This window comes from the organism of the source record quoted next, unplaced genomic scaffold (assembly GCF_019419815.1).
Source record: "Pyrus x bretschneideri cultivar Hongxiangsu unplaced genomic scaffold, Pyrus_bretschneideri_v1 Contig7, whole genome shotgun sequence".
NCBI lineage: Eukaryota > Viridiplantae > Streptophyta > Magnoliopsida > Rosales > Rosaceae > Pyrus > Pyrus x bretschneideri.
In genome coordinates, this window is record NW_025999809.1 from 5982021 (window position 1) to 6043213 (window position 61193).

A 61193-nucleotide genomic window follows, 5' to 3' on the forward strand; every position below is an offset into this window, starting at 1 on the left:
ATTATAAAAAGGGTATCACAAAAAAAAAATTTTAAAAACTGGGGAAAATTAAAAAATAATAAATCTGAAGAAAAAGTAAATGACGGAGTGAGGAAGCTGCATCTAAAGGTTGTACCTTTCCCTTGTAACGAAGCAAATTCGACTGCAGGAGGAGAAGGAAGGATTCGTCTGTACAGCCCCGCCAAAGCCATTTTTCTCTTCTTTTTTTTTCTAAAAATGAAACAAATAAAACCCTAGAAAATAATTGAGGAAGAAAATCTGATCTGGGTAGGACTGAGAAAATTGAAGTGTCCAAGTGAAAGGGTTTCGGGTTTATGGTTCGGGTCGGCGTCGTTTCGGTGGGACAATTCTCTGTTGCGTTTGATTAGGAAAGGGAACCCGCGTAATTAACTATTTCAAACGCCAGGGCTTTTAAGTCTCCCAATCAACAATCCAAACGGCAGGGATAAGATTGTCGTTTCGTTGGAAAGGGGATGCTATTGCAAACTTGATTAACCCTACTACGCAGTGAAGAATACGTAATGTGATTTTATTTGACTTCCAAAAAAATTAAACATTGATTAAAATTATTATGTTCATTAAGTCAAAGGAATTACGTGCGTCTAATACGTTTTGAGATCTTCGGTTGATGTAATCTCTCTACGTATACAAATGAATGATTTAATTTTTTTTAGTGGAACCAGAAATGGAAAATAGCAAAAAGTTTATGTTGAAAAAAAATCATGGATTTTTCTATTAGCACTCTACATATACAAATATAAACATTAATGTGTCTTAATCAATATTCTAAAAGGCGTTACTCGAACTGCCGACAGGGGCCTAGTGCTTATATGCCTACTTATACTTAAAAAAAATTGCAAAATAGAATAACATATAGATTATAAAGTATTTTTAAAACTTGGAGAACAATGAGTCTTCATCCAAGCATTCAACAAGTCTCTTACAATTTTTTTTAAAAATAAAATGCAAAATGAAAGTTATCTATTTTTTATCTAAGTTAATCGAGGCAATGACCAACCGCTTAGCACCTAAGCAGGGTTAGGCATGGATTATTAGAACAGTAGTTTTAACACACAAACACTAGCTTATACTTGCACTGAGGTTATTAATGAAAGGCCATTATAATAATGAACCCAAACCCTAATGTATTTTAACACAAAAACCCTAATTTGTTTTAAAACAAACAACCTACTAATTAACCCGATTTCTTTTGAAACAAGCTATATTCTTGTGGAGGAAGAAATTGAACAAAAAACCTCCGTGCAATGCTAAACTCTTAACCATAACGAGAGCTACATGATATGTCGAAGCATGCATAATGCAAATGACAATCACGAAAACATGATTTATGCAAGAAATAGGAATTAATTAAGGCACATTGACCTTGCCTTCAGAAGAGTAAAACTCAATGGCGGGAGGAGAAGGAAGAGGTCGTTTGTAAACCCCATTAGCAATGGAAATTTGTTGGCTTTTCTTGTCGTTGAATCCCACCATTCTGTTTATTCTGTGAAGAATATTGCCACGGTTTGCTGTGACAAAATCATTAGAAATAGGGAGGAAGAAAAAGTGCTTTTTGTGATCACTTGGTTGTGGAATTTGTTGAGAGTTAGGCACGAAGCAATATATGGACTTTTCCCATCACTGATAGTTAAACTGCACCATGTTTTAAACATTGTTGGTGTGGTTGTAGTAAATGAGGTTAACAAAATTAATGGCAAGTGACTTGTAGCTCAGTAGGTTAAGTTCAGTGTTCGAATTTCCATCCTGATAGTTTAATGTAGGTATCCTCTTATTTGTAAAACGAGGTAAACAATATAAATGTAAGTTGTATGCAAATCTCTATTTTATTAGAGGATGGGACATAAATAGGAAAATTAAAAAGATGTACATTTTTGTTTTTTTATAAAAAAAAAAAAAATGAAGCATATGGTGCTTTCGCACAGCAACTTTTTTTTTTTTTTTTTTTTTTTCGGAGCGGGGGGGTGGAAAAGATCGGAAAAACTCATAGAGGTATTTTAGCTTTCCTAAACACCAGTGTATGATACACTAGCGCCATAAATCAAATACATTACATTGCAGTGTGAAACATTAAAGATTGATTGTGGTCAACGAATACAATATAGGGAAAGAATGTGGAAAGAATTGTTTAGTCCTAATTTTCTTCCTCGCACACTTACCTGAGCTTCTGTTCTTACCCGTTTGATAAAGATCCCATGGTCATAATTTAATATTTAAAGTTAAAATTGATATATAATTTTTTTTCTTTTACATGTAAGTTTCCTATATGTTTCCCTTCTCCTCTTTTCTTTACGTTTCAATATTCTCCAGCAATTATTCAGCAGCCATGGATGAGAGGGAGAGATGGAGATCGAGACGGGCGATATTTAAGGGTGAGAATAAACTCAAGATGTTGAATACTTAACTAAATAAGCTACAAGGCCATCGTTGGTTGAATTGAATACTTGAATTTAGGCGAATCTTTACGTCTTCGGGCCATTGGGGCCAAGTTCGTTTAAGCTTAATTGTATTTCAACCGGCTGGTTGATCCGTTATTGTCATCAAGTTTCTTGTTGGAACCCCAGTGTCCCACATTGGCTAGGAGGGAAGAAAGAAAGCACTTTAAATAGAAATATCTCACTCTAACTAACACCGAGACTTTTTGTGATAAAACCCCATACCTGAGGATTGTGCAGATGGTTAAGTGGGGACAATATCGGTGTTGTTGGGGTGGGCCATCGGTCCATCAACCTGAAAAATTCCACATGGTATCCAAGCCAAAGGACGGGTCCATACTGCCACGTGATTGGGTGGGTCCCCATTGGCCCCGCATGATTGGTGAGTCTCGTAGGCCAAAGACGCCTGGCTCCACGTAGGCCAAAGATGCTACGTGATTGGGGGTGGGTCCCCATTGGCCCCATGCGATTGGGTGAGTCCCGACATGGCTCCACATGGTTGTCGATGTGTGGAATTTCACGTGAAACCCCATTTTGTGGAATTTCACATGTGACCCATAAAATGGGATCTCACGTGCAGGGGAGTGTTTGAACCCCAGTGTCCCACATCTGGGGTCTCACGTGCGAATGAGTGTTTGAACCCCAGTGTCCCACATCGGCTAGGAGGGAAGAAAAGAAAGCACTTTAAATAGAAATACCCCACTCTAACTAACACCTAGGCCTTTTGTGATAAAACCCAAGTGGTTAAGTGGGGACAGTATTGGTGTTGTTGTAGTGGACCCTCAGCCCGTCAACCTAAAAATTCCACGTTTCTCGTTCCCCAGATCAAAACATATGATTCTTGTTCTTGAGGCCGGATATTTCTGGTACTAGGGTTCGACAAGGTTGCCTTGGACTCGTACTCTTTGAAACATACCAAGCCATTGCAAGAGCCGACAATGTCGATGCACATATGTTTGCACCAACTTGGTAAATCATAACTACGTATAGGCTGCTCTCTGCCGCTTCCGGTTTGTCTACTACAACCCATAACAAGCACTTCTGGTTTTGAAGTTCAACAATGCTGCCAACTGCATGGATTGGAAATGTTTGGTTGAGAAAATGCGTTTTTTTCTCTTTAATTTCTCTGAATGCGTCCTCGAAGCAGCGGTTCAACTTCGACTGGTTGTCCGCCATGTTAAGTCGCTGAGTACGCTACCAAAATCAAATTGTTAATGTAAAGAAACTGAAAACCGCAGAAAAAATTATAACTGAAAAATCTAATTAAATTGTTGATAATAAATAAATAAAATATGATAATTGAAACCCTAATCAGATGGCAGCTTGGATGACCAAGATATGGAACAAAAATAAAAACGACTGTTACCTGTGTTTCATTTCGGGTTCTATCTCTTTGTTTCTTACAATTTTATTGCAGAAAAAGATAAACAAGTTGAGAACTTGTTGCTTATAGATAAGTAATTGTAAAAGTCTTGTTTGTTAATTAGCATATATGCTCCATGCATTCTTCGAACAATATGACTATATCCCAAATTAATTCAACACTTAATAGGTTCAGTAAAAGCATATAATAATGTTGATTAGATTGAAATACCATTAACGTCATTATGATAAACAAGTTATTATTCAATGTCTAGCCATTTTTTTTTTAAGAAAACTAATGAAAATGATTTGCAAACTTTGAGTTTTATTCAAAATGACAAAAATGTGTTGTAAGTGAATAATATCAAAAGTGACTTTTTAGAGTAAAAATGTCTTTTGCGTTAAAAATGAACAGTACTATAAGTGTTTCGTTAAAACTCTTTTTTTTAACATATAAAAAACGTCATATCATCATTCCATCACTTGACTTTGGGATGTGGTATTGATGGCTAAACCATTTAGAGCCTATAAAAACTTGTTTGGTAAACCTGTTTTGCAAAACTTAAATTAAAAAATAATTAAAAAAACTAGCCTAAATTTGAGAACAACAAGAGTCTGTTTTGACCCCTTTTTTTCTTTCTTCGCGACGTCTGCAAGACCTTAGCATCGAGACCAGTGATACCAATCATCAACTGAGAGTCACCGACGGTGATGAGAGATGTTTCCGGGTGACTGAGAGAGGCTCTGGTGACCGTCATGGATTTTCTGGTGACCGAGATATTTTCATCCCACCATGCTCGACCTACCATCCTCTCACTCTAATCACCCCACAAGCCCCAACCTCACCTTTCCGCCAATACCAAAGCTTTACTTCAAGCTCAGTTTGCTCAATTTCAATGGCAACATTTGAAATTAGCAACCTGCCACCATATATGTGAACAAAACCCACCTGAACACAACATGATTTCATTTTATGAAATGGGAAATTGGGAATTCCAAATCAAGTCGTCAAGATATTGGGCCTTGGTGAGTATTGTCTAGGTCGTTTCTCGGATCCCGACCCGACCTCGATATCATCCCTCAGCCAACGCCACCTAATGATTTCCAGATTAGGATTCTCTCCCCTCCTCTTTCCATCCTTTCCATCATTTCCTCTTACATTATCTATTTTGTCTTTCTCTTTCTATAAAAAAAATTAATAGAATATATTGACGTGGCTTAACTGTGACAGTTCAAATAGAAGGGAATGGAAAGGGAGGGAAAAAAAGTGGGAAGAGAATCCTACTGCTTCAACAAACAAGATTTTGGGTTATATAGCTTAAATCCTTCAAGATTGAAATAGTTTCCAAGTTAAATACCAAATAAGTTTTCGGGTTGTTGAAAAAAGTATTCTTAAGAGAAGTTCGTCTAAGTTGATTTTAAGAATTATAAATTTTGTTGAGTAGGATACCCCTTATATTCTACTCAATTTCATCAGACCTAGACCAAAATGAAAAAGCATCCATCCAAAGCTTAATCCGGGTATGCAAACAAAGCTCAGCTTTTACTTTGAATCCGACTGACACCACTTTTGTCTCTCCACCTTTCCTTGTTATATTGTGCAATCCAACATTCAAAAGTTGCATGAAATAAGGACAAACATAATTTTCATAGAACGGATTTTTCGTTATGTTGGCATTCCAAACCTCTGACTAAGAGTATTTGAAATATATATATATATATATAATTTTGAATTGAAAATTGTTATTGGCATTCCAAAAATCTCATTTTACACTTCAAATTTTTTATAATTAGAAAGAAAAATACACTTGTAAGAAATGTAGAATAAAATTTTTAAAATACTAATAACAGTTTCCTTTTGAATTAATAGCTCAGAACATTCATTATTCTGGTAACGTGTTTCGTGTAAATTATTGAAGAGGACCGCGCTCTCTCTCGCCCTATTGGGATTGCTTATTAATTGGTACCTCCTCAATTATTGAAGTGAAAAAAATGCGTTTTTGCTGTTTGTTCCGCCTCCGTTTCCTTCCCATCCACTCCAAAACCCGGCAAAAGGTCAAAAAGCAAAACAAACAGCAAAAACGCATTTTTCGTGCTCCAGGTTTGTCTGACTTGGCGGGTCCCGCTTTCCCGCTCTTTTTAACTCCCATCTGCCACCAAACGACACCACATTCGCATGCTCTCACGTTTCCGGAAACGGATCATCCGTACAACTCCACGTGTCGTGCCCTTGCTCGCCCCGTTTCGAGAGGGTTAGCCGTCGCTTTCATTGTGCAGCTGACAACACGAGACAGCAAGTCGGCGGGTGCGGCGCGTCTCTGTCGCCTCGCGGCTGCTACAGTCCGCAGGTTCCTGTCGGCTCCTCCGCCCGCTCACAACCTTTATTTTTTCCAGAACTTTTCCGGTCGCTTTTGTTTGTGCCGGTTAAAGTTCGAGCGGGTTTAGATCGTGGTCGTTGAAGAAGCGGAGCGGTGAGGTTGATGTGTTCGAGGTTTATTCGGGTCAAGGTTTTCAGTGGGTATCTCTCTGCCGTGCTGGGTCTGCGCTGCCGTGCTTGGTGTGCAGTGCTGGGTGTACTGAGGGGGATAAGTGCTGGGTCTGCGTTGCCGACACACCATGACAATATTTCAGTAATTTTCTGGGTCACCAAAATTATTGTATATATCTAATTTTAAATTGAGTTGGTCATCGCTTGGTCTTCCACACCAGTCCAAAAACAAGGCTAAATTAGTAAATTCATCAAAACCTGCTACGCAACCAGGAAGCAGCAGAAAAGCCAGCGTCTTCCCCTCCCTCCCACCCCCACTTAAACACCATGAGCCAACCGCTCCCACCCTCACCAGAATAAAATGCGTGAGAGAGTCCTCGCCATAACATAACCTACACCCTCATTTTCCTCCTCAGTATACCCACCTCACTCTCCATATACCCTCCTCCCAAATCCCACTTCTTTTCCTCTTCACACCCACCACCTTCCCCTCCTCTCCAATGGCTCTGTTTCATCCATTTTCCAAACTTACCCTCCTCCTCCTCCTTACAACCCTCCTGTCCACAGCCGTCATTTCACAACCCCAACCACTCCTCACCCCCGCCGAGCAAGACGCCGTCTATACTGTCCTCGGCTCCGTCAACCCCGACATCTCCTGGCGCTCTCTCTTCCCCGATGACCTCTGCCTCTCCGCCCCTCACGGCGTCGTTTGCGACTTCTTTTACGACAACGTTTCGTCCCCCTACCCGGTGGCTCACGTGACCGAGATGAATTTCGGGTACGTTTCGGACTACACCCCGAACCCGCCGTGCTCCGCCAACGCCACCCTCAGCCCGCTCCTCTTCACCTCCTTCAAGTACCTCCGCAAGCTCTTCTTCTACCACTGCTTCACCGGAACGCGCGTTTCGTTCCCCGAAATCCCCAAGAGTTTCGGGTCCAGTTTGGAGGAGCTCGTTTTTATCGAGAACCCGTCTCTGGTGGGCCCCCTCAGTGGAATAATCCGTAATTTCACCGACTTGAGAAGGGTGGTTCTGACCGGAAATGGGGTTTACGGGAACATCCCGGATGGCGTCGCCGACCTGGTTAACCTGGAGGAACTGACTCTGTCTCGGAACCAACTCGGCGGCGAAATCCCCCTGAGCTTCTCGAAGCTGAAGAAGCTGAAGGTTCTTGATCTGGGTTACAATTATTTTTCCGCAAATGTCCCTGAATCGGTGGGAAATCTCTCGGAGCTGGTGAAGCTGGACCTGAGATCCAATGGGTTTAATGGTAAAATCCCAGAGAGCATGAAGAACTTGAAAACTTTGGAGCTTCTGGACCTGAGCCGCAATAATTTCACTAACACCGGGGTTCCTCTGTTTCTGGGTGAGATGCCAAAGCTGAAGCAATTAGATTTGAGTGGGAACTTGTTGGGAGGGCAGATTCCGGAAATTTGGGACAAGCTTGGGGGTATTCTGGGAATTGGGTTTTCAGAAATGGGGCTGGTTGGTGAAATTCCAGCTTCAATTGGGGTGCATTTGAAGAATCTAAGGTATTTAGGGCTTGATAACAACAAGCTTGAAGGGACAGTGCCTGAGGAGTTAGGGCTCTTGGAATCTGTGAGTGTGATTAATTTGCAGAACAATAAACTCAGTGGCAGAGTTTCATTTGGTGGTGGTAAATTTTCAGCAAAATTTGGGCAAAATTTGAAACTGGCTGGAAACCCTAATCTTTGTGCCGATGATAAGGCTTTGATCCTCTCCTCCAAGACCCAGTTGAAGGTCTGCAACAAAACCCAGAAACCCAATTCTGCCCCTCTTACTCTGGATTCTTCAGTGCAGGTTGTTGTTCTTCCTAACTCTGTGATTATGTTTGGCACATGGGTTTTGTTTGTGTTAATCTTTGCTTAATTAGGATTAAGCTAGAGATTTGAGAGTTTTTGACTGGGATTAGGTCTTGTAACGGAGAAAAAAACAGTTTATAATTACTGACATGGAGTATGAATTTTTTACTGGGATTTACAAGGGAGATTAATGTAATTATGGACTTTTTGTCAATGGAAAGTGCATATAAATTATTATATCATTATCCTTAATCATGTTATTATTATTTATTTTTTACGTTTTACCACATTTTCCTGAATTTATCTATCCATGGGTGAAAAAAATGGAAGGGTCAACTGTTTGCTGTATTGCAACTGTGAGACTCTGCAGCCGTTTCACGAAAAGGGTTTTTTGAGTGGGGAGCAAGCAACTGCTAGAGGAGAGAGAAGGTGAAAGTTGCCCTAAATGGTTGGTGTCTGCAGTCTCAAACATGTTTTGGAATGTTGTCTAATTTAGGGCAAAATTGATCTCAAAATCACGGGGGGTGAGAGAGAGAGAAAGAGAGAGACAAAAGCATATCACCCTTGTACTGTGTTGGACAGTGATGATTTTAGGCTGGAAAGCAATAGTTACAGGCATTGCTACCATAGGTTGAGCTCATCGTCTGACTAGGTCAATTTTTATTTGTCGGATTGGATCATTGTGAGGTCGGATTGGACTAAAATACAGAAAACCCTTAGAGTCTGTTTAGTATTCAACTTGAGAACAAAACTCAAAATTTTGATTTTTTCTAAAAACACATGTTTTGATTTAAGAATTTTAAATCCAAAACCTTGTTTGGTATGCAACTTCTCTAAACTAATCCAAAAAAAAAAAAAAGAAAAAAGTTAAGTTGAAGGGTTTGACAGGGGCTTTTTCCTCGCAGTAAATTCCGATCTTCTTGTTGGGGTTTTGAGTTCAAATAGTGACATGGATCTTCGGCGAGATGACGGAGAAGGAGACATCGCTGTCAAGTTGAATCCTCTAAACACGATGCTCTCGATTGAGTTGTTGGGGGATTTAGGGCAAACCAAGAGGTAGACGATGTCGGCGGGTAGGAGGATTGTTGGTATTTGACAGTTTACTAACTCAATACCAAAATATGTGGGTGATAAGTTTACAAACTCTATCACACCTCTTTCACTTTGCACTCTCAAATAAAATTGGACAAAGAAATAGAGAAAGGAGGGAAGCAACAAGCTTTGATAAAACACTTGGACTTTGATATATGAAAAGAGAGTTTACAAACTCTATAGCTTACAAGCTTAAAATGAGAATGAGAAATGGGATTTTGATGGGATGATTTACAATGCTTGAGAACTTGGGTATTTATAGCAAACCAAATGATTAAACTAAGATTATTTATTACCACACAAAACACATTAATTGCACCTAATAATTTTTATTCAACCATACCTAACATTGCCTAACTTTCAATGCCTAACTTTGACATTGATTTTCAACAATAGCAACTTGTTTTGATTTGAATTTCCAACACACCTCCTCAAATCAAAACGCCTTCATTCCTAGCATTTCACGCAGTAGCCGGAATGTTTCAATTGGCAATGGCTTTGTGAAGATGTCTGCCACTTGTTCCTTGGTGTGACAGTAGACAAGTTCAATTGTCTTTTGCTTCACATGGTCCCTTAGAAAATGGAACCTGGTATCAATGTGCTTGCTCCTTCCATGTTGAACAGGATTTTTTGCAAGTTTGATTGCAGACACGTTATCTACGTGAATCACAGTCGATTCCACTTGTGGATGACACACTGACTTCAACAGATTTCTTAACCAAATTGCCTCACACACGGTTGAGGCTACAGCAACATACTCGGCTTCACATGATGACAAAGCAACAATTGATTGCTTCTTTGAAGTCCATGAGAAAGCTGTTGATCCTAGAAAAAACACATAGCCAGTTGTGCTTTTCCTTTCATCTTGGTCACCTCCCCAATCACTATCTGAATAACCAAATAATTTTGCATCTTCACCAAAATTATAAAATAGACCATAGTTTAGAGTACCTCTTATGTACCTCAAAATTCTCTTGGCGGCCAGCCAATGAGACTCCCTTGGTGTTTCCATGTATCGACTCACGAGTCCAACACCATAAACTATATCAGGTCTTGTGATTGTAAGGTACCTTAGGCTTCCAACGAGGCTTTTGTACACTGTTGAGTTTACAAACTCACTCTCTCCTCCTTTGGACAGCTTCAATCCAGTTGCGACTGGGGTATTGACAGTGTTGCACTTGTCCATATTGAACTTCTTCAATATGTCTCTCATGTACCTTTGTTGAGAGATGTAGATACCATCACTTTCTTGCTTCACTTCTATGCCAAGAAAGTATGACATTAATCCATTGTCAGTCATCTCGAATTCACTGAACATGGATTGCTTGAACTCATGGAACATTGCCTCATTGTTTCCTGTAAACAATAAATCATCTACATAGAGACAAATAATTAAGAACTCCCCTTTTTCACCATTCTTCATGTAAACTGAATGCTCGTATGGACATTTCTGAAATCCATTTTGGTGAAGGTAGTTGTCGATCCTTGAGTTCCAAGCTCGTGGTGCTTGCTTGAGGCCGTACAAAGCCTTCTTCAAACGATACACCTTATCTTCTTCTCCTTGTACTTGGAAGCCTTCCGGTTGTTCCACGTACACTTCTTCCTCAAGTACTCCATTAAGGAAGGCTGACTTGACATCTAGTTGATAAATTTTCCATTTATGATGTGCGGCAAGAGAGATTAGCAATCTTACCGTGTCAAGTCTCGCAACTGGAGCATAGACTTCATCATAGTCCACTCCATACTTCTGTTTGTAGCCCTTTGCTACAAGCCTTGATTTGTATCGATCCACACTCCCATCTGCAGTGCGTTTGATCTTGTAAACCCACTTGACACCAATAGCCTTCTGATTTGGTGGGAGCTTTGTCAGCTCCCAAGTGTCATTCTTCTCGATGGCATGGATCTCTTCTTCCATGGCTTTCTTCCAACAATCTTCTTCCACAGCTTCATTGAATGAGAAAGGCTCGTGGTCTGCATACAAGCAGAAAAGGTTGGTTTCTTCTTCTTCTTCTTGTCCATAAATCTCTGTGAGATTCCTTAACCTCACTGGAGTTGAGGAGCTGCTTTCCTCACTAGATGTAGGACCACTCCTTGCAATTCTGTGCACTGGAGTTGTTGTGATTGTTTGAGCAGGTTGTTGCTCAATCGGTGGTACAACTTCTGGTTCTTCAAAATCAGTGGAGACGATATTCTCTTTACTGACTTCTTTGTTGTTCCACGTCCATGTCTCTTCCTCACTGAAGATGACATCTCTACTAACCACTAGTTTGCCAGTTAGTGGGTTGTAGAGCTTGTATGCCTTGGACTCTTCACTATAGCCCACAAACACACATTTCTCACCTCTATCATCAAGTTTCCTCCTCTTGGCTTCTGGAACTTGAGCATATGCAACACACCCAAAAATTCTTAGGTGTGTAACATTCGGCTTGTATCCACTCCAAGCCTCTTGTGGTGTCATCCTCTTGACACTCTTTGTTGGACATCGATTCAACAAATAAATCGAACAAGCTACAGCTTCTGCCCATAACTCTTTTGGCAAATTCTTCTCCTTAAGCATGGACCTTGTCATGTCAAGGATGGTTCGATTCTTTCTTTCGGCTATCCCATTTTGCTGTGGGGTGTAGGCAGCAGTAAGTTGATGCCTAATTCCTTGCTCCTTGCAGTATGCTTGGAAAGCATTGGAGGTGTACTCTCCACCTCTATCTGATCTCACAGCCACAAGCTTGTGGTTACTTTCTGCCTCTGTGAGTGCCTTGAACTCCTTGAAAATTTTTAGGGCAGCTGACTTCTCCTTGAGAAAATAGACCCAAGTCTTTCTACTGAAATCATCAATGAAGGTAATAAAATACCTATTTCCTCCATAAGACATGGGATCCAATGGACCACATATATCTGTGTGCACCAACTGCAGTGGTGCCTTTGCTCTCCATGTATCACCAACAGGGAACGATAGTCGTGCTTGCTTGCCAAGCACACAACCTTCACATACTTGGCGTGTGGCTTCAATCTGGGGTAGACCACGAACCATTCCTCCACTTGACAGCAACTTTAGGCCATTGAAATTAAGATGGCCAAGTCGAAGATGCCATTTCCATGACTCATCTTCCATTACACCGATGTTGCAGCTTCCAATCTTTGTGTTCAAATTCAACGGAAACATCCGGTTCTTTGACATTCGAACACGTGCAATAAGCTTTCTCCTTGCATTCCTGAGAGTGAGAAGCATGTTCTCCATATGTATAATGTACCCTTTCTGGAGCAGTTGACCAATGCTCAGAATGTTGCTCTTCATACCTGGTATGTAGTAGGTATCGGAGATGTATTCTTCTCTTCCATCCTTCTGGATGATCTTGATCTTCCCTTTGCCTTCAACTGGCAACTTTGAGGAGTCACCAAGACTTACAGATCCATAGGCCCCTTCTTTGAGTTCGGCAAAAAACTCCTTCTTTCCACACATGTGATTGCTTGCACCAGAGTCCAAATACCAAACATCTTGTTGGCTACTGGAATCATGGTGTGCTAGTAAGACTGTAAGTTCTTCATCGGTATTTCCACTTGATTCTGCCATGTTGACATGCTCACCATTTTTATGTGAACATTCATTGGCATAATGTCCATATTGCTTACAGTTGTGACACTGGATATGCGCCTTTCCTCGAGTAGATCTCCACTCCTGAGACTGACCTTGATTTTGTGCATAGCCTCGACCTCTTCCTCGGGCTCGTCCTCGGCTACGGTTGGATGGGCTCCCACGACGTGAGTTCCACTGCCCACGACCTTTATTTGGTTTGTCAATATTCAACTTTGACTCCAAAGCTTGCTCTAGCGTTGTGGGGCTTGCATTCTTCTGAATGCGTTGCTCGTGAACTAGGAGGGATCCTAGTAGCTCTTCTGCGCTCATCACCTCCAAATCCTTGGATTCCTCAATGGCAGTCACCACATGCTCAAACTTAGATGTGAGTGACCGGAGTATCTTCTCCACAACTCGTACTTCATCGAGTCTCTCGCCATTTCTCCTCATCTGATTTACTATCACAATGAGCCTTGAGTGATAGTCGGAGATGCTCTCCCCTTCATTCATATGAGCAGTTTCAAAATCTGCTCGAAGTGATTGTAACCTCACTTTCTTGACTCGATCTACTCCTTTGTAGATTGTACTGAGTGTATCCCATACTTGTTTGCTCGTTGTTGCTTCTGCAACCTTCTCGAACGTTGAATCTTCCAAACCCTGGTATAGAAGATACAGCGCCTTTTGGTCCTTCTTTCGTAAGTCCTTGAGAGTGTTCCTTTGATCCGCAGTAGATACGGCTTCTTGCTCGGCAGTGGGTACAACATACCCACTACTGACAACTTCCCATAGCTCCTGTGATCCAAACAATGCTTTGAATTGGATGCACCATCTTTCATAATTTTCTTTCTTTAATGTGGGAACTTGGAGTTGCACTAAGTTGGACGCCATAACTGCTGCACCTGCCAGAATGGTATTCTGGCTCTGATACCAATTGTTGGTATTTGACAGTTTACTAACTCAATACCAAAATATGTGGGTGATAAGTTTACAAACTCTATCACACCTCTTTCACTTTGCACTCTCAAATAAAATTGGACAAAGAAATAGAGAAAGGAGGGAAGCAACAAGCTTTGATAAAACACTTGGACTTTGATATATGAAAAGAGAGTTTACAAACTCTATAGCTTACAAGCTTAAAATGAGAATGAGAAATGGGATTTTGATGGGATGATTTACAATGCTTGAGAACTTGGGTATTTATAGCAAACCAAATGATTAAACTAAGATTATTTATTACCACACAAAACACATTAATTGCACCTAATAATTTTTATTCAACCATACCTAACATTGCCTAACTTTCAATGCCTAACTTTGACATTGATTTTCAACAATAGCAACTTGTTTTGATTTGAATTTCCAACAGGATGAGGGTGGAATGAGGCCGAAGACCGTAGAAGAAGGGTTTTGGCGAGTGTAGTTCTTGTAGCAGGTTGGCGGCGGGACACGGTAGACTTGGTCTTTCGAGATTTGCAACAATTGGAAATTTGAGGAGTTAGCTTTGTTAAGAAATCAAGTGCACACCAGTGCAGGCCTCTGTGAGATATGGTTAGAGAGAGAGAGACGGGAGTGGCTGAATCTCCAAAAAAAAAAAGTCTAAAAAACATACATTTTGTGTTTTCAACAAATAGGCTTTGTTTTCAAATATTTTTGAGTTGGAATTTTGAGAATTGTTTTCAAATCAAATACCAAACATAGATTTTAATTTGTGACTCAAAACTTATTTTTGAGTTAAAAATATTGGATCCAAATCCAATACCAAACTGGCCCTTACTATTATGAGAGGTGATGTAAGGATGATTTGATAATGCTGTCTGGATTTCTAACGAATTCATTTTTTACGAAAAAAAAATGAAGTAAAATATTATTTGGCTGAAAATTACAATTCTTTGGCTTCACTTCCGTGATACATTTTATATAGCTAGCCAGATTAAAGATTCTAGCTACAACAATAATCAACACTGTGAAGAAATTCATGTAAATCCCTTGTTTTCCCACACTTAAAAAGAATTCTGAGAAATGGTTGCGGATTGGTGTCCAGGAGAAGTACATGCCTCTGAACTAGCATGGTGTTTAGATCTTCTTGACCCTGATGTCCCCCCAACGGATGAGTCCTTCGACTTCTTCCGCTGCGTTTTCTTAGGGATGTCCGGTAGGTTTTGCGGCGATTCGCTGCCTTGACTTGGATCCGTGGATTGCCGGATGCCTCTAATACTACTATCCGATGTGTCCCTATTCTTAGAAGACCGCCTTGTTTGCTTCGGTTTATCTGATTTTCCCCTCCTGGGAGAATCCGGTCCACCACCTCCGTGCCCGTTTGATGAATGCCGCCTTGACGACTTGGGTAAATCCGGCACGTCATGCCCTGGTGACCTTGCACCCCTTGAACCTTTCCGGCTCGAATCTACGTACGTTTACGACATTAACATGCCAACCAAAACCACCTACATTTTCATAGTTTGTGATTTTAGACACACCAAAAAAAAAAATGTACCTTCGGAGACCCATTTGACCCTAGAATCTTCTTTCGTCTCTCCATTGGCTAAAGGTGGTGATTGTTCAAATCCGGGTGGAGCTTGAAACTCATTCATCTGCATGAAAAAAAAAACACATGATGATCTCGTCTAGCGGCTCCCAGCCTCCACTTTGCCAGAAAGAAGGTCAGGAGCGGAGTTCAAATCTTGTAGACGATAATTGTTGATAATAAAAAGAAAAATAGTTAATTACCCAGCTTGGTGAAGTAGCAGTTGAAGGGCCATCCCATCCTATATGAGCCACATGCTTTACATCCGTAGGAAGTCCAATCTGCATTTCTTGGTCTTTGTTTTCATCTGCTAAAAGGAATGGCAATTTCTTTGAGAAAATTATCAAAGTGCACCTAAAAATCACTCTTATTGCAACCTTCTTCCAATTTTATACGTACCAAATATTTGAGAAATGTATCTTAGTCCTTTCAAGAGGCCCTTCATCTTGTTATTATTTGCATCTTTCACCACCATCTTGCCATTATTTGCATCTTTCGCCGCCATTCTAATTAAACAAACCAATTAAAACTACTCTTGGGAATTCCCTACTAGATTTAGAATCCAAAATTTGTCCTCCCACTCTATAAAATTCACAATAGAGGAAGAAGATGTTAATAATCGAAAATCAAAAGAAACAACACAAAGGGGCTAATGCAAACAGGACCGAAATCTGTCATTCTGTTTCAAATTCAAATCTCATAGACGACAGTTTGTTGATAAAAGAAATGACAACAAAAAATGATATTTCTCTGCATTTCGATGTCGATACCTTGATGCAAGGCCGTATTTTACAGGCCCATATGCGAGGAGGCGACATTCAGAACTATAATTTTTTGTTCTCCCTAAGAAACTAAGAACATTCACTTTCTTCTATTAATTTGCACACGAGATGGGGAGAACTTTAGAAGAAAGGGAAAAAGGTGTTCAAAAACGAACAACAACTTTTGACAAATGTGGCATTGAGGGTGGCAGTGATGAGAAAAGGGATGAACTGAAAAACAAATTATGCTTAATTAAAGTAAACCCATCGCTTATCTCGTTAATTCGATGGTAATGCATTCTTCTTTTTTCCCTAACCCTATAATTGTCAACCAGAAGAACGTCGAATTTTCCGGTGCGAAAGTTCGAGTGAAAATAAAATCTTTGACATGCTAAATATAGGGGGGGATTTGTCGTTTTAGAGGCTGTAATGAATGGTAGATGCTTATGAACTTGTATTGTTGGTTGGCTATTTTCTTGGGTGGAAATTACTTGAAGAGAAAATGGCTACGTACTTCTAGATGTAACACATGCATTTGGATCCCTGGCTACATGAGTCGGATTTCACGTAGCGGGTTTGTAGGATATTGGAGCAAGATAAGTGCTTTGGTCATAAGTATGCGTTCAATAATTGATTTTGATCATTAATGTATGTCAGACCCATAATACATTAACAATAAGAATGAGATGAATGTTTTGTGTTCGTGCACGACTGATCCTAAACGTTTACTTGGTAGAAGACTCAAAGACTTCAAGACTTAAAGTCCATTGCTTTTTCTTTTCTTTTTTTGAGTCGCAGTGTAGTTATGAATGCAGCAGTAAAATTGGTACCACAGACGTTATGAGCATTAAGCCCCCAAAACGTTATACCTACCCCTTTATTTCATTGCCCTGGGTCTTACCGAAAAGTGAAAATTGGTCCACTGTACCTTATAATGGAGAAGGTTTTCGGTGCGGCCGCCGTTGTTTGTGAGCTCATTGGCACATAATGGGACCGGAATTGAGTGAAAAATCAGGGGGCTGGTGGGGTAGGTATGTGTTTTTTGTGTGTGGCTGTATGTTCATCTGATCTGGTATTCGAATCAAAGAATTTCTCCTCACAATAACACGTTTCTTATGTTTAGAAATGGGATGTAATATCCACACCTTAGTTTATTTCTTACACATTTTTTTAATTTTCAACCGTCGGATTAGATGAATTAAAGAAGATTAACGAACAGAAATTATCAATGGGTGTGTGAGAAGTAAAATGGGGTGTATAGATAGCACACTCCTTGGAAATTACAATCATTGTAGATAGAGTAATGTCTGCACGGGATGATTTGGAAGCTTTCAGATTGACCCGAGTTAAGTTGCACCAAGAAGTTTTATGTGACAGTATCATTAGTTATAACTTATAGGGTAAAGTACAAAAAACTACCTCAACTATTGGTGTCACGACACTTTCATACCTCATCTTTTAAAATTGACAATGTCATACCTCATCTTTAGAAATTGTGTCAATGTTATACCTTCCGTTAGTTTGACCGTTTATTTCTCAGTTAAATGCTAACGTGACTTGATCCGGGATCCATTTTTTATTAAAAAATTAATAATACATTATTAAAAACAAAAAAAAATATTTAATATTATTTAAATAATAAAATAATAATAAAAAAGTACACAAAAAAGTATAAAATAAACCTCTCCTTTTGTCCCTCCCTCCTTTCTCTCTTCCCATCTTCCTGCAACCCAGAAAGAAGAAGGAGGAGGAATAAGAAGAAGAAGAGGAAAAAAAAAAAAAAAAAAACCCCAAACCAAACCCAGTTCGTCTCCTTTCCCCCCACCACAAACCCAACCCCCTACAACCCAGAAAGAAGGAGGAGGAAGATGAAGAAAAAAAAAAAAAAACAAACAAACAACCCCAACCCAACCCAAAGGAGAAGGAAGAAGAAGAAAAAAGAAGAAGAGGAAGAAGAAAAAAGAAGAAGAAGAAAGAAGAAGACCCACCCTGCAAAAGAAAAAGAAGAAGAAGAAGAGAGAAGGAAGGAAAAAAAAAACCCCAGTTCATCCGTACCCCCACACCCACCCTCTTCCCTCCACACCCATCTCCCCCCCCCCCCCAACCCACCCTGCAAAAGAAAAAGAAGAAGAAGAAGAGAGAAGGAAGGAAAAAAAAAGAAAAAGAAGAAGAAGAAGAGAGAAGGAAGGAAAAAAAAAACCCCAGTTCATCCGTACCCCCACACCCACCCTCTTCCCTCCACACCCATCCCCCCCCCCCCCAATTTTCTCCGCGCCTAGGTTCTCAACCTTCGAAATCAGCCTGGCGAAGGTTTCCCAATTTCACCTCAATGGGATCTGGGTTTTTTTTTTTTTTGGGTTGCAGGTAATGGATGTGAGGTTGGATGCAGAGGGTGGGTGCAAAGGTGGGGAGGTTGGGTGTGGATAGTGGGTGCGGGGAGAAGAGGGGGTGGGGAGTGGGGAAAACAAATTGGGTTTTTTTTTTTCTCTGCTTTTTTTTCTGGGTTGCAGTTGCAGAAATGGGGAAGAAGATGATGGGAGAAGAGAGAGAAAGGGGGGAAGGGAACGAACTGATATTGATTTTTTTTAAATAATTTTTCTTTATTATTTTAATATTTAAAAAATATTAAATGATTTTTTTTAGCTTTTAATAATTTTTTAATAAAAAATAGGTCCCAGATCAAGACACATCAGCATTTAACTGAAAAATAAACGGCCAAGTTAACGGAAGGTATAACATTGACACAAATTCGTAAGATGAGGTACGACATTGTCAATTTTAAAAGATGAGGTATAAAAGTGTCGTGACACTAATAGTTAAGGTAGTTTTTTGTACTTTACCCTAACTTATAACTTAATTGGTATAGAATTCTTACTTTAGTTAGGCTTAAAAAACCTTTTAATATCTTGATCTTTTGGCTTAGATCATTGTCATCAAACAGAAATAAATGAATCAAATTGTTGTCCCATTGGAGCTTAGTGGTAAATTAGGTTAATTAAATACATTTTAATTTTTTTTGTACAAGCGACAATTGAGAGAGGAAATCGAACCTACGACCACTATTGTAAGAATAAATACTTTTAACCACTTTAATTACAAATCATTTGCAACGCTGTATTTGGTAGCAAATGCAATTTTTTTTTTATACATAAATTACACATACAACTTATAATCAACTTTCATTTAGAACATGCGTCAAGCTTGCAAACTGTCCAATCCAACAGACTCCTGCAAAAAGATTAAGAACACAAAACTTAATCAGAACCCGATTACGCAAATTCGAACCAAACCATGTTGCCCGAACACGAAAAACCTTACCAAGAACCTATGATTCTCTTCGAGGAGCGGAGAGAAGTTCGCGCAGAATTTCCCCATATCAGAGTTTAATTCAGGAGTTTCACCACCTAATATGTCCATGAATTTCTTCCTCTCCGGAGCAAGCTTAATCCCAACCTGCATTTCAATCAAACAACTCAAAAAAATTACGCTTCCGCATATGTCGCCGAAAAACTTAAAAAGTGCAGTTAATCGCACCGAAGAATGACGAAGAGCATGCATATCTAATTGAAAAGGGAGTGAGAGTTCTTACACTAAAACTTGAGCTGGACAGCCAGTTATGCCATTTCTTCAGCGTCTTGCCGTACGCTTCGTTGCAAGCCTTCGGCATTGGCCAATCCGGATTATCATGCAGATTGCGAAACAGCTCTACCAAGTAATCCATAGCCCTAATCAAGCACATTCAGTTCTCAACGAAACAAGGTTTGACTTGCAGGTGGAAAACATGCAACACGAACACGACATACCTTGTTAGCCAGAGTAGAGCATTTGTGCAACTAGATGAGGATTTTGTAAGCAGTAATATAAAGAATCAAACTGCAACTGCCTAGCAAACCAACACGACACTAGGATTACCATATACACATACGCAGCAGCAACTGAAAGACCATCCGTGCAGTGCAAGAAAATAACTTACCTGGAGGTATCGCCATTCTGAGATCAACAGATGAAGTCTTCTACTTCCAACACTCGTTAATGCTCCTCTCTAAGTGAATAGGATTTTAGATCTTTCGGAAGCCTTAGTGTGGAAGCAGGGACTTCAACTATTTATACAATCATTCATCGATAGAGATCTACTCAGTCCAGCCTATTAACAGAAGGAGTGTTGATCTCTATCTCTAAGAGTTTTAGTCCCATCATGACTTGATATACTAGTGTATATCAGATAAGGATCGAAACTAGGACAGCTGCAATACATGTAACTCCATGACTCTTATCGCATTAAGGCTCTCAAACTTCCCGTGTTTCACATAACCAGTATAACCAGTTATGCGTCATACAAGTAGTTCAGTTGTGATCTCATTGTCATTCAAACAAGGTTTTACATTCTCCCACTTGAATGTCAATGATATGCCTCAACACAATAAGAATCACGATGATCATTGAGTTCACAAACAAAATCTGCAACTGATCCTACTCAGTGACTTGTCATTTTCAAGAAAAATATAGGACCACAGAAAACAAAGCACGCATTGCTTGCACTTTGCACTCTGTGATCACATACATATTTATCATGAAAACACTATGCCACCTTTGCGAGTCATGATGTTGAGAACTGATAATTTGTACCGTCAGATATCAGTTCCACATAACAAACTGAAATGATTCCAGTACCAAAGTCGTTTGTCAAAGCACAATCAGCTATTCAAACAAGTCAATAATAATTAACAACTGTCGACAATAACAATAAAGATAACTGCAATAAAACCTACGTAGTTCATGGAGAGCTTACTCCCACTCATCAACAGAATCAAAGAGTTCTCTCACTCCCATGTTGAAGACATGTTTCTTGAAGACTCCCACTGGTAAGGCCTTTGTCATCGGGTCAGCTACCATTAAGCTTGTGTGGATGTACTCAATTTCGACAGTCTCCTTCTTCACTTCATCTCTCACTTTTAAGTACTTAATATCCATCAATCTACTAGCATATGACCTTTTGTTATTCTTTGAAAAGAAAACTGCAGCTTTGTTGTCACAATACAACTTGAGGGGCTTATCAACATTGTCAACGATTTCCAATCCTCTCACCATGTTTTTAAGCCAAACAGCTTGTTGAGTTGCTGCATAGCACCCTATAAACTCAGCTTCCATGGTTGACGATGCAATACACTTCTGTTTTGCACTTTTCCACGATACTGCACCGTTAGCCAACATAAAAATGTAACCATTCGTCGATTTTCTGTCGTCCACACATCCTGCCAAGTCTGAATCTGTGAATCCCACCAACTCCAGCTTGTCCACATAACTGTAAGTTAACATGAAATCTCTTGTTCTTTTAAGATACCTCAGTACCTTTTTCGCTGCGACCCAATGTGTTGTACCAGGATTTGATTGAAACCTTCCTAGTACACTTACTGCAAAAGCTAGGTCCGGTCTTGTGCATACCTGGGCATACATAAGGCTCCCTACAAGAGATGCATAGGGCTTATCCCTCATTCCTTCCTTCTCTAATTCATTTTTGGGACATTGATCACTGCTCAGTTTGTCTCCTTTGCCAATAGGCAATTCTCCATTCGAACACTTGTCCATATTGAATCTTTTAGTAACTCTGTCGATATACTGCCTTTGGGAGAGACCAAGAGACTTCTTAGCACGATCTCTTACAATTTCTATTCCCAAAACGAATCGAGCTTCCCCCAAGTCCTTCATGTGAAAGTTTTGAATGAGCATACTCTTAGTTGTCTGTAGTAGAGACATATCGGAGCTAGCTAATAATATATCGTCCACATACAACACTAAGAATATAACCTTTGACCCAAGAACTTTCAAATAAATACACTCATCCATTTTGTTTTCTTGAAAACCAGAAGCTGCCATTACCTGATCAAATTTCTTATTCCATTGCCTCGAGGCTTGTTTTAAGCCGTATATAGACTTATTCAACTTACAAACCATCGTTTCTTTCCCCCTTTCAACAAATCCAGGTGCTTGTTGCATGTATATATCTTCTTCAAGGTCTCCATTCAGAAATGCCGTCTTGACATCCATTTGGTGAAGCTCTAAATCAAAGTGTGCCGTGATAGCTAGGATTATTCTCATGGAATCTTTGGTTGAGACGGGGGAAAACGTCTCATTGTAGTCGATTCCTTCCCTTTGTGTGAAGCCCTTCGCTACTAGCCTTGCTTTGTGTTTGTCAAGGTTGCCTTGTGAGTCTCGTTTTGTCTTGAACACCCACTTGCAACCAATAATTTTTGTTGTCCCAGGTGGCTGTGGAACAAGACTCCAGACATTGTTTTTCTCCATAGACTCCAGTTCTTCATGCATGGCTTGTTTCCATAACGTTGATCGTGCACTTGATATGGCTTGATTGTAGGTCAAGGGATCATCCTCATCACCTATAGTGTGTTCTGCCTCATTTAGGTACACGAAATCAGGCAATAATGCTGCTTTTCGTACCCGCTGTGATTTTCGAACATTTAATTCCAAGATTGTAGTGCCTGGAGCATTTACCTGATCTTCTCCAGGGGTTTGTATTGGTGCATGTACTTCGTTTTCTTGAGCCTCTGCATGGGTCATGTGGTCCTCATTTACTATCTCATCTTCATGAGATATAGGTAAACCGTTATGAAGAGAATGTGGCTGCATGGGAATATTGAGGGTGGTTGCTTGCGGATCAGTTAACTCACTGTCAAGTGGGATTTCTTCGAAAACTGGGGATGAAGCTGCTGATTTACTGAAGTCAGTCTCATCCTCTTCTTCAAGAAATCTTGCATTATGTGTTTCCATGACCCTCGAGTGACTGTTAGGGCAATAGAACTTATACCCTTTAGACTTCTCAGAATACCCAATGAACTTGCAACTGATGGTTCTTGGATCAAGTTTCTTCTCTGTTGGATTATAAAACCTGGCCTCGGCATTGCAACCCCATACATGGAAGTGGTTAAAGCTCGGTTTCCTTCCAGTCCAAGCTTCGAACGGAATCTTGACCACGGACTTGCTTGGTACCCGATTCAATATATAGTTTGCAGTTTTCAGCGCTTCTCCCCAAAGAAACATTGGAAGCTTTGAATGTGCAAACATAGATCTGATCATGTCTTTTAGGGTTCGATTTCTTCGTTCAGCAACTCCATTTTGATGCGGAGTCCCAGGTGTAGTGTACTGAGCCACGATGCCATTTTGTTCAAGATAAGTTGCAAAAGGTCCTTTGTGTTGTCCTGCCTCAGTGAACCTGCCAAAATACTCACCACCTCTATCGGATCTCACAATCTTAATGTGTTTGTCCAGTTGTTTTTCAACTTCCAAATGAAAAGTTTTAAAACATTGCAGGGCTTCAGATTTTTCAGAAATAAGGAAAATATATGCAAAACGTGAAAAATCATCAATGAAGGTTATGAAATATGATTTTCCACAGATGGTTTTAATTGGGAAAGGTCCACAAATGTCAGTGTGTATGATTTCTAATAGACATTGGCTACGGTTTGACCCTATTTTCCTAGTATTAGTGAGCTTTCCCTTAAAACAGTTAACACACTCTTTAAAGTTACTGAAATCAAGTTGTGGCAACAAGTCTTGTTTTGTAAGTGTGATGATCCTTTCCTTAGAGATGTGCCCCAACCTTTTGTGCCAAAGCATTGAGGTTTTTGCATGAGAGAGCACTTGTTTAGAACCAACACTTTGAACATTAAAACATTCAATCTCATAAGTACAATTCATTTGCCACATATCAACTTTGAGATTAGCTTCACCAAGCAATTTATTCGAGTCATTTGAATGGAAAAACTTTACACTTTGACTGTCACCCACAAATGTAAAGCCGGACTTAACTAACTTAGATGCAGAAATTAAATTCCTTCGCATGGAAGGTACATAAAGTACTGGACTTAGTTCTAAAATAAAGCTAGAGGAAAGAACTAATTTGACACTTCCTATGGATTCGACAGCAACTTTGCTCCCATTCCCCACATAAACATTGTAGACTTCATTGTTTATCACCCTTGTTTTTGAGAAGCCCTGCAAGGAATTGGTTATGTGAATAGAACAACCCGTGTCAAACCACCAACTATTAGGAGGAATATAAACTAGATTGGACTCAACACACACAAAAACATTTATTTCATTACCTTTCTTAACAAGCCAATTCTTGAAGCCATTGCAATTCTTTCTTAAGTGACCTGTTTCTTTGCAAAAATAACACTCCTTTTCTTTCTCAGTTTCGACATTAGCATTTTTAATTTTATGAGATCCTTTAGAGATGATGTTAGCATTTTTAAATGAAGAAGAAATTTCTTTCTTCTTCTTCTTACCAGCAGCCACGGTTGAACCTTGAGTGAAGTCCCTTTTGCGTTTTTCTCCTTGTACAAAATTCACATCCACTGATTTGTCACTCCTGAGCCGATCTTCTTCTTGTGCACACATAGTGATCAGTTCATCAATGCCCCATTTAACCTTCTGAGTGTTATATGAAACTTTGAGCTGCCCATATTTTGAAGGCAGGGAGTTCAAAGCCATATGAACTAGGAACTGATCAGTCATGGGTACTTCAAGGTCTTTCAACTTTTGAGCAAGATCAACCATCTTCAGAATGTGTTCCCTGACACTTCCCTCACCATCAAATTTCATTGAAGTAATTTGAGTTAGAAAAGTCCCAGTTTCTGCCTTGTCAGACTCTTTAAACTTTTCCCCAACTGCAGCCAAGAAGTCTTTTGCATTATCTTGTTTTGGAACACCTCCTTTAACTGATGGAGCCATTGCTTTCCTCATAATCATCAGTGACATCCGATTTGTTCTCTCCCACTTCTCAACCTTTGCTTTATGATCTGCCGTGCTCTCTGCAGTGATAGCTGTAGGTTTTTCCTCTCTTAATGCCAAATCGAGATCCATAAGCCCAAGGACCATTTCAACATCCTTTTTCCACTTCTTGTAGTTAGAACCGGTCAAGGTCTCAATATTGTTGAAATTGAGGGATGTCATGTGAGGAGCTGGAAAAACCAAACATTAATTTTAACAGTTGTTAGTCATCTAAGTGTTAATAAACAGACGGAAAATGATACTTAATCTTTTTCCTGACACATAATCGTATAAGCACAGCATCATCTTTGGACAGAAGCCATTTATACTAGATTTGCATAGCCAAAATATTGAATACAAGGGCAGTTTACATAACTTCAACACTTTTGAGCAGATGAAGAATGTAATCTTGTCAATTCAATACTTCACTATACATTGATTCAATTGTTTAACTTGAATAAATAAACACTTTTGAGCAGATTATTATTCACTTAATACAGATGAATCACATGTTTGACTCTTTAGACAACAAGCCAAAATCAACAAACTAAACACTTTTGAGCAGATTAGATGTTGAGATCCTTGTTTACGATTCAAATCTTATTTGTCCGTTTGGTTTTGATAAATAGAATGTGAATCCAAAAGTTCTTCTTGGTTGAGTATTCCAGTATCGTAACCATTTTTAGATGATCTTCTCTGCACATGATAGCAAACACAACTGGAGGTATCCACAGCAATAGTTGATTACATATAGTGGCCATGCAAACAATTGTCAGTATGCAGCGGAAGCATTTAATGACACAGGATCAAAACATATTTGCATGTATTTGTATCGAGAGTTAACCATATATTGATTAAGGAACCCTAGCCATGTTGGGTAGGCTCTGATACCACATGTAAGCAGTAATATAAAGAATCAAACTGCAACTGCCTAGCAAACCAACACGACACTAGGATTACCATATACACATACGCAGCAGCAACTGAAAGACCATCCGTGCAGTGCAAGAAAATAACTTACCTGGAGGTATCGCCATTCTGAGATCAACAGATGAAGTCTTCTACTTCCAACACTCGTTAATGCTCCTCTCTAAGTGAATAGGATTTTAGATCTTTCGGAAGCCTTAGTGTGGAAGCAGGGACTTCAACTATTTATACAATCATTCATCGATAGAGATCTACTCAGTCCAGCCTATTAACAGAAGGAGTGTTGATCTCTATCTCTAAGAGTTTTAGTCCCATCATGACTTGATATACTAGTGTATATCAGATAAGGATCGAAACTAGGACAGCTGCAATACATGTAACTCCATGACTCTTATCGCATTAAGGCTCTCAAACTTCCCGTGTTTCACATAACCAGTATAACCAGTTATGCGTCATACAAGTAGTTCAGTTGTGATCTCATTGTCATTCAAACAAGGTTTTACAGATTTCGCAGTTTTCGCTTCAATCTCAACTCGAACTATGCTGTACAAGAGGTTAAACTCTGACGGGCTCGACGAATACTTAGAATCCAACCTCTGCAATGTAGAGAAGAACATCAAAATCCTTGCAAACATTAGAAAACCTAGAACAGATTGCTTGTACAGAAAGTCACATTATTGTACCTATAAAAAAGTTAAAAAGAGCAACTTACCGATATGTTATTACCAATATCAGATTTCACGGGTGCGAAGGCAGCTCCAAACTTATCTGGAATCGAAACAATGAATCGAGAGAAACACGGTCTTGTCAGCATCAAAACACTTTGAATTCAATCCGCTTTCGGGTTAAAAATCAAACCCTCATACCTAAAACAGGCAGCAAGTGGTTGCAGACATCCAAGAAAGGCTTGGCAAGCATCTCGCCGGAGTCGGATTTAACTTGGTTCATCCCTTCCAGAGCAGAAGCGAAAACAGTTCCTGCTCCTGCCATTTTTGTGCTTAATTATCTGCAAAAGCATCACAAGTCGGGTTTGGTAATCTGAATATTTTGGTCAGCATGGCAATTTATGTTTGTGTTTGCTTTCATAATTCAATGCGTGCAAGTTAAGAACTTAGCCAATTTAAAAAAGTGCTGTACCATTGAAGCTACAAGTATTACGATCTCATGAAATTTAAAAAAATTAAAAATTATTCGAATTTAAACAGACGTGAAAAGTTTAGAATTAATCAAATTAAAATTTCCCAAATAAATTAATGGATTGAACGGGAAAGCGCAGAGAGAAGATGAGAAACGTGAAATGGTAAATGAACACGAACCTGGAACACGGCAGACAAACGAGCAGATCCCAAAAATCAGATATGTCAATTCCAAGTACTAGGTGGCATAGAGATGATGAAGCCGGGCAGTTATTGTTTTCTGGTAAGACACTCTCTTAAAGCGGGGTTCTATGTGGACTCTCAGCCACTGATACTTTTGACACAATATTACCTGGTGGCACATAATATATGTTTGGATGAGGAAAATAAACTTGGAATTTAGATAAAAGTGAAAATTTATAAATTGACATACATCAATTCCCTTGTTTGGATTCATAAACATAGAAATTTAGAATTTCTGCATGGAAAAAAAACTTGGAATTTAGGACCTCCAATTCCCAAGTTTAAATTTCATGTAAATATGTGTCATTTCCTAATTTCTATGATTGAGAGTTTAAAAATAATAAATTCCGTAATCAATTCTATTGTTCTTTTAAATTAACCAAACAAGAAAATTCACACATTATAGAAAATAAAATTCTGTCATTTCAATTTCCGTTATTTTAAAATTCATTAGTAATCTTAAATCTCTTCATCCAAACATAGTGTAAGAATCTTATTTTTCAGAGAGTCTCTTTAGCATTCCACTTGCTTTCCAAATTAATTGTAATTTGTAAGCAATTAATCATTTTAGAATTTATTTATAATAAAACAACGAGCTTAATTTCATTAAATAGGGTCGACTGTATGAACCTCATAATGTTATTGTGTTCAGTTTAGCGCCAAGTTTTCCGTTAGCCCCAAGTATTTCATATTTTTTCTTAAAGTCTCTTTGCAAGCCTTCTTAGGCCTTACCCTACTCCTTTTGGCTGAGAAATTTTTTTATGTTCCGATAACGCTGATCTAATACATCAAATGTAATAATACAATTCGTTGGACATTATTTTCATTCAAATTTTCAACCAATTGGTTTTGTTTTGTTTTTTTTTTTTTTTTGGGTAATGGAGTTGGAGATGCGACAGAGAAAGATGCACAAATCCAAAACCAAATTGGGCTAAAATTTTGACCCAAAAAAAAGGCCATAAACTTTACATTAGCGTGAGACAAAGTCCTACTTTTAAACGTCAAAATAGCATCTTTCGCTTATATTTGTGTTCGATACATCGAACATATAGTTTTCACTCGCATATCAGAATGCGACTTTACCGTACACCGTTTTATGTAAGTTGTTATTCCAAATTTGACAAAGACTCTGACCCAAAAAAGATGGCCCAAAACTCCGTATCTGGGAGCCTGAGACAAAGTCCGACTTCCTATCAAAATAGTGAAAAAAACAGATCAGACAGGCCTTCTTCCAGGTCAGAGAAAAGACAGACAGGGAGAGAAAAATATTGAGAATATCCCACTCAGGACCAGGAAGATCCTCACATATCTAAATTTTAACTAATTTTTACCTAAAATACAAAAAAAAAAAAAAAAAAATTACAGACCGAAGATAAGAAAATGCGGGCATGTTTATGTAAATTAATTTTCTTTTTCTTTTTTTATTTGTTTTAATATTATTGTAAAACACAAGTTTTGTCGAAAATTAGAGATTATTTTTACAAACTATAGAATTTTACACTAAGTTATTCTAGACCAAATGAAAATGAGAGTTTGAACTCGAGGAGCGGTAGGTTGAACCGAAAGCATCTATTGACCAAATATTTACTATTCACAAAAAATTAAAAGAATTTTCAAAGGTATTGTTAACAAATAATAACATTACGTGCGTCTAGTAATTGTTTATTTTTATATTTTGAAGTTTGCTTTTGACCTGAGGTGACCCGTTCCAAAGAGACAGCCCAAACGAGTTAGGCTGCAGCTCAGAATCTCAGAAGATATCGCTTCACCCCTCATATTTTATTTCTTTTTTATCTTATAATTAATTGATTAATTCCTATTTATTTTCATAAATAAAATCGAAAAGGAAATTGCAATTTCCAAAAACATTAAAAAAAAAATTAGAACAAAAAAACAAACAAATATAATCGTCTCCAGGCTCCTTCCTCTTATTCCGCCCCTCCCCCATCTCTCTCTCTCTCTCTCTCTCTCTCTCTCTCTCTCTCTAGGCATCATTTTCCTCCGCCAATTTCCCTTTCCCGTTCATATTGCAAAAAACGATTTGTCTCTAGCTCTGTCCGATCCCAACAAAAATCCTCCTAATTGATCCTCGTTTGATTTGGTACTTGTACATTTTCGCAGCAGATTTCAAATTTTTGAAGATTTTGTTTTGTTTTGGCTTCTGAATCGAGGGCTTCGAGGTCAATGTAGGTCAATGTTCTTGTGATTCAGGATTCGAATTCGTCGTCTGTAATCGTCGATTTGGGATTTGGGGCGTTCTGGATATGTAGCTGGAGAAAAAGAGGTCCTTTGATTTTCCAAAAAGTTGCCCTCTTTTTTGTCGGTATTGTCGATAAAGCCGGATTTCCCAATTGGATTTTCTGGGGTTTCGTATTTATTTTCCATTTAATGGTAATTTAATGTTGGGATTGTGATCGTGTGGTCCGTAGGCGGGGTTATTGGGAGAAAATCGAAGGTTTTGATCGGAGGAAAATCTTTTAATTTTAATTTTTTGTTGGAGATTTGGGGGTTTATTGTTTGGCCTTTTTGGGTTATGCAAACAATAAAGGCTGAATTTTGCACAAATTGCTGTGAAATAAAGCCGGTTTGAGCTTGTTGATCAAATCGTATCGGATATTGTTGCATCATGGAGCATGTGATTGCTGGAAAGTTTAAGTTGGGGAGGAAGATTGGGAGTGGTTCTTTCGGAGAACTCTATTTAGGTATGGTAATCAGTGCTTGCTACCTGTTTTTTCGCCGAAAGTTATTCGTTATGTTAATTTCATGTGTTTTGTAAAAATTCCTGTTCTGGTGTTAGGTGTAAATGTACAAACCGGAGAAGAGGTGGCTGTTAAGCTGGTATGTGATCAATCCTTGAATCGTAGATTCAGTTCTGATGTTTGTTTTTTGGCTAAATGTTTCTAAACATTCTATAGTTTGTGCTTGAGCTATAAATGGGTAGCTTCATCAATGGACTTGGTTACGTTGACTGTGAGCTTCTGGTAATTCAATACTTTGGGTTCAGGAAAGCCGTATGAATTATCCAGTTTAATGAACGTGTTGAATAAAATCATGTTTTGTCCAACATTTCTTTAGTCACTAGAGGAAGTCGAAGAACAAAATGAATACTCACTTTTGAATCTTTGAGAATAAGAGTAGGAATGGCACTTTAGATTTCATATTCGACAAGCTCTATGTGAGTTACATTCGAAGCTTCATGCTTTATATTCTTCATTTCTTTTCAGTTATGTTATCAACGAAAATTCTGTATGTGAAGCCAACCTTTTATTCTATTTAAGATTTGTCATGGATGCGTTTTGATATCACAAAGTTCCAGTCTAGTACAACCTTGTTACATTTCGTTATTGTACCATCTACATATAATTCAATAGTCTATAATTGCATGCATTTGAGCTAGTTTACTTTCCAAATTCCAGGAACCTGTGAAGACGAAGCATCCCCAGCTTCATTATGAGTCAAAATTGTATATGCTTCTTCAAGGAGGAAGTAAGTCTCTCTTTTCACTCTCTCACAGATAAGTTTTTTTTACCAATAACCGATAGTAAACAACTAACCATTGTCATTTTATGATGAAGCCGGAATACCCCACCTCAAGTGGTTTGGAGTTGAGGTTGACTACAATATCATGGTTATTGACCTTCTTGGACCAAGTTTGGAAGATTTGTTCAACTACTGCAATAGGAAATTCACATTGAAAACAGTGTTGATGCTTGCAGATCAATTGGTAAGTACTAATTACTATCCTTCATCTAATTTGTCTAAGTTGGCCAGGATAATCGTTTTTACATTTTCAATTTCATCTTTCAGATTAACAGAGTTGAATACATGCACTCGAAAGGTTTTCTTCACCGTGATATTAAGCCTGACAACTTTTTAATGGGCCTAGGGCGTAAAGCCAATCAGGTATCTTTTCTTGTTTAACTGCAGTTGCTATGCGAATTATAGCACTTAGTGCATTAATGGAACACTTTTGCTCGAAACTTTTTCGTTATTGGGGATCTCATATGGTATTAGGGGCGGGATTTCAAATCTTTTTTTATTAACACTTCAATCACACTTTTTTATTTAGAAGTGTAATATATCGGACATTATTTGTCACAGGTGTATGCTATTGATTTTGGTCTTGCAAAGAAGTATAGGGATCTTCAGACTCATAAGCACATACCATACAGGTAAATTTTACTTGGAAAGTGACAAATTATGATAAATTTTTTCGTGAAGATTTTTTTTTTTTGTAAAGTCGCTGCTCGTGTTAAATATGTTTCTGTGGATTGTCTGTCAATGTATTATCGACATATCTCTGTGCTGCTTCCATTTGTATTAGATTTTGACTTTAATGTTTAATACTTTTGATCCTTTTGTGCCAGCGTTGGATTTGATGTGGTTGCTTTGAAAGTTAAATTTGTTTCTTTTTCATTTGTTAGGGAGAACAAGAACCTCACAGGAACTGCTCGCTATGCAAGTGTTAACACCCACCTTGGAATTGGTGAGAGATATTTTATGTCTTTTTATTTACTATGTAAATTATAACAGTAAATGGATAATCAAAGATCCAACATACTATGCTCTACTTATTCTCATTGTGTTTTATTTCACTTTTAGAGCAAAGCAGAAGAGATGATTTGGAATCTCTTGGTTATGTGCTGATGTATTTCCTAAGGGGAAGGTTAGGGTATAGTTCTTGCACTTGTTCTTCATGTGTTTTGTTTTTTCGGCATTTGCTATCTGATTTTGAGTATTTGATGCTACATTGTATCTTACTCTACTTTTTTATTCCTTTCTTTTTTGTCTTTTGCCTCCAATCAGCCTTCCCTGGCAAGGTTTAAAAGCTGGTACAAAGAAGCAAAAGTACGATAAAATTAGTGAAAAGAAAATGTCTACTCCTATAGAGGTAACAACTTTCTCCATGCATTCTTATTGCTAGCAACTTCATATGTTGCAAGAATGGACATTTTACACGTGTTATATTATATATATATATATATATATATATAATATTTATTTATTTGGGTGAGATCGACCAAAGATTAGAAATGGGGACATATATGGAAAAAGGTCTCGACTAGGAAGACTGGCACTTCCATTGATTTTGGTTGGGTTCTTGACTGGCTCAATATTTGCATGGTTTTTGACAATGAATGTGTTTAGAGGCTGTTTCAACCAGGCCTAGTCAGATAATTCTGTGCTTTATGTTTGTTCATAACTTGATATGTATTCAAGCATATGTTTCCATGCACACTCGCGCTCACACACTACATGCTGCTGCTATTGACTCTCACCTAGTTCTGGGAATTCTTGTTAATGTTGCAACATGGATAATATAGCCACAGATATGTTTAACAGGTGCTGTGCAGATCTCATCCAGCTGAATTTGTATCCTACTTTCATTACTGCCGATCATTGCGGTTTGAAGACAAGCCAGATTATTCTTATTTAAAGAGGCTTTTCCGAGACTTGTTTATTCGAGAAGGTAATCTTCACAAATTAGGTTATTTTGTATTAGATTTACAAACTTTTTTTCTTTTAGTTGTTAGTGTTTTCCTTTTTCTGTTTGGGTTCAGGATAATAATTTTATGATTACTTGCAGGTTATCAATTTGACTATGTATTTGACTGGACCGTGTTGAAGTACCCTCAGATTGGTGGCAGCTCTAAAGGATGGGTTAGTGTTTGGAAATGTTATGTTTAAGTGTTGATCTTATAAGAATGTTATTTACTTACTTCCTTTCTCTGTTTCTAGCATGCCAGTGGGAAAGCGGGTTTAAGCGCAGGGCCATCTATGGAAAGACCTGATAGAGGATCAGGTGTTGCTCTCTCTTCAAAGAATATATTTCATTTAGGTGCCGAATCGGATTAATTGACCTTGATTTCAATAAAAAGTTATGGATTTGATGTATGCTTTTGACTTTGATGTCCTGTTTAGTTTCTTATATCCCAAACTTACTACTAATAAGTCCTAAGCTTTGATGCCAGTTACCCTCTTAATTTTGAAGATTTATCGAGTATTTGAGGACTTAGTTTTCTATAAATTTTTCAGTGTAGTTTCCTTTCTTCAGCTTGTTATTTAACTTTCCACTACAATTTTACGCTCAGTAGTCTCCTTTTTGGTTTCCCACAATTATTAAACCCTTTTATGCAATTGGCTTATCCAGTTGGGAAAGAGATTCGAGAAAGATTCTCGGGTGCAGTTGAAGCATTCTCAAGGAGAAACACCTCAGGTTCTAGTCCACGCCAGGATCATTTGAAACACAAGTCTTTTGAGGATGTACCTTCATCCAGAGATGCGGTAAAGTTTTCTCTGACTGTTAATTATTCCTATGTTGCTTTGGGCATGGACAGTTTGCGAGTATGTTAAGCTACATGAATTTAATCTTGCCGATTTGCTTTCTGAAAATTGGATCTTGAGAAGTCACTAAGTAAAAGAACTTCAGTCCTGCTGTATTCAAAATTTTGTCAATTTTAAAGTCCAAAAGTGAAAGTTAATATCTTGATTTTCCTAATTATGACCCGTACACTTATTTTTTACGAATTGTCTACGACCTTGTTGTTACGTCCTTGCTTTGTTTAAAAATTTTAACAAAAGCAAAGTTGAATCCTGGCCTAGTTAGGTGAAAAGTCCAAGAATAGAAGAATTGCAAACTATACAGTTTACTACTTCATTTATGGTCCTGGTTTATGTTTGAGTGTGTCATCTCTTCTCACTTGTATGATACGCTTTTCACCCTTAATTTTGCATGTTATTCATCCCAAGTATTCAAGTTGAAATCGTGCAATTTGTTGTAATTAAAATTCTTATTGAGAACTGTTGTTGCATCTTCAGCACCAGGATTCTGACAGGGGACGCAATTCCTCTCGATATGGCAGCACTTCAAGAAAAGCTATTGCTAGCAGTAAGCCAAGCTCCTCAGGTGATCACACTCCCAGTGACGGTCGCACAAGCAGATTAGTCTCAAGCAGTAGCCGCCCTTCTACCGGGAACAGAGGTTACGAACCCAAGCGCCCTGCAGCTGCAAGAGGCACCCGAGATGATCCTCTCCGGAGCTTTGAGCTCCTTTCAATCAAGAAGTAATGGACAGTATCTCACTACAGATATTTTCAATCAAGAAGTAATCAAGAAGTAATGGGTAATACTCAGCCTATTCGATGAGTACTAAAAAAACCGAAAAACAAAGACAAAATTCGCTCGCTTCTGTACATGGGACTATCTCTTGAGCACCGCGGTTACAGACCCTGTTGCATGTCTCTAACGACGGCATCTCCAGGCTTTTCCTCCCACCTTTTTTCTCCTCTCCCTAGAGGTTCCGGGCATTGTAACTGTATCAGAAACATACATTTTTCTTATGCTTAGCTGTAATAATTCCTATTTCTTGAATATACACGTGCTCTGAGACCCGTTGGTGTTTGTTTGTAATGGACATCATTTCAAAAACTTGTTCAACAATGTTAGCCTGAGCTTCAAAAACTTGCTCAACAATGTTCGCCTGAGCTCGAATGGTCGGAAATTTGTTGCAGTTCAATTTCTTCCACAATCAAGAATGCACAGATGTTTCTGCTTGCTCAACAACCTTGTTTACTAGTTTGACCGTATTTACTTGAGAGCTCGTGGCAACTTGCTATGTATCGAAAAACGAAAATTCTAGAATGCATCGATGTATTTGCGCTCGAGATTCCAAGGAATTAGCAGTAAATCTCGGCCACTTGAATTGCAATGTAGAATGCATACACCGATGTATAGTAAGACTCTTTTATGTATGAAATATGATGCTCTAAAAACCAATGTTTCATTGTTCGGCAACATCAAAATAGAGTTGGGGGGCAGTTAGCCAAAAGTTCGAAACTGTCCGGTCCAGTAAATTCAAAAATCTGTCCTCCGTTCATGATAGAAGAAGAAATTCATACATTAGCATCGTCGCACTTTCAAAGTCATAGAGCGTATAACCCTTAGCTTCTATGTATGCAGCGACGCTGAAATGGATGATCGCTGAGGACAACATCACTAACAAAATATTTACAATGTGAATCCTTGCACGAAGTCAATATTCGACTCTGGGAAAGAAAAGAAAAAAGGAAAGAAAGAGACTCTCTAATTTCCAATCCTCGGCTCATGGATTTCTAAGAGCTGCCAATCTTTTCTCAAGATCAGCAACGCTGGAACTGCAAAAAGTTGAAAACTCTTTAGTTAGAAGTTGTAACCAAATTAAAAACAAAAAGAAGCAACAACTGCCATGATGAATGCGTATCACGAATGACATATCAATTTGTTTTGAGGTGCTCTTTCTGCAAACAATGAATGCATATCTTGTTTGAGGTGCTCTTTCTGCAAACAAGTTTATTGTTTGGGTGCTCTTTCCCCCAGTGTGTATAAATAAATCATGCAGTCACCATTGTAATTTTACGTGCAAGTATGGCAAACCCTCAACAATTTCGTAATGTATTGTGAAAATATTCAGACAGTTAATTACAATGACAAAGCGATCAGAGGCTGTACCTGCTAACACCCTCAGCGTTCTTTGATGCAATTTTTCCTTTGGGAGCTGCTGAAAGCTGTCAGTAGATAAAATACAAAGCACACCAGGTCAAATGACAAGGAATAGAATACATGCTAACAAAAACTCAAAAATGCAAAACCATTGATACCAACCTGCGAGGCGACATCAACGCCAATTTCATCCAGCACCTGTTTGAGTAAGTTTAACAAAAGAAATTCTGTTAATTCCTGGTACCGAAGACCAATAGTCAAACAATATCTATGAAGAATGAGATCATAAACTATTTCTCAGTTTCATAAGAACTCGTTCCACAGCATCTAACACAAATCCTTCTCAATCAAACTTCAACTATAAGAATTAACCTAATCAAAGATGCATAGTAAGTATTGCTCCATAAAACAGATTTCTTTTCCATTTCTTTGGCATCATCTGTGAAAAGATCCATCTCATCAATAAAGTAGTATATAATGCAAGTAGGACCTACCTGATCTGTCAGCTCGTCAGTTTCCTCTTCCGCCTCATCATTATCCAAGGCATCATCTATGGCATCGGACATCATTTCAGTCTGCATAAACAAATCTCTAAATTATGATTTGTGTATGCAACAAAGCATAGAGAAATTTAATTCTGTGCCAGTATACTGAAAGATCAAAAATCTTACAGTCATATCCATCTGCGCAGATTGCTTCTGAAACTCGCGTATCACCTTTGCTTGCTTTGCGGGAGCCATTTGCTGCAACATAAACACAAAATCAGCTACTAAAAATACCTTGAATTTCCTAACTATGAAAATATGAAGCTATGTAACAGAGTATACGTCTATCAGAATTTATTTACATTTAACAGAAGTGCCCAGTGTTGTTGACAGAACGCCTTTTAAACTAAAGCTCATCATAAGATGCAATCTCAAAATTTTCTTCTTTATAATATGAAAACTGCACAAAAATAATGTTTCAATGTTACAATCAAACCTTATTCATAGCTGCCATTGCCTTACTAGCACCTTTCATGCCAACAGCAACTGAGGACTGAGCATGCATTGCCTGCATGATAGAATAACGTTAACAACCAAGAACATAACGCAAATTCGAAAAATAAAGATCAAATAGAAGAAATCTCGTATAGAGATAAAAATTTGGCAGTCCACCTGCGTATGAGTTGCTATTCCTCTCATTTGAGCTCGACTTCCTTGTAAGTTAGCTATCTGTTGCCTAAGCCTGACTAGCTGCCTGGCTAGTATTTTAGTTGCTCCCTGCAGAATACAAGACAAAGGCCTGAGGGAATACAAATTGACTACCTCTTATAAGATTCAATGGCAGCAGTCACTCGAACATTCATGGACTGACGAGAATGGTCGAATACGCAAAACATACCTCGTTTCCGGTTTTAGCTGTTCTCTTTATCTCAGCGACAAGCTTCTTTTCCTGACATGACAGTATAATATATCAAATGACAAGTTTATAAATACACAAAAATGAAATGGGACCGTCGACTGGAGCCTCTTGACATACTTCTAACTGCAATGCTCCAATTTCCTTCTCTATCCCTGAAGTAAAATGTGGATGAAAAACATGAATAAAAGGACCAAAATCAAAAATTCAAAACCAAGGAAATGCTAATCCATGACAAGGTGAGACCTCCATACATGCACACAATCAGATTCCGGTGTAAAATTACAGGTCAGCTGGACAAAGTAAAGATTACTAGTGAGCGGTAACCCGTCTAATCCCATCTATAGTGTCTATTCAAACAGTGCAATGTCAAAACTAAGCCCCAATGCCTCAGCTAGTCCAAAAGGGGCATAAATATATGTTAATTACCTCTAGTAGCATTAGCCATTTCTCTCTTGCTCTCCCGAAGAGCCTCTGCGATTACAAATGCAAACCCACATGAAGAAATTAAGAGAATTTGAATTGAACCCATAATTCAGATCTAATACGAAAATTAAGAGCGGTTGGATAATTGAATTTCAGCTTAATCCTAAGCAAGGAAATCAAAAACAAAAATTGGGCAGGAGATTAAGAAAGCGCGAACCTTTGGCCGTGGGTTTCTTACTGAACATGTTCATGGTGCAGACAGCTGCACGAATCGCAGAGATTTCTTCTTCGAGTTGCAGATTTTAGAGAGAGAGAGAGAGAGGTCCAAGTAGGGAGGAGAAGGTGTCTGTGGGGTGTTTTCCTATTTTTCATATAGGCAGGGACTTGGCGGTAAATATCGCGGTAGACCCTCCATGGTTTCTGAAATTTCAATCATATGGATTGGGGGCTTTTTCATATTTTATTTATTTTAATTAACTTAATATTTGGGATTTTTTTGTAATTTACATTTTTGAAAGGCCATTGACTCAAATGGGGAATGGGGGATTAGTGGCAAAATGATAATGATTGGAGAATAGACTTGAATTTAGCTATTTCCACGACAAGATTATTAAGTCTCGGTATGCATGTGACATTTCCTAACCTTTCCTCTCACTATTGATAAAAAAATAAATAATAATTTAATGTATGTTACGTGAAACTTTAAGTTTGAAGTTTCTTTTCATGTTTTTAAAATGAAAAAAAACGTGAGAGGTGAGAGATAACGAAAGAAACTCTTTTCGGAATTTTTTAAGGATAAGATAACTCTCAATGTAACCGATTTATGTTTTTCCTTTACTTGTATAATTGTGCCTATCATTCTATATTAATGTAGAGGTGCCATTCATATACAAATTATTATATGCTTATCCATACTTATATAGAAATATATCGATTATAATTGGGAAGATAGATAACTCCACTATTAACTTCTTTATTTATGAAAATTCTCGATATTTAATCAAATTTTGTATTTTGCTTGTTATGTCTTTCTATGAAAACACAGTTCTTTCAACTGACAAGAATCAAATCATATTACACTGTCGTAATTCATGTTCCATGTTTTAAATTGCTAGCTTGACTAACGTGTTATTCTCGTGTTACAATGCTTATCCCTTGTCTTTGTGCTCTACATTTTTTACGATATTAACATTGTATTAGTAGTACACCAATATAAACACAGAACCACTTAAGAACCAGATTGGTACCGCCTCTTATCTTCTCCACTTCGAATTCTCTTTTAAAATTTCCACCACTCTTCTAGAAGTCTGGTTGAACAACTGAATTCGACGCTGCTAATCTATTACAAACAAAATGCTAATACTACTTCTTTTCATTTCTAGATTCTTATATGTTTCTTATACTTCTAGTTTTCCTTAAACATTACAAAAAACTCAAAAAATTGACAAAGAAATATACAATGTTCACCAAGTTAGATAGTCAAAACTCTTGACAAGCATGTTTCCGGGCTCCGGCGGCAGTTTCCGTTCACTTAAAATCCCACGTGGCGCCCATCCTCTCGCTCCTCGCCGCCCTCCCCACCCTCTATATTTTAGCCTTTTCGCTTTCCTTACAATCTCTCCTCTCTCTTTCTCTCCCTGACCAAAATAGACCCCCTCGGTCTTTCCAAGTCTTTCAATTCAGACACGAATTCTTCAGAGCGCGGTTTTCCGATTTCCCGGAAACGCCCAAAACCGCGAGGTTTCCCGGCGGCGTCTGAGTTCACCCGCAGTGACCAGTGGGAAATCGGAGTCGGAAGAAAGCGTGCGTTCGTACTCGCAGAGCATCGGCGAAGGCGATAGAACTGGTACTACTTCTACAATCTTTCTATCTCAATTGGGATTCCGGCCTAGGTTTTCCGTCTCAATTCAGAGCAAAAGCTCAGTGGCTGTTTCGGACTGTTGGTTTCATTCCGTTTCGGTTCCGACCTAGGGTTTTTTCAAATTTTCATCTTGAAAATTGATCGAAAGCGAGTGGGTTGGGATTGCGGTAGGGGGTGAGGCGTAGCCGATTGTGATGATTTTGGGAATTGAAGGGGTGAATTCTCGATGGATATAGACCCAGTAGCAGGGGATGTTGGTTCTTTGGATCCTGAGCTTTTACAGCTGCCGGAATTGTCACCGTTTGCACTTAAAACCAGTCCCCAAATTGCTGAGGATTTGTTTGCACAGTGGCTTTCGCTCCCGCAGACCCGTCGTTTGGTAAATTTGCTCACTTTTCTCTGTTCATGTACAATTCGTTGTTATCAATGTGCATTTCTGGACTCAAAGCTATAGTTTGTATGTTTTCTTGTTTGGATAATTATAGGGTTTCTATTGTTAGCTTAATACCTTATATATGGGAGAGCTGTCTCTGTCGGTTACTGCCTCAAGTATGTTATTATTTTTCGCTTAATAATAGTTGATCTTGTCATTAAAGTAAAGGATTTGCTTTTGTGTAGTATTTATGTATGATTCGTGTAGACGTAATTACCAGAAGAACTGTATATTCGGTAATTTCAGGTGTTGAAAAAAGTTGATGTTTTGTGGTTTGTTTTGACAGGTGAAGTCTCTAGTAGATGATGCAATAGCAGGAATTCCTATCACTGCACCTGGGAGCACGTCAAGTGCAAATACTGCTGGGAGCAATGTGTTACCTTCCATGTTTCCGTCTGGAAGTACACCTCCACTTTCACCAAGAAGTTCCCCTGGTTCTCCGCGTTTTTCAAAGCTGAAGACTAGTCCTTCTTCTCTTCGCTCTCCACTAAAATTGGCTAGTGAACCAGTGCGGGAAGCCATTCCTCAGGTCAAACTCAGTCCTAATTGCCCTACTACTACTACTACTACTACTACTACATCCATTATTATTTTTGTAAATATTGTGAGGTAGAAATTTAGTTGTGAACTTGAACACTGGGTTCTTTTCATGCTGTCAAGATTGAAGAATTAGTTCTCATAGTTTTGTATGTTTCAATAAGCTTTGCAGTTCTATTTTCATAATGGTCCACCACCACCAAAGGAACTTAAGGAGCAATGTCTTTCTAGAATTGATGACCTTTTCAGTGGTCAGATGGATGGATTGCAACTGCATGGTGAGATGTGTATCTTATCTGTAATTCACCTTTAGAAATGCGAAAGACAAGAAGTCCCTCTCTTTCTCACCCCTTACCCAACCACTGCCAGAGATTAGTGAAACTGAATATTTTGAAAGCAAGGAGTTTATGTTATTTTTATGATTATGCAGAGTTTAAGTTGGTTACAAAGGAGTTATGCAAGCTGCCAACTTTTTTCTCCTCTGCCATCTTTAGAAAGATTGATACTAGCTGCAGTGGGATAGTGACCAGGTATGCAGAAAAGTAACTAAGCTTACTAAAAGCAACTAGATCTTGTTTTAATGAGACCTCAATATGTCAGTTGAAAAAGAAAAGGTCTATGAAATGCTTCGTCATGTGTTTGTTGTTGGGAAGTTATATCATTCAGCTAGCTGTATCACACATATCCAGTATATATTTTATCTGTGAATTGTGATCCTTCTACCTTTTATTGTATTTCTTTTGTTCAGTAGTAGAATAGCTTATGTTACTTACAGAACCATGACTCAACAAGCTGTATACATTTTATCTATCTTTTACTTTTATTCTTGTTGTTCTATATATTCTTATTATATGTCGATATACATAATTGGTTTGTAGGGATGCATTCATCAAATATTGGGTTGATGGAAACATGCTCACAATGGATACAGCAACTCAAATATTTAAAATTTTAAAGCAGTCTGATCGTAATTACCTTTCTCAGGTTTGATTTAATACTATTTTTCTCTATATTGTCTATGAGAATTGCCATTTGATTGAAGTCCTTTCTGCTTACTTAAATGCCTATTTCTGTCAGTTATGTGCTAATGTTTTCAGACTTTTTGGTTCTGCATTCTAGCTTCTCAATTGTTGTCCACATTCTCAATGCAGGTAGACTTCAAACCCATTCTTCTAGAGCTTGTGGCAACTCATCCAGGATTGGAATTTTTACATGGAACTCCTGAATTTCAAGAAAGATATGGTATGTGTTTCATACTGCTAAGTTCGTGACAATAATTATTGTTCGTTTAATTATATTCTATGCAGAAGTAAGGTTTCTAATTCACATATCAGAACTGATTGCATGGTTCTGTTGGTGCAGAATAGGCAATTTCTGAATGAACTGTGATGTCAAGTTAAGATTGTAAGGATAGGAATATGAAAAGCGACAATAGGGTTTTATCAGATTTGTCGCAAAATATATGGTTGACTCAATTAGTTATTATCTTGGGCATATATTGTTACATAAGGCACTTTTTTTTTTTTTGGTATTTTGAGATGACCTTGTGTTTTCCAAGTGAATATTTTTACTGAGCTCACCTTTTTTTTCATACTACTATTTGCTTACATAAGCTTCATTTTCAATGCCCCAGCTGAAACTGTAATATACAGAATATTTTACTACATAAACAGATCAGGAAATGGTCGCCTTACCCTGAGGGAGCTAAAACGAGGAAATCTAATTGCTGCCATGCAACATGCAGATGAGGAAGAGGACATTAACAAAGTTCTAAGGTTGGATTATCACTGGAACATGAATCTTTAAGTACCAATTAACGTTACTTTCCTTGTGCTTTACTTTCACGTGTTCCCCCACTTGTATAGTTAAGTATATGATGTGGGTTTTCTGGTTTGTTTTAATGGTTTGACTGTTGAAGTTGACATGAAAGAAGTTATAGTGGATGAAAGATTAGAAGGAACATAAGAACAGTCTATCAGCGTTTTCTCTTAGATTGCCCAAAGGGAAACCAGATTCGTTTTCTTTACTAAATTGTGTTAAACTACTGAACTATGTTATTGATATTTTCTTTCTTGCCAAATATTAGGTACTTCTCATATGAACATTTTTATGTCATATACTGCAAATTTTGGGAGCTGGACACAGACCACGATTTCTTGATCGACAAAGAGAATCTTATTAGATATGGTAATCATGCCCTTACCTACAGGATCGTTGATAGAATATTTTCACAGGTTGGTGCATATTATAGTTTCCTCTTCAAAACTTCTTGAACAAATTATTTATTTAAATGAGGTTTCTGAGTTGATTGCGTATTTGCTCATTCCACTCCAGATTCCGAGGAAATTTACTAGCAAGGTTGAAGGGAAGATGGGTTATGAAGATTTTGCTTACTTCATGTTGTCAGAGGAGGATAAGTCGTGTGAGCCTAGCCTTGAGTATTGGTATACGTTTCTTGTTTCTTTGTTCTTTTTCCATTCTGACATTCAGTAATTTTATGTCATGGAATTCTTATTTTTTACAAGTGCAGTCAATGTTCCTGTTTTCAAGTGGATGTAGCCATTGTTAGATGCATGTAACCATGAAAAGTGTGAAATCTATATTTTAATACGTTAATCCAAAACTTGGAAGTTGGTGTAATATTCTAACTCCCTGAAATGTACTCTTCCGCAATATATTTAAAATAAACTCATCAGTATTGAAAGATTAAAATTGTAAATTGAAAAATAAACTTGCCCGATTTTGTGAAAATCTCATGCGCTTGAATTGTAACCTCCCATTCTATTTGTGGAAATTGTCGGATGCATTTGAGTTCAAAGATTATGAATCACTTTTTCATTTCGGAGCTGTTATTAGGACCCCGAAAAAGTCATCCTGCACTCCAAATTTACAAAAAGACAAGGAAATTTTTTTATAGAAGTGCAGGATGACGTTTTTGGACTGCCAATAACTCACGATAGTGGAGTCTCAAAGATAAGTCATGCATATACTGTAGTGTAGCCACGCTCATTGCTGTGAGGACAAGCCTTGATTCACCCACCTGTTTTTCTGATGCTATGCCTTTAGTGATTCATCTTTTACTTTGTCTGCTTTTTTTCCTTTTTATTTACTCAAATCTTATTTTGTAGGTTCAGATGTATAGATCTGGATGGAAATGGAGTTCTTACACCCAATGAGTTGCAGTTTTTTTATGAGGAGCAGCTGCATCGTATGGAATGCATGGCCCAAGAGCCTGTTCTATTCGAGGATATTTTGTGCCAAATAGTTGACATGATTGCACCAGAGGTCAAATATCATAATCGTCATCATTGTTATTGTTATTATATTACTAAATTCCATATCTTACATTCAGTCACTCATTAGAAATGACTAATTTTGACATTGTTCCTGCAGAGGGAAGATTATATCACTCCAGCTGACTTGAAAGGTTGCAAACTTTCAGGAAATGTCTTCAATATCCTTTTCAACCTTAATAAATTCATAGCTTTTGAAAGTCGCGATCCATTTCTTATTCGTCAGGTATTTTTGCACGGGTTACATATGAGAAATTGAGAAATACTGGTTCAATTCTCTGGTACAATAATGGTGTTCTGGCATTTTGATGCGTGCAGGAACGTGAGGATCCAACTTTGACTGAGTGGGACCGCTTTGCACACAGAGAATATATACGGCTGTCAATGGAAGAAGATGGAGAGAATGCCTCTAATGGAAGTGTTGAAGTTTGGGATGAATCACTCGAGGCTCCTTTTTAAGTTCAAGAAGGTGAGGTTTAGATGGAGTTCCAGTGGAAAAGAGTGTAAATATCTGAAAGTGCTATGTTCATCATAAAATCAAATGCGCCATCGTACTTTTGTAATTATAGAACGAAAAATATTTTGTTCCGAACTCAAAATAAGGTTCTAATGTGAATCCAACCATAGCATTACTTACTGAATTCAAACATGGAGCATCTGCTATGTAGGATCAGCAAAATCATGCGTGTTAACTGATTTGCTTGACCCTTTTATGTTCATCCAGCTGTGTACGAGATAGCTTCAGATCCTTCGTCAAAGTCGCTCGTCCAGTGAAAAGAATCATTTTTGTCAAGATGCTCCGTGGCACTGATCAGTGGATCTAGTCCTGTTCAACACTAAATTTCATGCTTGGTCGTGCAACATTCATCAATGGTAAATTTCAAGCAGGATTGGCGCTCATTTTGCACTTCCACGAACCTCAAGGAGGATGAGTATGGAGTTGTACAAACCAATCGTCGTCTAGGTAACGTTAGTCCATGCTGTCCTGCGAGCAGCTCGACCGAGCCGGTTGCTTTTCTTATGGTGTTGTAAACTTCCCAAGTGCCTTGTAACATTTGTTCAGATGCTCTGTTTTGGTTCAACATCCCCCCACCATTTTATTTTCTTTGCTTTCTCTTGCTTCATACCTTTGTCTATAGATTTATTTTATTGGATTTTTATTTAAATTAAAGAATTGAGAAAAGAAAGAAGGCGTAGGCTGTGTAATGTTACCTACAAGTTGGAGGCTTTTTGCAAGGTTTAGCAAAACATGCTTATAATATGGGTATTTTATGGTTTTTCATATGATTAGTCATGTCATTAGATGTTCATTACTCCGCATTGCAGACAAATCACAATTTGCCAACGTAAGTGTTCAAGTGTCAAAATGTGATCCTAAACATAGTACCTATTTAGATACGCTCGAATGCCCTTCTCATAATTATAATGTATATAATCCTATTCCGGTCTAGTCCGGCATGGGATGAACTTATAATCATGGAATCGACTCGATCATCAGATTATAGATTATAAGTTCATAACCCTAGCCCATTCCCATTTTGGGCGGAGGAACGAATATGTCACAAAAGGTAAGGAGCCAAGCGGTGTTCCGAATTTAGTCGGGGGTTTATCCATCGACGAAGTAGAATTCACTGATTTGGAAATTTCACATTCAGATCAGCGGCAATTTCACAGATCAAGTAAGTCTTACAAAATCAAAACTATGATTTCACATAACAAAAATCCCCACAAGGTGTTTCATTTCAACAAAAATCCCCACATGGTTTACAAAGATAATCTTTTGCGGCTGGTTTCCACTCGTAACTGTGACTAACCAAAATACCAAGCTACCGTCGCCTCTACGAATCAAAACATAAACTCGCCGAAAATAAGTTAACAGGACTGCGTTCAGAATGCACTCTCCTTTTTGAGCTTCGTCAGCTCCTGCCTGATGATTCCGGCCCTCTGTACATACACAAAAATAAAACAACATTTTACAAAGACAAATTAACCAGTGAACGAATTACCAACATAGACACGTAAAGAGAGAAGACGAGGCTCAGGCAGTCATCAGATGGGGTTTTTCAAAACTTCAATTATTCACTTTGTATCAAAAGATTCATGCTCTTACAAACTAGGAGCTAGGATGCAATTTCTTCCCATTGAAAGTTGTAAATCATGCATAACAGAACTGAAAAAATGATTTTAGCTGCCGGTAGAAATTGCAAAGGCCTAGCCCGGCATAAACTTTCCAGATTTTAGAAGCTAGTGATACCTAATTGGCAGTGTCTTAACTTCGATGAATTTTTCACTGCCAGCCAAAAAGCATGTACGGCATTTGGTGTGAAAAAGGGAAGGTAAGGACCGAAAGCCTAACCCTCAACGGTTTTTGTCAACTTCTCACACATTGAATAAAAATCTTATGAACATATAAAACTAGAAATTAAACACACAAGAGGTTCAGTTTTTAGAGAAGAAAAATGAGAGATTAGTAACGCACCTTGATCTTTGCCAACATGAGCTTAAACCTATCGAAATCGTTAAGTGCAGCTCTTCTCTTCTGCACAATCAGCTTCCTGCCCCATGAGCTCTTCTCCCATTTGTTCTTTACGTCTGCCAACCACATTACGGAAAAACTCCATTCAGTTGGTAACAAAATAAAATTGGATACGCCTCAAATCCTCATCTTTCCATATTCACTCAATAGTCGAAACTCACCAGCAGCCTCCATTGCAGCAATCAGAGTCTTCTTGTTCGGAACCCTTTTGATGTCGATTTTGATATCGGTGAGCGAAAGCCTTTTGAAGTTCAACTGTGTCCTCACCATGTCAGGTGCATCAACCAGAGCCTGCAAAACAAACAGCAAGTCTGTCAAATCCTTGCAAAAATAATTAATACAGAATAATCTACTTACATAAACTCAAAATCTGCTTATTTTCTTGTAAAATTTCATCAGAACTCTGATTAATTTCTTACAATATTTTCATGAAAAATCTGATTAAACAAACACATACCCATTATTTTACTCGGCGTTGTAATCGTAAAGCAGAAAGCTTCGAAGCAAAATGCATTGAGGAAAACTGGCATTATGCGTAAATAAAAGCCAGAACATACCCTGTTTTGGTCGATGACATCGACGATGACGACGAGCCTACCGTAGTCTTTGCCGTAGTTGACGAGAGCAACTCGTCCGATCTCCACGTATCTCTTGAACGGCATTTTTCCAGAGGATCTGAAAAAATCCGGCAGAGGAGTCTGAGAAGATGAGTGAGAGGCAAGAGTTGAGAGTAGGGTTTGGGTAGTAAAGAAATAGGGTTTTGTTCAAGCTGAGCGGGAATCCGCTGCGGTCGATGTAATTTCTACAATCGTGAATTTTATTGGTTACCATGTTTGAAAAATTTATCTTTTCTTTTGTACCCTTATATGTTCCTCTTTTTACAATGAAGTCCTCCTTCACACAGTTGAGTTGGGTCCAAACCAATTTTTAGGAATGTTATTATTTGACAGTGGTGTAGTTAAAAGGTATTATATATCGATTTATTTATCCTTAATGAATTTTATATTTCCTAAATAGGATTGAACGCCATGTATTTTATTTCTTGCATATTTTTGTTCTCATTGACAATTATAATTATATTGTCTTTATTGAACGTTGTACTTACTAAACAGGATTTCTTGGGTAACAAGACTATGTGGAGCCGTGGGACTAAGAAAAATTATAACATTTATAATATAAAGTTTATTCCAGTACATTACTGGTTTAAAGTTGTCATCAAAATATTCTGGATTTTAAGTCATACTAGTGGCAGTACTTCTTTATGCTTAATTTTTTATAACTAGTTGAAGAGAAAATTTTACAAATGACTCATTTTATTTTTAAAATGATTAGAAAACGCTTTTAGAAAAAAGAAAAAAAAATTTGGACTCCAAAACTTTTGAAGTACTTTCTTCAAAAAACACTGAGTTGAAAACATCTTTTTTCATTTGTACCCCTCGATTTCTAGGTCGGTTCCCTAATATTTTAAAATGCAACCATTTTCTTTGGTATGTAAAATTTTAAAATGTATCAATTTTCTTTAGTTTGTAAGATCCTTTAACATTTTTTTGTACACTTTAGTAACTTGTTTAAGGGAAAGATTTAACAAGACATTGTAAATTTCATAACCATATTTCTATTTGTACTGTCAACTTTCAATTTAGTTTTGAACCTCGTACATTGATTAACTTGAACCGTCAAATTTATCGCTCTTTATTTTTTATTTTTTATAGTTTTCACCACCTAGATGAGCAAAGTTACAAAACAACGTCCGATTTGACGGAAAATTTGACATAAAGGCAAATTGGTACTCTTAAAAAATTAGACGGTTTCCTTTCCGTCCGTTGGAATGGTGGGGGTCCCCGTGTGTGTGTCGCCGCTTCCGGCTATAACTATAATCCAAAAAAGGGCTCGTATAAAAGAAAAAACTAATTTACCGTTAAAGCAAAAATGGATGCCAAACTTTCTTCCTTTCCTATAATATTCCTGCGTTTTCTTCGCTCCCACCTCTCTTTCTTTCCAATCTGTGTGAATTTTTTTTCACCATCTCGAAGAAAAGCTCAAGGGGGTTGCAGCAATTACAATCCTAATTTGAATTTCTACCACAGTTACTGAAGGTATTAGAAATCTACATTTTTTTAGAATGTTTTGAATGCATTTGATGTGCGGAAACTACGTGATGAGCATAAACAAAATATGTGAATCTGGGGTTCTCTTGTATCTGGGATTTTTGTCATAAAGTTTTAATCTTGGGATGTTTAGATATTTATTATTTATATCATTGAACGCAAAGGGGATTTTGGGTTTATCTGTTAGATTGTCTTGAGATATTGAAATGTGAAAACATTGCATTGGAGATAGAGATTATGTAAGATGATATAATGTTGGGGAAATCTGGTATTTTGGATATGTGATAAATGGTGGTGATGTATTGTGGGATGATCCCATATGTTTGTTTCGTTTCGTTTTTGAGTATATGTGATCTTCTTAGTGTTTATGTTTAAGTGATAATACTGACGCTGTACTTGAAATTAGGTGTCTGGACAAAGAAAAGGCGAAGGCGATTGAATTGGTGTATCTTGGATGCTTGGTTGTGAGGGAGAATGGCGTTGTTTTTTATGAAGAAAGCTTCAACTGCTGAGTTGGATGCTTTCTATCCTGTTAGACCAGAATGCCAAGTTGACATCCCGAAGACACACTTTAGGCTCAGGGTACGCCCTTTTCAGTTCATTTTGTTGCTAATTTATCTTTTAGTTCTGTCTAACACAGTTGATTTCAATCACCTTATGGAACAGTTTAATTATTGCTGCTAAGATAATTTCTACAGTTTTTCCATTGAAAAGATATGGTTTTGCACCACCAATGCTCAATTGCAACATGATTACTTTTTTGTACTTTTAACGGTGTGTCATGCTCCTGCTAAGCATGTGTGATCCATGCTTATAAGTATCAACTTTTGCAGGCGGGGAAAACTCTTAGTGAAAGAAGATGGCATGCTGCCTTCTCTGAAGATGGTCATTTGGATATAGCTAAAGTGCTTAGACGAATCCAACGAGGGGTAACCATTCGTTTATTTGTAACTTCTTTTTTCGTTAGGATCTATTGTTGGAGGTGGGGGGTTGTTTTGTGTTTCTGTGTGTGTTTCGTCACTTGTGTTATTGAGTTGTGTCCCCAACAATAGAAAAAAAAAATGTAGACGTTAAATTTTAATGCATGTAGGATACAGCAAACACATCATAAATGATTTTTAGCCTTGCTGGGGTTAGATACACCATGTAATGCTGCTCCTTTTGGTGCACTCAAAATTCAAATTGTATGCGTAACATATTTAGTATATATCTTCTAACTGCATTTGTTATACTAGGGTGTCCATCCTGCAATCAAAGGTGTAGTTTGGGAGTTCTTGTTAGGTTGCTTTGATCCAAATAGCACCTTCGATGAACGAAATCAGCTCAGGCAGTGCCGGAGGTAATACATTTTTTTATTGCAATCTAATATGTAGAGGGTGGCTCTAATTTAATCGTCATCAAAATCAATGGAGCACCCATGAAACTCCTCTTACTTCAATCCACATAGATATTTTCAATATGAATATAACCTCATGATGCTGGAGCGATGCAAAGATCCTGGTTCTTTAAGTTTTGGATTGCTCTAGAGTAATATCTTTTGGGAGCATGGATGGTTACGAGATGGGGTTTTACATTTTTTTTTTCTTTTTCTTCGCTTGGTTTGTGGTGTTAGACCTAAGCCTGTGCTGTAGTTTTTGGGTAGATAAAGAGGGGTGCTGGTGAAATGTGAGGTTAGCGAGCCTTGGAAGGGGTAAAGATTTTATTTCTAGTCAAGTTGGCATTGCTAGGTTGTTTTTCGTATTCTAATTTCCTCTTACATTATTTCCCTAAACAAAAAGTCCTATTGGCATGCTGTCCATCGACTCCATCTTACATTCTTTATTTTGATTTAATATGGTGACTTAATATTTAACGTGCCATTTTAGGGAGCAGTATAACAGATTGAAAGCTGAATGCCAGGAGATGGTTCCAGTCATTGGCAGTGGAAAATTTCTTACAACACCAATCATCACGGATGATGGCCAACCCATAGAAGAATCAGCAAATGGCAATATCAGAGAGGCTTCAAACCATGCTTCTTCAGACAAGAAAGTGATTCAGTGGAAGCTTTTCTTGCATCAAATTGGTACATATCTGTTCCAAGTGTTGCAAAACTATATTATTTGGATAAATTGTAAACCGAAGACCCAACTTACCCTTTACCACTCGACACAATCTCACTTTTCTGTTGCTCTCATGGTACAGTAGTTCTCACTGTTTGTGGCTGTTTTCTTTCAATAAAAATGATTAACAAATCACTTTTAACTTATTACGCACAAGGAAGAAAACCCAGAAAACTACCTTAACTTGACACTTGTTTTTCTTTTCTCAAGGAAAATACTTTACACTTTTTATTCATGTACGAATGCGCAGCATGTATATTTGATTATTATGATATTTTCAATGATTTTTTAACTGTTTTCATAGCTCAAATTATGAACCATACACATTTGATTATCTTATGGCTATTTTACCATGTGCTCACGATTATATTTTTTTTCTTTTTCACTACTATAAGCTCTGAACCTTTATCTATTTTGGTATCTTATGGTTATTTTTACTTATGTTAACTATTAGAAGTGATTACTCAACTGGGGGATTTGGCTTGTAGGTTTGGATGTTGCTCGCACGGATCGAACACTTGTCTTTTATGAGAGTCAAGCTAATCAGGCAAAACTTTGGGACATTCTTTCAGTTTATGCTTGGGTGGACAATGATATTGGTTATGTTCAAGGTGAATGTTTCTGAATCTCAGTGATATTCCATTAAAGTTGAACAGTATTAAGCGACATTTATAATGGGCACATTTGACAGGAATGAATGATATATGCTCGCCAATGGTAATTCTTATTGAAAATGAAGCAGATGCCTATTGGTGTTTCGAACGTACCATGCGAAGGCTGGTATGTTTTCCTTCTTACCTTGATGGTACTATTATTGGTTGCTTGTTTTGATAGAACAGTGTTGACTGCCTCTTGTTGCTGTTCATTGTCCATGAACTTGTTATGAGTGATTCCGAACAGGTAGTATATTGTGACCAGTTTAAACTGGGATCTAGTATTTGACTAGCATGAGCAATATTGGTTGTCTTATTCTTCCTGTAGACTGAGTCCTGACTGCTCAAATTCATCATGTAGACTAGAATGGACAGTTGAGAAAGGTGTACCAAGAATGGATGTGAGGGTGTTAAGAATCAAGATGGATGATTGGCAGACCTAGAAGGTATCTTGGAAATTGTTTCCCATAAAACATTGTAAATGGATTGCTTAACGATATAATTAGCTGAGGTTCTCTAGTCAGCGGGTACATGAATGTTGGCTGTGCTGAATCTGTCAGGCGCTGCACTAGTAAATAAAGGCAACATGATTCAGCATTAGGCATCAAAAGTCAGATCAAGTAGTCAAGTTTCAATGGTTAAATCAACTCTTAAACTTATAGTCAAGTTAAGTGTGGCATAATTAACCTTAGATTATACTGGTAAGGAGTTTTGAAGTTTGTTCTGCTGAACTGGATTGGATTCCAACATCTAGTGATCATCTGGTTTCATCGACAGTGTGTTTAATTCCCTTCTGATAGAGATCATGCATAACAAGAAGATATGAAGTGTTAAGTTGTCTATTGGGGGCCTTGGGGCTGATTATTTATCTTGTTCTTTTTTATTATTTACCTCTGACAAATTTTATTTTATATGATTTGTTAGATGATTTGTGCTTGTGATATGCTTCTGTTAGGGTATAATTCAGATTCCTGCTTTTGTTTCGAAAACAGAGAGAGAATTTTAGGTGCAGTGCAAGTTCGATAGGGGTGCAATCTCAGCTGGGTACACTCTCCCAAGTAATCAGAACTATTGATCCTAAACTTCATCAGCACCTTGGTAAAACTTGCTCTGTGCATGTCCAGTGACGCAGGTCCTTCATACTCAGCTAAAGTTCCATTTCAATCTTATTGACAGATGATCTAGATGGCGGGGAGTATTTATTTGCTTTTCGCATGCTAATGGTCCTGTTCCGAAGAGAGTTTTCCTTTGTGGATTCATTGTATCTTTGGGAGGTGAGTAGGAAAACTTTACCTATTTGCCATACTGTGGATTCATGCTGTCGATTTCTGATGTGAATTCGAACTGTATGTCTTGTGAATCTCAATGTAATCAATGTATTAAGGGGTATTTTTTATTCTTTGCTTTTCTTCATAAGCTTGTTTTAAGACAGTAATAGATTGGTTTCAGCTGATGTGGGCCATGGAATACAACCCAAACATTTTCTCATCGTATGAAGTTCCGAGTGGTGGTGCTACACCACCTAATGTACATGACAAAGAACTAAAGCAATATGGAAAGTTCGAGAGAAATATTGTGAAGACAGGATACACGGAACAGCATGGTGCACTTTCCGTCTTTCTTGTTGCAAGTGTTCTTGAGACCAAAAATAAGCAACTTTTAAAGGAAGCTAAGGGTCTTGATGATGTTGTCTCGGTCTCTCTCTCTCTCTCTCTCTCTCTCTCTCTCTCTCTCTCTCTCTCTCATGTTCCAATGCAATTCATGTTACTTTTTTGTGTTCACTAATCTCGTATTGGTCTCCAGATCTTAGGTGACATAACCGGAAATCTGGATGCTAAAAAGGCATGTAACGAGGCATTGAGGATTCACAAAAAGTACCTGAAGGTATGTATCCATCTAAAGCAAAGCATAAGCAGGGCACTTTTTTTAATTTAGGGATTGTGAGATTTTCGAAAACTTGATTATAATTCCTCTTTTCCAGATAAAGAAAACACATAAATAAATTCCAGATAAATGCTTCTTCAAAAGATTTATAGAGAAGAGTGAGCATGGTAGAGGAGGCTCTTTCATTGATTTAGAAACTGAAGGATTTCTTCGCCTTTTACTCTTGCAGACCATGAAGTCATAGATGTTTTCCCGGGCTATCAACTTCGTTTATCGAAATTTTGCACCCAAGTGATGGTGAATTGGTGACACGGGCAAACAGCTACAATTTTCGGGTCACTTTTTTCGTTATGTTTTCCTTCTAGTTAGCTCTCTCTCTCTCTCTCTCTCTCTCTCTCTCTCTCTCTCTCTCTCTCTAACAACAAGACATGCAAAGAGCAATTCTTGAAGACGACATTTTCGACCTAATAACAGGAATTCGATCAATCGTTGATGGAGTTTTGGGTGCGTAGGCGAAGACTCTGCTCTTTATAAAAGACTACTTCGGAAGCGAGGTGGTTTAAAATTCAATGCATGATAATATGGTGCTTTGCATTTAACTTCTTTTCGTATGGACATTGGAAACTTAATTGGGGTAATGAGGGCATCTTGGTTTACAAGGAAGGAGCTTAATTGTTTACCAAATTAGAAAGTAGAATTGTGACAAAATTGTTAAAGGATTTAGGGGAAGGGTGAGTTTTGAACTTGGGACGCATCGCTAAAACTCTACGCTCTATCCATTGGGATATTGGACTACATTCTAATTTGTAACACTAGTACCAAAAATGTCATATGCAACCAAGTAGTTACACAACAACAAAAGTACACGTGCGCTTGTTAATTTGAAGTTGTATTGAGTGTCAAAGGGTAATTAAACATTCCAAACCCCAAATTAGTACAATCAATGACCAACCATTTCACGAGAAGTAGGAAAAAAACAAACCATATAAACCCAACAAAAAAAGACCTAGTAATTGTGCGAGTAGCCTCTAATTCAAGCAGTTAAGAGCTTTTGCTCCTACAGCCTAAATCTAAAGTTCGATATTCCCTTAGGCCCCTCTCCAATATCGCTTGTATAAAAAACTGGCTAGCTATCTTGAAGCGTGAGAGCAAGTCCATGCAGAAGCAACATACAAACTAGTATCCTTCCACCCAAGCCTAATAGTCCCATCTCCTTGCACAAGGCTGTACCCATGTGTAGGAGGAAACATATTCAATATCAACTGTGCTTGTGCCATTGAATTCCCACTCATCTCTACTTGCATGAACTCACTTCTTGCCCCAAGTTCACTCCTCCACTGCCGGAACTTGTCCTCGCCGCTTCTTGCCGGGCCTCCAATCGCCAATATGTTGTTGATTTCTCTATAAAACATACCATGCTCCACCTTGTGCCTGCTAGGGTTGTCACTAGGCAAGTATGATTCTAGTGAATCAAACATTGTCGAATAGTAATGTAACGACCCAACAAAACGGTCCAAAAATGAGCCACTATGTGACATATCTTGCTCTACCAATGTGACAATTCTTGGTGCTAGTTCTTCGATGAGTCTCAACGTTTTCCAGTCAGAGCCGGTCGCATCATACAACGAATGTTGCAGCCAGTGCACGGCGAGGGTCTCCCCTCGCTCTACTTGCACCATGGAAGCATCTACCTCGCCAACTGTCCTTACAATGGGAAAAAATTCGAATGATAGTCCAAGCCGCTTAGCAAAATTTGAGAGCTGCTTTCCGGTCTCCAAAAGAATTTCTGATGATGTGCCCACACCGGTCATTCTCAGGTGTGGAGGACCCTCCATGCGTGTGGCGAGAATGTGAAACAAGGCTGGCCATTGCAAACCCTGCAAACAATATATGTCGATGTTAGCTAACATGAGGAAACAACTCGTTTATGCAAAATCACAGTTTGACATATATATAAAAATAACTCATTAAATACATATGAGATTAAACATGATTGGCAGGACTGTATTGGAATTAATGTCTAATTCTAATGGAAGGAGGCAAGTATTATCCGTACGGTACTATCGAAATTTCGAACCATATATACCTGCATGATGTCGAGGTCAAGAATGTGAACCCTATCGCGGTGGTGAAAGGCCTCGAGGATGGCTTGGTTGGAAGTGAAGTGGGCAAATTTGACGAAAGGGGAGATGGTGTTGAAGACTTGAAAAGCACTATGAACGCTTTTGTAGTTGACCAATGGGGAGCAATTGCCTAACCATGAGTTGACAACCCTACTAGCCATGGCCTTGGAGAAATAGGCCACCACTCGCTCAGCGCATGATGGCCCGTACGGCGAGGCCATATGGGTTAGCTCGAGGAGCATCCGATGGGCCTCGGGGAGGTTGTCGACGGAGATGGCAACCGCGCATTCGAAGAGGAGTGTGATTAGGGTTAAGCCATGCTCATCGAGCTTACTCATATTATTCCCTCCTCTTGCTCTTACGTCGTTATTATCTGCATGGAGTTGAAGTTCATTGCCCCATTGGAGCTCATGATGCTCATGCTCGCCATAGCTTCTCCGTGGTACTTTCGTCGGACTAATTAAATCGGCGGAAAGTGATGACGGGACAAAATAGTCCTCAGACGTCTGTAACATGTCGGCGGAGGCTGTGTTGGTCGTGGCGGGTTCAGGCAAGTCGTCGATGAGCTGTTTCGTGATGTGCTCCACCCACTGAGAGAGCTCACTCCTCTCCAAGTTTATAAACCGGTTTTCGACGGGCTTGGGATTGGAGATGGGATTATTTTCGAAGCCAGTAACATTAGAGTTGGGATAATTAATCCAGGATTCGTGGGATTGGATTATGTTGACAGTCCCGTGAGCCATTTCAAATTCTGCTTTTATTAAGATTGCAAATCTGGGCAGGAAGAAAATAATGAGGGGGAGGTGGTGGTAAGGAGATGGAGTTTATTTTTAAAGGTGGTGGCCAAAAGAAAAAGTCGTAGGCGATGACATAGCAGAATTTTGGCATGGAAGGGATGGCCGGCATATCCAAGACATACAGAAGAGGTTAACATGCTACAAGCCAAGACCTACGTAACCCAGGTAGTGATTTTTCTTATATATTAATTATACAATTTGATAGAATATAGGGTCATTCAGAAAAAGAAAATCGGTGCAGATTAAATTTTAAAATATGGGTACATATTAAAATTTAAAATTATAGGTACAAATTGAAACTAAAAATAATATTGGTGAAAAAAAAATGAGTACAAATTAAGATAGAAATATATGAAAAATACTAAAAAGATATATTTGGAAATGATTAATAAGTTTTTTAGTTTTAAAATTGACATATGATGACATGTAAATAATTTATGTTTAAATAATGACATGAACAAAAGTCAAAAGACCTTAATAAAACATGAAAAAAAAAAGATTTCAATTAATGAAAAAAAAAAATGAGGCATGAGAACCTAATTTATCGTTGAACGTATACAATTTTTTTTTTTTTTTACAAGTCTATTTGGTTGTTAAATATTTTGATTCATCATGCATGCTGATACCTTCAGATTTGTGTAAAAACAATAATAAATTCATTAAAAATATTATGTGTTTTCAGATTCGTTTAAAAACAATAATCAATATGCGTTTTAAGTAATAAATTATTGTACACTCTTTTTTTTTTCTTATGTACATTCCTATTTATTCAATATCTGAATATAAAAATTAAGGATAAATATTCAAATTTGAGTGCAAAATAGGAAAAAATATACTCTAGCTATGCATTTGATAGAATTGATTTTTTAGCTTTAGTATAAAAGATTCTGGTCTTTAACTAATCAATGGGGAGGAAGAATTCGGACTTTAAGATCTCTTCTAACAATGAAAAGAGAAACAATATACCAGATTAAGAGTTAGTTTATAAAATATTAGAATGTCACTCTTAGAACATTACATGTTATTGCTTTATTTACAAGTTAAATGATTTGGCAAATGTATATATTTAATTAAGATGTTCTAGTTATATATATTGAATCTATGTCACTCTCACTATCCATGTATGTAACCTAAATTACTAGTTCTGTTACTTGCATCTTTTTTTCCTATCTTTTCAAATCGGTGATCAGTTGGTGACGAAGCCACGACAGTGCTATTTTTTTGGGAGTCCGAAAGATTCACATAGACATTTTAACCTCTTCCTGCCACCATCGTGCGAGTTACCATCGTTAGGAATCGAACCCAAAACAAGCGAAATATAGGCTTGAAATTCACCCCAACCGCTGGGCAACCCTATAGTAGTTCTGTTACTTACATCGCAAACGTTATATGTTTTGAATTATGTAGGTAAGCATGAAAAATTGCTTGTCATTGAGCTATAAAACTCATATTATTTTCTTATACAAGTGATGATGTGCTTAATTAAGTTCCTTATAATATAATGGAGATGAAATTGCAGATCAAGAAGGTGAGGAAAGAAACAACTAACCCACTAAACACATCAAGCAGTCGTTAATGATCGATGGCTGCTCTTAATTTATTTTTTTCATTTTAATTGTTTTAATATATTTCATCAAATTAATAATTGGATTGTCTCAACTGCCGGTCCTGAGATTTTAGAGGTATGTTTGAAACTTTTTGCTTCTAATTGTTTTTAATATCTTAATAGATAGAGAGTTGAATTCTTCCAATACGTTCTGAGTTTGAAACTTCTCATTTTTTACAATGATAACGAATTCCCCGTTTATCTCTTTAATAATAATAAATTTTTTTCTTTATTTTAAAAATAGTGGCCCACAGGATAAGACATTTTTTGCGACAGACTTAAATAAATTATTCCCAAAATTTTGTTTGCTTTTCTGGGTTGGATTGGACCATGTCCTTCAGTACTAATAAATTACTAATTATGCATATAAAAAAGTACTCATATGACGATTTCTTGATTGACAGCACCATACTTTAGAGATTTGTCCAAATTTGAGAGACTAATTTTTCTTTGGCGTACGTTAAAAACTTTCGGCCTGTTATTTTAAGATTCAGAAATAGTCACCCCAGCTCGAAACCCTTCAACCAATGCTCAAATTTTCTCGAAACCCCTCAGTCAATCTTTGAACAGCGTTTGAAGCGCTCGCACTCCTTTCAAGTGGTTAAAATTTGAAAAATAACAAAAGCAAATAAGTCTAAAAATCCTTAACGTATTAAATTTGATTACTTATTAAAAATTTCTTGGATAAGAATACTCATGTTTGACTCTTACAAATAACGAGTCTAATTTATAGTTATAATTGAATTATTACGTAATTTAAATACATCTCGTTCTTGAAATATCGTGTTTCAAACCATTTAGTCATGATATCTAATTTTCCTCCGGAAATTCGGCCAGCAAATCTTCCTCTGATGCCACCTTTGGGAGGTATAGAAAACCAACCCACAGTTCATGGAGCACATCTTCTCTGAAGTCATTCGTCAACCTTTTGTTTTCAGACACAACAAATCGGAAGCCATCAAGCTTGTCAAGATCCAGGGTGCAAGTCCTCGTCAACCAATTTGGATCCATCGATCCTAGCTCTATTTTCTTTGTTGGAGGGGAGAAAAATTCGATTAGGGTTTTGTTTGTTTTTGCAGAATCAAACTAAGGAATTAGTTGAGCATTTTAAATATTATATTTCCATATTTAGCTTTTTGTATCTAAAATCTACAAAATGATGAAAGATATATGTTTAACTTTTCCCGTACGTGGTAAAGTTTAAAAGTTTTTGTACTTATTTGAAAGTGTTTTTAAACTGATTGAAAACGCATTTAAAAAAAATATTTTTGTTCCAAAGCGCTTTCCAAGATTCACTTGGATAGTTCCCCCGCATGTTTTTTTTTTTTGTTTACTTTCATTTATTATTAAAAAAATTGGTGGAGAAGGGATGGGCAGCGGGAGGGGTTAAATCCTCACTCAAGATAGGTGTCTTGCACGCGATCATTGTCCAAGAGCTAATCTCGTCTAATCTTTCTACATTTGAGGACAAAAAATCCAAAAATTTAAATTTATTGCGGTCTTTGTAAATACTGGATAAAATAGCATTAAAAACGGAATTTTTATTGACACTATAAAAATCTCATTCTGCACTAGTCATGAGTGTATATTTTTTTAAATATAAAAAGTTTGAAGTGCAATTAACAATTCTCTTAAATAAATAATAAGATCGACCTTTTTACGTTTAGAATTGTAAAATTGTAGTTTGTTTCGCTTCCACGCCACTTCACCAGGAAAATAAAAATGTATTCGTGTGCTATTTTCTCTCTAGTCAATTGAGAATTAATGTAAACAAAATGTTTAATTTATTAGAATAAAATATAGAGAAAAGAGACAAACAAGGGAGAATTTTTTTTATAACCAGAAACAAGAGAGATTAGGTGGAGAAATTAGAGTATCCTTCCTTCTCTTTAGAGTGTCTATGTATAGGCTTAAGATGAAATAGATAAGATCATAACTAATTACATGTTAGAGCAAGTCCACCTGTTTAGGAGATCAAGGACAAGGCAAGGCAAGGGCAAGGGCAAGGGCAGTAAGATTGCCCTTATTATTCACTCTAAATATAATTGTCTTTATGCAAATCCATCCGTTTAAGAAGAGGCAGTGCAAGGGTAAGGACGATAACTATTCACAAATATATTTTTCTTTTTGTATGTCTTGTAAGTGTATGTTTAGTAAGTTTGTTCATTGAAAATAAAACTTATTATTTAACTCCGCAATAATTTAATTTTAAATACAAAATAAAGCATAACCTTACCAAAAAAAAACAGTATTAATTAAAAAAATCATTATTAACTTATTCATTATTTGGCTAAACCCAAATTTTATTCTTGAAAATCATGTTTCAAACCATTTGGTCATGATATATCATTTTCCTCCTATTCAGCCAGCCAAATCTTCCTCAGATACGACCTTCTGGTGGTACAGAAAACCAACCCACAGTTTTATGGGAGCACATCTTCTGTGAGGTCATATCGTCAACCTATTGTTTTCAGACAAACAGAGAGAGAGAGAGAGAGAGAGAGAGAAGCAGAAGCCATCAAACTTGTCAAGATCCATGGTGGTCCAAGTCCCAGTCAACCAGTTTGGATCCTAGTTCTATTTTCTTTGTTGGAGGGGATAAAATTACAATTAAGGTTTTGTTTGGTTTTGCATATCAAACTAAGGAAATAGTTGAGCATTTTAAATAATATATTTCCATATTTAGCTTTCCCTATCTAAAATCGACAAGATGATGAAAGAAATATGTTTCACTTTTCCCTTGTGTGGTAAAGTTAAAATGTTTTTAACATGTTCAAAATTTGACTTCTGTCACCATTTTCATGCTACAACTAACATAAAATATTGAGAGAAAAAATGTGTGGTAGAGTTAGTTTTGTGTGTGCCTGTAGGGACAATGGGAACATTCTCACCTTATGCGTGTGCTTCTTAGTCAATGCAGGCCTATTCGTCGAAGGTTCGATGAGTGTTGTTTAACTTTTAAGTATATTTACAGGGAATTGAATACTGTTGTTGACTTCTGTTGGTGGACTTTTAGGCCGAGCTGAATTTGAGCTTTGACGGATATTCTTTACTTCCTCTGGTCCGTTTGAATACTAAGTTCGGGATACCTCGAAAGAATTAGTGTGTCTCGGTTAGGTTAATGGCTCAAAGATAATATGATTAAACAAATAATGACTTGCCTAAGCAAAGTGTGGCGTGGAAGCTAGAAGTTTGTCAGTTTAGCATGAGAGAGAACTTTGCAGGGTTGCATGATATTTTGGGTTGAATAATCTAAATTTCTAGGGTTCTAAGAGAGCTTCTATTAATTGAGGAAGATCGAAAGAAGCTGAGAGGGATTCCTAAGATTGTAAGAAGATGGCTATTTGTAAGATTCAAGTATGCTTGCACTTGGGGAATGATTTCCCTTGTTTGGTGTGATGTATCCTTGAACTCCTCTCCTCCTCTCAGTAACGTTATGTCCCCCTATCTTGAGTTGAACCTTCGTTTGTAGGTGAAGGGTTCTCTTTGCAGGTTTTCTTAGGGCATCTCTAGGCTTCTCATATTATAGCTAAGTCTTCCTTCTTTTTCCTAGGCCAATTGCAACTTTCCTTTTTTGGTGTAAGATAGATGAGCATCGTTGCTCTCAGTAACATTATTTTTGTATTTACAAGCATTTTTATTCTCAAATTATTGTAAAGTTAATTTTTATTATTTAATTAATATGTGAGCCTACATGGCATGAACTTGTGTGTCAAATTCTACTATGTCATCAATTAACAGAAAAGTTAAATATCAAACTCACGGAAGTATGAAAGTGTCCCACAATTTTCA

The 61193-nt window shown here is 37.7% G+C and overlaps 9 protein-coding genes across 15 annotated transcripts; 4 read left to right on the top strand and 5 right to left on the bottom strand.

The window, feature by feature from the left end:
- The first annotated feature begins 5923 nt into the window (after window positions 1-5923).
- On the top strand, window positions 5924-8362 carry LOC103958908 (piriformospora indica-insensitive protein 2-like). Its single transcript, XM_009371230.3, has one exon. The coding sequence runs from the start codon at window positions 6804-6806 to the stop codon at window positions 8190-8192; it is 1389 nt and encodes a 462-aa protein (XP_009369505.3). The 5' UTR covers window positions 5924-6803; the 3' UTR covers window positions 8193-8362.
- A 6278-nt stretch (window positions 8363-14640) lies between these two features.
- On the bottom strand, window positions 14641-15658 carry LOC103958855 (CRIB domain-containing protein RIC6). Its single transcript, XM_009371171.3, has 3 exons — window positions 15516-15658; window positions 15283-15379; window positions 14641-15192 (listed from the first exon to the last, which is right to left on the bottom strand). Exons 1-3 carry the CDS (start codon window positions 15597-15599, stop codon window positions 14789-14791), a joined length of 585 nt encoding a protein of 194 aa, XP_009369446.2. The 5' UTR covers window positions 15600-15658; the 3' UTR covers window positions 14641-14788.
- Window positions 15659-19268: 3610 nt separating this feature from the next.
- On the bottom strand, window positions 19269-26803 carry LOC103958856 (glycolipid transfer protein 1-like). The gene is made up of 7 exons (XM_048574194.1): window positions 26651-26803; window positions 26497-26552; window positions 26292-26380; window positions 19877-19918; window positions 19663-19798; window positions 19392-19526; window positions 19269-19301 (listed from the first exon to the last, which is right to left on the bottom strand). Exons 1-7 carry the CDS (start codon window positions 26772-26774, stop codon window positions 19269-19271), a joined length of 615 nt encoding a protein of 204 aa, XP_048430151.1. The 5' UTR covers window positions 26775-26803.
- A 2292-nt stretch (window positions 26804-29095) lies between these two features.
- LOC103958857 (casein kinase 1-like protein 6) lies at window positions 29096-34647 on the top strand. 3 transcript variants are annotated; one of them, XM_018650282.2, is made up of 14 exons: window positions 29096-29865; window positions 29961-30001; window positions 30580-30649; window positions 30739-30887; window positions 30971-31066; window positions 31265-31335; window positions 31588-31649; window positions 31766-31835; window positions 31970-32054; window positions 32507-32633; window positions 32751-32824; window positions 32903-33002; window positions 33315-33448; window positions 33983-34647. In XM_018650282.2, the coding sequence occupies exons 1-14, from the start codon at window positions 29790-29792 to the stop codon at window positions 34229-34231; spliced, it is 1404 nt and encodes a 467-aa protein (XP_018505798.1). In that variant the 5' UTR covers window positions 29096-29789; the 3' UTR covers window positions 34232-34647. The 3 variants fall into 3 exon arrangements, with proteins under 3 accessions (XP_018505798.1, XP_018505799.1, XP_009369449.1); XM_018650283.2 differs by having other exon boundaries at window positions 31766-31829; XM_009371174.3 differs by having other exon boundaries at window positions 29097-29865; window positions 31766-31829; window positions 32903-32966.
- A 341-nt stretch (window positions 34648-34988) lies between these two features.
- LOC103958858 (vacuolar protein sorting-associated protein 2 homolog 3-like) lies at window positions 34989-37846 on the bottom strand. Its single transcript, XM_009371175.3, has 11 exons — window positions 37686-37846; window positions 37472-37516; window positions 37163-37197; window positions 37025-37075; window positions 36799-36903; window positions 36623-36694; window positions 36313-36384; window positions 36136-36216; window positions 35804-35839; window positions 35651-35706; window positions 34989-35316 (listed from the first exon to the last, which is right to left on the bottom strand). The coding sequence occupies exons 1-11, from the start codon at window positions 37717-37719 to the stop codon at window positions 35265-35267; spliced, it is 639 nt and encodes a 212-aa protein (XP_009369450.2). The 5' UTR covers window positions 37720-37846; the 3' UTR covers window positions 34989-35264.
- Window positions 37847-39088: 1242 nt separating this feature from the next.
- Window positions 39089-44874, top strand: LOC103958859 (serine/threonine protein phosphatase 2A regulatory subunit B''alpha). Of its 2 annotated transcripts, XM_009371176.3 has the most exons (13): window positions 39090-39708; window positions 40049-40291; window positions 40472-40577; window positions 40730-40829; window positions 41178-41283; window positions 41451-41541; window positions 41933-42074; window positions 42386-42533; window positions 42634-42743; window positions 43428-43584; window positions 43693-43818; window positions 43911-44061; window positions 44317-44874. In XM_009371176.3, exons 1-12 carry the CDS (start codon window positions 39556-39558, stop codon window positions 44049-44051), a joined length of 1623 nt encoding a protein of 540 aa, XP_009369451.2. In that variant the 5' UTR covers window positions 39090-39555; the 3' UTR covers window positions 44052-44061; window positions 44317-44874. The 2 variants fall into 2 exon arrangements, with proteins under 2 accessions (XP_048429766.1, XP_009369451.2); XM_048573809.1 differs by lacking the exon at window positions 44317-44874 and having other exon boundaries at window positions 39089-39708; window positions 43911-44239.
- A 337-nt stretch (window positions 44875-45211) lies between these two features.
- On the bottom strand, window positions 45212-46862 carry LOC103958860 (60S ribosomal protein L14-1). Its single transcript, XM_009371177.3, has 4 exons — window positions 46686-46862; window positions 46290-46419; window positions 46072-46184; window positions 45212-45536 (listed from the first exon to the last, which is right to left on the bottom strand). The coding sequence occupies exons 1-4, from the start codon at window positions 46788-46790 to the stop codon at window positions 45480-45482; spliced, it is 405 nt and encodes a 134-aa protein (XP_009369452.1). The 5' UTR covers window positions 46791-46862; the 3' UTR covers window positions 45212-45479.
- Window positions 46863-47967: 1105 nt separating this feature from the next.
- LOC103958861 (TBC1 domain family member 15-like) lies at window positions 47968-53474 on the top strand. Of its 4 annotated transcripts, none has more exons than XM_048573810.1 (12): window positions 47972-48224; window positions 48643-48818; window positions 49070-49165; window positions 49472-49575; window positions 50102-50301; window positions 50827-50949; window positions 51030-51118; window positions 51984-52089; window positions 52168-52265; window positions 52441-52686; window positions 52795-52875; window positions 52973-53111. In XM_048573810.1, exons 2-12 carry the CDS (start codon window positions 48711-48713, stop codon window positions 52991-52993), a joined length of 1272 nt encoding a protein of 423 aa, XP_048429767.1. In that variant the 5' UTR covers window positions 47972-48224; window positions 48643-48710; the 3' UTR covers window positions 52994-53111. The 4 variants fall into 4 exon arrangements, with proteins under 4 accessions (XP_048429768.1, XP_048429767.1, XP_009369453.2 ...); XM_009371178.3 differs by having other exon boundaries at window positions 47977-48224; window positions 53105-53474; XM_048573811.1 differs by lacking the exons at window positions 52795-52875; window positions 52973-53111 and having other exon boundaries at window positions 47968-48224; window positions 52430-52558.
- Window positions 53475-53748: 274 nt separating this feature from the next.
- LOC103958863 (protein SCARECROW) lies at window positions 53749-55921 on the bottom strand. The gene is made up of 2 exons (XM_009371179.3): window positions 54962-55921; window positions 53749-54752 (listed from the first exon to the last, which is right to left on the bottom strand). The coding sequence occupies exons 1-2, from the start codon at window positions 55739-55741 to the stop codon at window positions 54006-54008; spliced, it is 1527 nt and encodes a 508-aa protein (XP_009369454.2). The 5' UTR covers window positions 55742-55921; the 3' UTR covers window positions 53749-54005.
- Between the last annotated feature and the right edge of the window lie 5272 nt (window positions 55922-61193).

Bases quoted from the DNA above. Each gene is read 5' to 3' on its own strand.
- LOC103958908 (XM_009371230.3), top strand. From the start codon at position 6,804: ATGGCTCTGTTTCATCCATTTTCCAAACTTACCCTCCTCCTCCTCCTT.
- LOC103958855 (XM_009371171.3), bottom strand. From the start codon at position 15,599: ATGCAGATTGGACTTCCTACGGATGTAAAGCATGTGGCTCATATAGGA. The intron at 15,380-15,515 runs GTAATTAACTAT...TTTTTCATGCAG, and splicing joins CTGCTACTTCACCAAGCTGG to ATGAATGAGTTTCAAGCTCC. The intron at 15,193-15,282 runs GTACATTTTTTT...AAACGTACGTAG, and splicing joins GGTCAAATGGGTCTCCGAAG to ATTCGAGCCGGAAAGGTTCA.
- LOC103958856 (XM_048574194.1), bottom strand. From the start codon at position 26,774: ATGGCAGGAGCAGGAACTGTTTTCGCTTCTGCTCTGGAAGGGATGAAC. The intron at 19,799-19,876 runs GTATGTCGTGTT...GTGCTTGATTAG, and splicing joins GCTCTACTCTGGCTAACAAG to GGCTATGGATTACTTGGTAG. The intron at 19,527-19,662 runs GTAAGAACTCTC...ATTGAAATGCAG, and splicing joins TGTCCAGCTCAAGTTTTAGT to GTTGGGATTAAGCTTGCTCC.
- LOC103958857 (XM_018650282.2), top strand. From the start codon at position 29,790: ATGGAGCATGTGATTGCTGGAAAGTTTAAGTTGGGGAGGAAGATTGGG. The intron at 29,866-29,960 runs GTATGGTAATCA...TTCTGGTGTTAG, and splicing joins TTTCGGAGAACTCTATTTAG to GTGTAAATGTACAAACCGGA. The intron at 30,888-30,970 runs GTAAGTACTAAT...TTCATCTTTCAG, and splicing joins TGATGCTTGCAGATCAATTG to ATTAACAGAGTTGAATACAT.
- LOC103958858 (XM_009371175.3), bottom strand. From the start codon at position 37,719: ATGAACATGTTCAGTAAGAAACCCACGGCCAAAG. The intron at 37,198-37,471 runs GTAATTAACATA...ATTTTACTTCAG, and splicing joins AATGGCTAATGCTACTAGAG to GGATAGAGAAGGAAATTGGA. The intron at 37,076-37,162 runs GTATGTCAAGAG...CTGTCATGTCAG, and splicing joins TTGGAGCATTGCAGTTAGAA to GAAAAGAAGCTTGTCGCTGA.
- LOC103958859 (XM_048573809.1), top strand. From the start codon at position 39,556: ATGGATATAGACCCAGTAGCAGGGGATGTTGGTTCTTTGGATCCTGAG. The intron at 40,578-40,729 runs GTGAGATGTGTA...ATGATTATGCAG, and splicing joins GGATGGATTGCAACTGCATG to AGTTTAAGTTGGTTACAAAG. The intron at 42,744-43,427 runs GTATACGTTTCT...CTTATTTTGTAG, and splicing joins GAGCCTAGCCTTGAGTATTG to GTTCAGATGTATAGATCTGG.
- LOC103958860 (XM_009371177.3), bottom strand. From the start codon at position 46,790: ATGCCGTTCAAGAGATACGTGGAGATCGGACGAGTTGCTCTCGTCAAC. The intron at 46,420-46,685 runs GTATGTTCTGGC...TTTGTTTTGCAG, and splicing joins ATGTCATCGACCAAAACAGG to GCTCTGGTTGATGCACCTGA. The intron at 46,185-46,289 runs GTGAGTTTCGAC...TGTGGTTGGCAG, and splicing joins TGCTGCAATGGAGGCTGCTG to ACGTAAAGAACAAATGGGAG.
- LOC103958861 (XM_048573810.1), top strand. From the start codon at position 48,711: ATGGCGTTGTTTTTTATGAAGAAAGCTTCAACTGCTGAGTTGGATGCT. The intron at 48,819-49,069 runs GTACGCCCTTTT...CAACTTTTGCAG, and splicing joins AGACACACTTTAGGCTCAGG to GCGGGGAAAACTCTTAGTGA. The intron at 51,119-51,983 runs GTATGTTTTCCT...TTTCGAAAACAG, and splicing joins AACGTACCATGCGAAGGCTG to AGAGAGAATTTTAGGTGCAG.
- LOC103958863 (XM_009371179.3), bottom strand. From the start codon at position 55,741: ATGGCTCACGGGACTGTCAACATAATCCAATCCCACGAATCCTGGATT. The intron at 54,753-54,961 runs GTATATATGGTT...TATTGTTTGCAG, and splicing joins TTGACCTCGACATCATGCAG to GGTTTGCAATGGCCAGCCTT.